Source organism: Muscardinus avellanarius (assembly GCF_963383645.1).
Source record: "Muscardinus avellanarius genome assembly, chromosome: X".
Classification (NCBI taxonomy): domain Eukaryota; kingdom Metazoa; phylum Chordata; class Mammalia; order Rodentia; family Gliridae; genus Muscardinus; species Muscardinus avellanarius.
Genome location: NC_137792.1, coordinates 40,818,601 through 40,890,492, shown reverse-complemented (window position 1 = coordinate 40,890,492; position 71,892 = coordinate 40,818,601). Strand labels below are relative to the sequence as shown.

Below are 71,892 nucleotides of genomic sequence, written 5' to 3'. Positions count from 1 at the left end.
TCACCAAGTTGCAAAGGGCCTCACTAAGTAGTAGCTGAGGCTGTCTGCAAACTGCAATCCTCCTGTCTCAGCCTCCGAAATGCTGAGATTACAAGCGTGTGCCACCACGCCCAGCTTCACTGTCTAGGTTTTGTTTGTTTGTTTGTTTGTTTGGTTTTTTTTGCGGGTCTGGGGATGGAACCCAGGGGCATTATATTTCCGAGCTACACCCCCAGCCCTATTTTTTTATTCTTTTTTTTTTAAACCAGGTCTCACTGAGTTGCAGAGGGCCTCACTAAGTAGCTGAGGCTGTCTGCGAACCACAATCCTCCAGGTCTCAGCCTCCCGAATGCTGGGATTACAAGCGACTGTCTAGGTTTTGAAAGCACCTTTCCTTCTTCATCCTTCAGTGCCACTGATTGCACGATGACACGTGATAGCTCCATCTGAAGCAACAGAAGTACTTCCCTCAATAAGAAAAAATAATAATCTGTTGAGGTTGCTAAGATCTATAGAAAGAATAAATCTTGTCTCCACAAAGCTGTGAGGAAGGGAAAAGAAATGTGTGCTAATTTTGCTGTCACACTTCAAACTGCAAAGGTTATGGCCATAGCACGTATAGTTCCGGTGGCAAGGGCATGAAATCATCAGGTTAGTACTTTCTGTGGTTTCAGGCATCCCACTGGAGATCCTGGACCTTATTCCTGCAGATAAGGGGGTACAATTGTATCACTGCATGGTGTAAACAAACCTTTTTGCTCAGAGTTCTGAAGCCTGGGAAGTCCAAGATGAAGACAGCGTGGGGGGGCATCTTCTTGTGTCTTCACATGGCTGAGAGGACCAGCTCTAGTATCTCGTCCTATAAAGGACACCTTGGGGGCCCCACCAGCATGACCTCAACCTATGGTGGGGGGGTGGGGGTGGGGAGAGAGGCTTCCACATATGAAATTGGTAGAGGACGCAAACATGCAGTCCATAATTATTTTTCTCTGTACTTTTTAGTTCAAAATATTTCAAAGCACAAAACAAAAACAAAACAAAACTGGCCAGGCGTGGTGGCGCACGCTTGTAATCCCCGCGCTTGGGAGGTGGAGACAGGAGGATCGCGCAGGTTCAAAGCCAGCCGCGCTGGCGTAAGAGACCCTGTTTCAAAAATATAAAATAGGTCTGGGAGTGTAGCCCGGAGGTAGAAGGGCTTCCAGGAACCTCAGTACCACCAAAAAAAAAAAAAAAAAGAAAGAAAGAAAGAAAAAAAAAGCCAGGTGTGGTGGCACACGCTTGTAATCCCCGCGCTTGGGAGGCTGAGACAGGAGGATTGCACAGGTTCAAAGCCAGCCTCGGCTACTGAGTGAGGCTCTCAGCAACTTAGTGAGACCCTGTTTCCAAATAAAGTATAAAATAGGTCTGGGAGCATAGCCCGGAGGTAGACAAGCCCCTGGGTTCCACCCCCAGTACCACCAAAAAAAAAAAAAAAAAAAAAACTGGCATGGTGGCGCACACCTGTGATTCCAGTACTTGGGAGACTGAGACAGGAGGATCGCAGGTTCAAGGATAGTCTCAGTAACTTAGCAAGACCCTGTTTCCAAATAAAAACTAAAAAAAATAAAACAGGCCTGGGAGTGTAGCCCGGAAGTAGAATGTCCCTGGGTTCCATCCCTGGTACCACAAAAAATTTTTTCAAATTTTTGAAAAATAAAAAATCAACTAAAAAAAGCAGGCAAATTCTAACAAAAGAATGAGAAATGGATGTAAAATGTGGAAGCAAAAACATCAAGCAAGACCTAGAAGGACCTTTTTATATTAATAAAAGCTAACACCTGCCAGGCATGCTGGCACACGCTTGTAATCCCCGCGCTTGGGAGGCGGAGACAGGAGGATCGGGCAAGTTCAAAGCCAGCCGCGCTGGCTTAAGAGACCTTGTTTCCAAATAAAAAAATATAAAATAGGTCAGGAAGTATAGCCCAGAGGTAGGAGGGTTTCCAGGAACCCCAGTAGCATTAAAAAAAAAAGGTAACACCTTTCAAAGGACATGGTGGTAATACATGTTTTTGTACCTAACAACAAAGATTTAAAGATTGAAAGGTGTTAAAGAGGAAAGCGTTGCATGGTGGTGCGTGCCTGTAACCGTGGGACGTAGGAAGCTGACACAAAAAGTGAAACCCTGTTCCCAAATGGAAAAGGGCTGGGGGTAGAGCTTGGAGGTAGAATGACCCTGGGCTCAACACCCAATACCAAAAAACAAGTTTAAACAATTAACTGCTCTGGTCTGTTTTCTCAAGACATGGAATCATTAGCAATTACAGCAGTAGTTTGTTTGTTTGTTTATTTATTTTTGCAGTACTGGGGATGGAATCCAGGGGCATTCTACCTCCAAGCTATATCTCCAGCCCTGTTTTTTTTTTTTTTTTTTTTTGGTGGTACTGGGGTTCCTGGAGCCCTTCTACCTCCGGGCTACACTCCCAGACCTATTTTTACAATTTTATTTGGAAACAGGGTCTCCTAAGCCAGCGCGCGCGGCTGGCTTCGAACCTGCGCGATCCTCCTGTCTCTGCCTCCCAAGCGCGGGGATTACAAGCGTGCGCCACCACGCCCGGCCTAGCCAAAGCCCTTTTTAATTTTAGTTTAAAACAGGGTCTTGCTCAGTTGCTGAGGCTGGCCTCGAACCTGTAATCCTCCTGCCTCAGCCTCCCAAGTACTACATGATAGGCATGCACCACTTTGCCTAACAGGATCACTTTCACCAGCTCTTCGTTCCAGCCCACCCAAACCCAAATCCCAAAGCTCTGCCCCAGTCCCCTCCCGTTCCTTTCCATGGAGGGTGGAGCTGAAAGTATCCATCACACTGGGAACCTGGCAGAGCTGGCTGGGACACGGAGCACACTTGGGGCTCCTGGGTGAGCCTGGCGGGTCCCCACAACAGTAGGCTTGCTCTTGGCCTGTGTGTCACTGGGGGTGGGAGAGTGCGGCTCCAACTGACTCCTGGACCCCTGGGCACTGCATAACCTGAGGTCCTCCCCCAGGGCAGGCTCAGCTCCCTGGAGGCTGACACTGCCCCTAGTGCCCAGCCCAGGAGCCAGCACTTAGCTGTTGAAAGAATGACTCCAAGCCGGGCGTGGTGGCGCACGCTTGTAATCCCGGCATTCGGGAGGCTGAGACCGGAGGATCTTGGTTGGCGGACAGCCTCAGCTACTTAGTGAGGCCCTCTGCGACTCAGTGAGACTCGGTTTAAAAAAAAAAGAATAAAAAAAAAATAGGGCAGAGGGTGTAGCTCGGAGGTCGAATGCCCCTGGGTTCCATCCCCAGACCCGCAAAAAATAAATAAAATAAAATAAATGAAAAAGAACGAATGAACCACCATGGTGTCCCAAAAGAACCCTGTGCTGCCACCTGGCGCTGCTCAGGGGCTGCCACAGTGAGAAGGGGAGGGCCACTGGCCAGGTCGCTGGGTTCTCTCGCCAGGGCAAAAGCACATTATAATGGAATTTTTTTGTTACAGAAGCTCCTACTCCGCCCTGCATGTGCAAAGGGGCAAGGAGAAGCCATAATCACGCAGATTAAGAGTGCAAAAGATCTCAGGAAAACAACCCAAGGAATGGGCAGAGACCCAGCCAAGGAATTGAAAGTGCGGCCCCGGCCCAGGAAAAGCCCCGATGGCAGGGCACAAGGGGCTACGAGGTCCCCAGGAGGCCAGGGATGGGATGTGGGTTGGCAGTAACTGGACCCACGAACCCTCCTCAGCAGTGTCACAAGCCTCTAATCCCAGTACTTGGGAGACGGAGACAGGAGGATCACAGGTTCGAAACTAGGCTCAACGACTCAGTGAGACTCACGTCAACTTAGCAAAACTCTGTTTCCAAATACAATAAAATAAGGTGGAAGGTATAGCTCAGAGGTAGAATGCCCCTGGGTTCAGTCCCCAGCACCCCCCACACACACACACACACTCCCTTCTCAAGTATGTGACCATTAACAATGGAGGCAATCTCAAGCCAAGTGTGGTGGCACAGACTTGTGATCCCAGTACTAGGGAGACTGAGACAGGAGGATCACAAGTTCGAGGCCAGCCTCATCAACTTAATGAGACCCTGTTTCAAAATTTTAAAAAATTGAAAGGGCTGGAGTATAGCTCAGGGGTAAAATGCCCATGAGTTCAATCCTCAAAAGCAAGCAAAACTAAAGTTACAGTGACAGAGGACAGAAGAGTGGCTGCTGGGAAGGAGCTGGAAAGTTCTATATCCTGAAATGGTGGTGGTTACATGAGCTGTCCGATGAGATCGTGGGTTTCACTGCATTTAAGTTATACCTTTAAAAAAATGAAAAGCCGCCGGGCATGGTGACTTGTAATCCCAGCATTTGGGAGGCTGAGACCAGAGAATCGTGGTTCGCAGACAGGCTCAGCTACTTTCCGAGGCCCTTGGCAACTCAGTGAGACACTGTTTCAAAAATAAAAAGACTAGCCAGGCATGGTGGCGCACGCTTGTAATCCCCGCGCTTGGGAGGCTGAGACAGGAGGATCGCACAGGTTCAAAGTCAGCCTCAGCTACTTAGTGAGGCTCTCAGCCTGTTTCCAAATAAAATATAAAAAATAGGTCTGGGAGTATAGCCCGGGGGTAGAAAGCCCCTAGATTCCATCTCCAGTAACACACATACATACATACATACATACATACATACATAAATAGACTACAAAATAGGGCTGGGGTGTAGCTCAGAGGTACAATGCCTCTGGGTTCCATCCCCAGTACTGCAAAAGAAAAAGAAGGAAATCCATAATCCATGTGTTGAACATCTACTATGAGCTGGACACCTACTATGTGTTGCACACTTTATGCACCTAACTCAGTTTTTTTGTGGTACTGGGGATTGAACCAGGGACATTCTACCTCTGAGCCACGCCCCACCCCTATTTTATTTTCTATTTTGAAACAGAGTCTCACTAAGTTAGAAAGGCCTTGCTAAGTTACTGAGGCTGACCTTGAACCTGATGTTTTCCTGTCTCAGTCTTCCAAGTACTGGATTACAAGTGTGTGCCACCACACCTGGCTTATTTTTAGTCAAAAGAAATAAGCATGTGACATAACTGATTAAGATGCTGGTGGGTAGCTGGGCATGATGTCACATGCTTGTAATCCCAGTATTTAGGAGGCTGAGACAGGAGGATCATAGGTTTAAGGCCAGCCTCCATAATTTAGTGAGGCTCACAGAAACCTAGTAAGATTCTGTTTCCAAATAAGAAATGAAATCAGGCTGGGGGAGTATCTTGGAGGTAGAATGCCTCCACATTCAATTTCCAGTACAATAAATTAAACAAATAAACAAATAAATAAATGCTGGTGGTTTCTGGGCACAGTGGCCCACGCCTGTAATCCCAGTACTTGAAAGGCTGGAAAGAGAGGATTTCAGGTTTGAGGCCAGCCTCAGCAATTTAGCCAGGTCACTCAGCAACTTAGTGAGACTGTTTTGAAATTTAAAAAATGAGCTATAGGCATGGTGGCGTATGCCTGTAATTCCAAGACTTGGGAGGTTGAGTGGAGGATCACAGGTTTGAGGATGGCCTCAGCAAGTGGTGAGACTGTCATAAACCTGGGGTGACCCTGTTTCAAAAAATACAAATAAAATAGGCTGGGGGTGTAGCTCCAAGGTAGAATGCCCCTGGTACCTCAAAATAAATAAATCAAAAATAAGATCTGGGCATGGTGTGGCATGCCTGTAATCCCAGTACTTAGGAGGCTGAGACAAGATTACAGGTTCAAGGCCATTTTTAGCAATTTAGTGAGGTCCTCAGCAATTCAGCGAGTCTGTTTCAAAATAAAAAATAAAAAGTGCTGGAAGTATAGCTCAGAGGTAAAATGACCCTATGTTCAACCCCTAATATCAACAATATAAAATAAAACCTATTTGCTCTAGGAAATAATAAGGCCAATCTGGGGGTCGTAGGATAGGCCTGGGCCCTGGGAATGGGGTAGGGTTATCTTATTAACATAGTTTGGGTTGTTTTAGCTAAGCTCTTGAGGCAAGAAAGGTAACAACTGGCATAAATATGCGGAAAGGATTTCCCGGCTGGTTAAAGGTCATCGAGGTGATTTGATGGTCCTCAGGGAAACATTAGAATGTTCCCAGAGCTGCTCAGGCAGTCCCGGAGGATGGGTGAGGCAGTTTCGATTATAAAATTGCTTTGGGTGTTAGGTACAGTGGCCCCTGCCTGTAATCTCAATACTTGGGAGGCTGAGACAGGAGGATTTCAAGTTTAAGGCCAGACTCAGGAACAAAGCATGACCCTCAGCAACTTAGTGACACCTTGTTTAAAAAAATAGGGCTGGTGTGTAACTCAGAAGTAAAATGTCAGACGGGCGTGGTGGCGCACGCTCGTAATCCCAGCATTCGGGACCCTGAGACCGGAGGATCGCGGTTCGCGGACAGCCTCAGCTACTTGGTGAGGCCCTCTGCGACTCAGTGAGACCCGGTTTCAAAATAAAGAATATAAAATAGAGCAGGGGGTGTAGCTCGGAGGTCAAATGCCTCTGGGTTTCATCCCCAGACTCGCAAAAAAACAAAACAAAAAAAAAAGAAGTAGAATGTCCCTGAATTCAAACTCAGTACCACTAAATAAATAAATAAATAAATAAATAAATAAATATGGCTGGGGGTATAGCTCAGCAATAGAATGCCCTTGGTTTCATCTCCAGGACCACATACACATACACACAAAAATTATATTGTCATAGTGGGCTCATAAGAAAGGAGAAAATAGAATAACTGATAGATTGTTGTTTAGATGAATGCCTGGTGCTCCCATTTCGGGATTGAAGGTCAGAAAATGAAATAATGTATATAATCAAATGTTGGGGGCACAGGCAATGCTCAGAGGTACGTGTGAGTCGAGCCTGGGCCTTAACGTAGCGTGTTCGAACCGCCAGATCTGGCTGGCCTCGTCACTGGTCGTTTTGGTGCAGGCCGGCCCTTGCAAAACTGCCGCAGAAACTGCCAGAGCACCCGATGCGTCCCTGTTGTGGGAGCCCACTCGCCTTTCAATTATAGCTGCAGGGCACACGACTCACAGGCTTGAGGCTGTGTGCACAGGAGGGAGCGGAGAAGCCCAACACCTGAACCGGTTCGCGCACCATCCTCCCGGGATCTGTTACTGTGTTAGGGCAAGAAATGAGCTCAAGAAACAGAGCAAGCCGGGCGTGGTGGCGCACGCTCGTCATCCCAGCATTCGGGAGGCTGAGACAGGAGGATCGCGGTTCGCAGACAGCCTCGGCTACTTAGTGAGGCCCTCTGCAACTCAGTGAGACCCGGTTTCAAATTAAAGAATAAAAAATAGGGCTGGGAGGTGTAGCTCGGAGGTCGAATGCCTCTGGGTTCCATCCCGAGTACCGCAAAAATAAAATTAAATTAAAATAGAGCTGGGGATGGAGCTCAGAGGTAGAATGTCCTTGGGTTCAATCCCCAGCACCAAACCAAAAGGAAAAAGAGAGAGGGAGGGAGGGAGAGAAGGAGGGAAGGGAAAGAAGAAGGGAGGGAGGGGAGCAATGTTAACTGGTATTTCAGTCACCACAAGCGTATCTTCCCCCAATCAATATGCCCGTTTCTCACTCTAGAAACCCCATGCCTCCCGTCCGCGGGCTCGCACCCCAGCTCCGAGTGCTCTTCACCTGTGATCAGGCAGCCATCATCTTCACCGCCAACCAAGGCACCGAGAGGTGAAGGACAAGGCGACCACAAAGCACGTACACCCGAGGGCCGGGTCTATGGCACAGCCTGCGCTCGTCAAGGCTGGCAGCTGGGCACTGCTGGCGCCAGGCCTCTAGTGCGCCCAGACACGACCAGGAGAGACGCTCCAACGAGGAAGTGCGTGTTTTAACTGCTTTCCAAAGCTGTTTAAACACAGGGCTTCTGGGTTGCTGAGAGGCTCACTAAATGGCTGAGGCTGACCTTGAATCTGCGGTCCTCCTGTCTCAGCCTCCCAAGTACTTACTTATAAGCCTGGGCCACCACACCCAGCTAAGGATGGGTCTTTTTCTTTTTTGCAGGTCTGGGTATGGAACCAAGGGCACTCGACCTCCGAGCTACATCCCCAGCCCTATTTTTTTTTTATTATTTTTAAGGGGGGTGAAAGGTTTATTGGAAGCAGCAGGGAATGGGGGTGAGGGTGGCTGAACACCCCAAAGAGGCTGGAATTCTGGGTCCAGCAGCTGCCTTCAGGACAATACTTGAGAGTAGCCCAAGCCAAATTGCCTTCAGGTGCAGGCTGCTTTCTTCCAGAGTCCGCGCGATCTGCCAGAAGGAAATAGAGAAAAGTGGCCAAAGGGGCTGTCGGGTCTCTGTTGTCCAGTAGCTGCCTTCAGGTCACTACCCGAGTGTTGCCCGTGCCAAGTGCCGTCAATTACAAACTACTTTCTCCCAGAGTCCATGCGATCTGCCAGAAAGGAGGTGCAGGTCACCCCTAGGGGCCTGGTCAGCCATGATGTCCAGCAGAGCCCTTCAGGTCACTACCCGAGAGTAGCCTGAGCCACGTGCCCTCAGATGCACTCTGCCTTCTCTCAGGACCGTGACCTGCGAGAGAGAGAACAGCTCCCCAAAAGGGGAGGGGGCCCCGAGAGGGGAAAGCCCCTTGATTCTTTATTTTGAAACAGGGTCTCACCCAGTTTTGGAGGGCCTCACTATGTAGCTGAGGCTGTCCTTGAACTGCGATCCTCTGTTTTAGCCTTCCAGAAATGCTGGTATTACAAGCGTGCGCTACTGTGTCCCGCTCAAGGGACGGGTCTTTATGGCATTGTACAATTACTGCATGGCTTTGGGAAAACAGTGTTTCCTGTAAACTTTCTGTCTTATATGGACTTGTTGTCAACTCTATTAACAAGAATGCTAATTTTATTCTCTCTCACTCAGCTGATTATCACTCCACCACAGAAATGGGTCCTGTGTGTGGAGGGGGGTACTGGGGATTGAACCCAAGGGCATTCTACCTCCAAGCTACACCCCCAGCCCTATTTTTTATTCTTTATTTTGAAAGAGTGTCTCATTAAGTTGCAGAGGGCCTAAGTAGCTGAGGCTGGTCATGCTCCTGAGATTCTCCTGTCTCGGCCACCCAAGTATTGGTATTACAAGCGTGTGCCACCATGCCCAGCCCCCAGCCCTATTTTTAATCTTTATTTTGAGACAGGGTCTAAGTTGCAAAGGGCCTCCCAAGTACTGAGATTACAAGTGTGCGCCAGCACACAGAGCCCAGAAAGTTTTGCTCTTTCACTCCTCTTGGCCAAGGGCAGCCAAGGTCAACTATGAGAAATTCAGTTCTTCACCATCGGTTGGGTTCCACTCAACGAAGGAGCATTTGTTTGTAAAACATAATCTGTGGTTGGGCAAATGTCTGTTCTTTCTATCCTTTCAATCAGTACTGCTGGACAATCTGATAGAACAGTTGCCAGGCAATAGCATTCATAAATCCGGGTCCCACTTTGGACACAGAAAAACAGTAGAACAATTATGATCAGAATGTGTATTCTGGCCAGGTGTGGTAGCACACACTTGTAAGCCCACTACTTGGGAGGTTAAGACGGGATCGCAGGTTCCAGGCCAGTCTCAGCAACTTAGTGTGACTCTCAGCAACCCAGTGAGACCTTGTTTCAAATTTTTAAAAAAAAATTAAAAGGGCTGAGAGTGAGTCGGGCGTGGTGGCGCACGCTTGTAATCCCCGCGCTTGGGAGGCTGAGACAGGAGGATCGAGCAGGTTCAAAGAGAGCTTCAGCTACTTAGTGAGGCTTTCAGGAACTTAGCGAGACCCTGTTTCCAAATAAAATATAAAAAAGGTCTGGGAGTATAACTTGGAGGTGGAAAGCCTCTGAGTTCCACCGCCAGTACCACCAAAAAAAAAAAAAAAAGGGCTGAGAGTGTAGCTCAGAAGTAGAAAATTCCCCTGGGTTCAATCTCCAGTACACACACACACACACTCACTCTCTCTCTCTCTCTCTCTCTCTCTCTCTCTCTCTCTATATATATATATATATATATATATATATATATGTGTGTGTGTGTGTGTGTACAAGTTTTCAAGGAGACTTGTATATACAAGTGCATACACACACACAACTGCTTTAGAAGAGGAAGGAAGTTATCACAGCCACCTGTGGTAGAGCAGGAAGGAAGATGCCACCATACGAGCAATAACTCAGCAAGCCAGGTGTGGAGGTATATACCTATAATCCCGGTACTTGGGAGGCTGAGACAGGAGGTTCAGATTCACAGCCAGCCTCAGCTACTTGTAAACCCTCTGCAACTTAGTGAGACCCTGTTTCCAAATAAAGAATAAAAAACTGGGCTGGGCTTGGAGATAGAATGCCCCTGGGTTCAATCCCCAGTACGAAAGAAAGAAACAAAAGAAAAAAATGAAAGAAAGGTGGGAAGGAGGAGGGAAGGAAAGAAGGAAAGAAACAAGGGAGGGAAGAAGGAAGAAAAGAAAGAAGGAAAAAAGGAAGGAAGAGAAAGATAGTTAAGCAAGAATTTTCAATGATTGCTGAAGGCTGGGTGTGGGATAGTGTGAGAATGTAGAACCCCTGAGAACTGCAGACCTAAGTGTTGCTGGCTTGAACTCGCAGGTTCTTCTCTTCAGATCCCCATTAGGTGCTCACAAGAAATGCTAGGTGTCGGGTTGGGAAGCTGGAGACAGCCTCCTTCCCTGGTGCAGGCCTGCAAGGGCACAGTCACTATTACATTGACACAAACCCCCAGGGTCCTGACCCGACAAGTGCCTTAAGCCGCTGGGGCAGTGCAGCAAATCCTCTTGCTTCTAGGACACAGGTGAAGATAGTGTGATTAAAAAAAATCTACTCATGATGGAAGGATGGGAAATCATCAACTCAAGACTATAAAACACCTTCTATCAGTGGAAGAGATGCCAGGACCACTGGGGGGAAAAACTCTCTTGACCTATAAACACAGGACAACTCCTGTCTCCCATACCATATTGGTCAGCAATAATAGCTAGGCACACTGATGCACACCTGGAATCCCAGTACTTGGGATGCTGAGGCAGGAGGATGGCAGGTTCAAGTCCAGCCTCAGCAATTTAACAAGATCCTCCTTTTGTGTGTGTGTGTGGGTGGGTCTGGAGATGGAACCCAGGGGCATTCAACCTCCGAGCTATACCCCTGCCCTATTTTTTATTCTTTATTTTGAAACCGGATCTCACTGAGTTGCAGAGGGCCTCACTAAGTAGCCGAAGCTGTCCGCGAACCGCGATCCTCCAGGTCTCAGCTTCCTGAATGCTGGGATTACAAGCGTGGGCCACCACGCCCGGCTAACAAGATCCTGTTTCAAAATAAAAATAAAAAGGGCTGGGGGTAGCCAGGTATGGTAGCGCATGCTTGTAATCCCAGTACTTGGGAAGCTGAGACAGGATAGCAAATTTATAGCCAGCCTCAGCAACTTAATGAGGCCCTCTACAACTTAGTGAAACCCTGTTTCAAAATAAAGAATAAAAAAATAGGGCTGGAGTTATAGCTCAGAGGTAGAATGCCCCTGGGTTCTATCCCCAGTACCACAATTAATTAAATAGGGCTGGAGGTGTAGCTTAGAGGTAGAATGACCCTGGGTTCAGACCTCAGTCTCTCTCTCACACACATACACACACACACACACACACACACACACACACACACACACATACACACAATAGATCAGTTGGTCCAGTTACTGAAACTACCAGACAGGAAATTTAAATTAACTACAATTAATATGTTAAAGGGTTTTGTATAGAGTACATGCACGTGTCCCCTAAAAATTAGCACACCATCGTCCTAATCCCCAGTGTCATGCTTTTAGGAGATGGGACCTTTGAGAGGTGGTCATGGGGTACATGAAGCCCATGCAAGAGCTTCACCTTTTAAAAAGGACCCTAGAGAGCTCTCAAGGTTTCTTTCTGCAACCCAGAATAGGGCCCTCACTGAAACCTAATCACGTGGGTCCCCTGGTTTCCAGTTTCTGGGACTGTGAGAAATAAATTTCTGACATTTATAATACATCCAGTCTATGGCACTTTTAGTGGGAAATGAGAACAAGATGTATGAGCAGAGAATTTTAGAAAAAAATATGAACACTGTAATAATCAAATGAAAATAATTTTAAAAAACATAACTGAGATGAAAAATGCCTTCAATGGGTTCATCAGTAGATGTGCTAGAGTCAGGGTGGGTGGTGGAAAATCTACGGAAATGATCCCAGCGGAAACACAAAGAGAAATAAAGGCTGAAAAGGGACAGAGATGAGAGAGATCGCTAGCAGTTTTCTAACAGTGTATCTTGTGGTCATGAATCACCACTTCATGCAGAACATGACCACTCCCATTCCCGGACCTCCAAACAGCTCATCTAAAATCATGGCACCAGGCTCACATCCAGGATTTTAAGTCTTCTGTACCAACTTCAGATATGGCTGCGGTTCCTTGAGTACAGTTTTTCAGTTTCTTGATCCAGACACCTGTGAGCTAAGTGACGAGTTATATGACCCCATCCCAAACATACACATACACATAAGATATATAGAAAGGGTGATACAGGGATGGATAACTGCAATAAATACTCCCATTCAAAAAGAAGAGGAAGAAGAGGCACATCTCACTGTTCTGTAACAATTCTGGTGTCAAATGTTTTTGCTCCGGGGGCATATAAGTTCCCTTCATTAGGGTACAGTTCTTCCTGGTAATGGCTCCCCAGTCCACTTGAGTATACTATTGAGACTTTAAGAGGTCCTTTATTTCATGTAAGAAATGGTCCATACTTGCAGCTCAGTGACATTCTTGGCTTGCATCCTGTTCACAGAAGTTAGGGAAGAAATTCCAGAGGCCATTTTCCATTTTGAGTTGTTTCGCTCCCCTTAAGGCCAATCTGAAGGTAGTTTCGCAGGCAAAAACTCTATTAAATCTTTGAGTTTCCTATGAATCTGATCGAATCTACTCCATGCCTCAAATGGCACATCAACAATCCTTTTTAAGCCGGTCTCTATTTAACAGTATATTAGGCTACTGTGAAAATATGTCACAAAGAGTTTTAGACATCCACTAGTTTAACTGAGGTCTCGAGCACCAATACAAAACAATACAATATTTCAGACATTGAAACAAAGCATCTTACAGACACACCCATGATTGGATCTTTATCCTAAGGCCATTTCTTAGCTTGAGAATATATATATATATTTGTGATACTGGGTGGAACCCAGGGGCTTTCTACCTCCAGGCTATACTCCCAGACCTATTTTATTTTATTCATTTATTTTTTTTTTTGGTGGTAGTGGGGATGGAACTCAGGGGCCTTTTACCTCCAGGCTACACTCCCAGACCTATTTTATATTTTATTTGGAAACAGGGTCTCTTAAGCAAGCTGAGGCTGGCTTCAAACCTGCGTGATCCTGTTTCAGCCTCCCAAGTACTGGGATTACAAGCATGTGCCACCACGCCCGGCCCAGACCTATTTTATATATATATATTTTGGAAACAGCGTCTCACTGTTACTGAGAGCCTCACTAAGTGGCTGAGGCTGGCTTTGAACCTGTGCAATCATCTTGTCTCAGCTTCCCAAGCGCAGGGATTACAAGCGTGCGCTACCACGCCCAGCAAGAATATTTAAAAAAATTTTTTTTATGGTACTGGGGGTGGAACCCAGGGGCTTCTCTACCTCTATGCTATACTCCCAGACCATTTTTATACTTTATTTGGAAACAGGATCTCACTAACTTGCTGAGAGCCTCACTAAGTAGCTGAGGCTGGCTTCAAACCTATGTGATTCTCCTGTCTCAGCCTCCCAAGCGCAGGGATTACAAGTGTGCGCCATCACACTCGGCTTTAATCATAAAACAGGGTCTTGCTAAGTTGCTGAGAGCCTTGCTAAATTGCTGAGATTGACTTTGAACCTGTGATCCTCCCGTCTTGGCCTCCCAAGCACTGGGATTACAAGCATGTGCCACCACGCCCAGCTGCTTGAGACTATTTTGATGACTGGAGAAGCTAGCTTTGTGAATGTGTAACTCAGAAATCCCTGGATTTTCTGTATTTCTTCTGATTCTACCTGCCAGTGGTATAGGTATTTCTTTTCTTTTGTTTGTGGCACTGGGATGGAACCCAGGGGCATTCTACCTCCCAGCTACACTCCCCAGTCCTACATTTTATTCTTGATTTTGAAACAGGGTCTCACTGAGTTGCACAGGGCCTCACTAAGTAGCTGAGGCTGGCCACAAGCCTGCCATCCTCCTGCCTCAGTTTCCCGATGCTGGGCATGGCCACGCCCAGCTCTTTGTTGGGAGCATTGTCCCGTGCTTTGAGGCCATCTCAGTGGGAACTGTTTGCACAGGACGCGTTTCCAAGGACCAAATGGGACCAACAACCAGTGACCCTGGCCAGTAAGCCAAGACCCCGACAGTTTCCTTGCTTACCGTTTCCTGGCCTGCTTCATCTGTGACTACCTTGGTGTTGTTCCCTGACTCACCCCATGATTGCTTTGCTATTTCCTGTGATTAATGATTTCTTATAATAATTTGGTTAAGCCGGGCGTGGTGGCGCACGCTTGTAATCCCAGCATTCGGGAGGCTGAGACCTGGAGGATCACGGTTCGCGGACAGCCTCAGCTACTTAGTGAGGCCCTCTGCAACTCAGTGAGACCCGGTTTCAAAATAAAGAATAAAAAATAGGGCAGGGGGTGTAGCTCGGAGGTCGAATGCCCCTGGGTTACATCCCCAGACCCGCAAAAAAAAAAAAAAATAATAATAATAATTTGGTTAAAACCCTCAATAAAAGTAAGATGCTAGGCCGACAGTAGAGACATCTCTCTCCTCCCCAGCTGTCGTATTGACTCCATTGTCATTCATGTGAGATTTCATCGATCAGCAACATCAATGCCGACTGCTACAAATGGAGTCCAGCGCGGGGCAGGAAATCGGAGTTTCTGCGCGTCTCTTGCATTCCTTTGGCTGCCAAGGTCGCGACCAGTCCGAAAGGGGATTTCTCAGGTCTGGGTGACATTTAAGGAATAATTTCTTTCATATTTACTGTTTGTTTAGATAGGAAATGAAGGTGGTTGTTTTCTGTGCTTGGGCTCTCTCTTAAGAATGCCCCTTCCTCCATAAAAGGTAAATCCTTATCTGACTATATACAGGTGGCTCAAGCTATGGAAAGAGAGCAGCATAAACGATCCGCAGCCCTAGGGAAGGTATGAAAACGACATACAGGGTCTAAAGTCCAATGCCCTAAGTGCAAAAATATACGGACGTAACTCCAAAACAATGTCCTTCTGTTAGCTATTGATCTGAGCCCCCTGGAACGTGCCCTTGGTGTAAAAAGAGAAAACATTGGGCAAATCAATGCCACTCTAAATCTGATAATCAGAGGAATCTTCTTTCCAAAAATAGGAAGATAAGCCACTCCCACTCCCGGGCCACAGTCAAACAGCAAAGTATTTCCAAGCAGTGCCAATCACACTCGGTCTAACAACTGTTGGGAACGCAGACCTTTCTTGTGGTTTCTGGGGGGGTCTCAGCCTGGGATGCCCTGTGCTGCTGCGCAGCCTGACTCCCACTCAATCAGCTTCAGGGAAAACCATCTAAACTGTCTCCTACAATCCTTTTACAAATGATTTATACTCCATTATATATTGTACTCCGTTATATGTGGCTATTAAGACGGTCTGGATAAGGGTTAAAATGAAGGAGATCCTTCCTCTCTTTCAAGAGATGTCTGTCTGTAGCCGGGCGTGGTGGCGCACGCTTGTAATCCCCACGCTTGGGAGGCGGAGACAGGAGGATCGCGCAGGTTCGAAGCCAGCCGCGCTGGTCTAAGAGACCCTGTTTCAAAAATATAAAATAGGTCTGGGAGTGTAGCCCGGAGGTAGAAGGGCTTCCAGGAACCCCAGTATCACCCCAAAAAATTATTAGCTGGGCATGGTGGCACACGCTTGTAATCCCAGCATTCGGGAGGCTGAGACCGGAGGATCGCGATTCATGGACAGCCTCAGCTACATAGCGAGGCCCTTCGCAACTCAGTGAGACCCTGTTTCAAAATAAAGAATAAAAAATTGAGCAGGGGGTGTAGCTCGGAGGTCAAATGCCTCTGGGTTCCATCCCCAGACCCGCAAAAAAAAAAAAAAAAAAAAAAAAAAAAAAAAAAAAAACTATTAGCACAATTCTTTCCCTTGATGCTTGTCAATCAAGACTGTCTACTAAAATTTGTTACATGTTTAAAGTACAGCTATTTTATGTTTAAGTTTTTTCCTTTATAGGAAAATAGGTTTAAAATGCTAAATATGGTTATTTGATATCTTGATCTTTGTGGATAATCTAAACAACTATTTAAGATGTGTAAATTAAGTAAGTATAAATGGTATAAGTTTTATAAATATATTTCTAAGTTTTAAAAATTGTGTATAAGTAAGCTAAGATACTAGGCATCAATTGATAAGTATAAAATATTTTTGGCCTTTTTTTTGCGGGTCTGGGGATGGAACCTAGGGGCATTCAACCTCCGAGCTACACCCCCAGCCCTATTTTTTTATTCTTTATTTTGAAACCGGGTCTCACTGAGTTGCAGAGGGCCTCAGTAAGTAGCTGAGGCTGTCTGTGAACCGCAATCCTCCAGTTTCAGCCTCTCAAATTATTTTGGCCAGCTTCTCCTGACTCTTCTGAGCGCCAAAGAAAGATGCTACGTTTTGCAGGCTTTTCTGGGCTAAGAAAAATGCCCCAGAAAAAGTCCCAATACCCTGGCTGGCCCTGGAAGAAATCCAACTCCATTTAAAGAGATTTCAATAACATGGTATTATCATCGTGCTCGTCCCAGTAACACACTCTTTTGCCAGTCAGAGCCGTAAAACCAGGACTTTGTGTCGCCCATCGGGCAAGTCACTGTGCCTCACCTGCACATCTTTTAAGATTGTTCCCAGCCACTGCAGCCTAATTCACACATTAAACTTAAAGGATGCTTTCTTCAGTACCTATCTGACTTCTATGAGCCAAGAAATGGTTTGCCTTTAAATAAGAAGACCCAAAAGCTAAAACCAAAAATGGGTATACATTTGGACTCGATGGTCTTTAAGGGTTTAAAAACTCCCCCACTATTTTCGAGAGGCTCTGGCTTGGAACCGCAAATCTTTTCCTTCCTGAACCTTGAGCTACACCCTCTTTCAGTATGTTGATGACCTTCTCCTGGACATGAGACTCTTGAAGGCAATGTCATAAAAGCAGGCCAGCTGCCACTGTGGTTACAAGGTCTCTAAAAAGGGAGCAAGGGACAGGATCGACCGACAAAAAGTGGAATGTCTGAGATTCAACATCCAAAAGGAGAATAAGACTGTTGCAGGTAGGAAAAAAAGGGAGAGAATCCAAGCTATTCCAGCGAATTGGAAAGCCCCCCAAAATATTTCTGAGCATGTTAAGATTCTGTCACATTTGGATTTCAAACTTTGCTGTCACAGTAAAACTCCTTTGTATTGAAACAACAACAACAACAACAACAACCACCCTTTCAACTGAAAATACAACTGCTAAAAAACTTTCATCTTGATTATTTCATAAAGGACTAAGACAATGGTCCAGGTTCTGGTTCAACACCAGTCTTTCTATATGAACACTCTTGTGTACAGCTAAAGGCGGTACATACCTTGAATCCAGTCACCCTGCTGCCAAAAAGCAAAGAATCACTGACCCATGACTATATAAAAAAAAGTGCTGATGTAAATCCACTCAGGGAGGCCAGACTCAAAAACAAGCCATGGACTGACCTTTGCCATAAAAGTCACCTAGGACATGACAGTCCACCCTGAGTATCACCTGAGCTGCACGCCACATGATAGGCCGCAAAGTTCAGACAAAATAAAAGGGCTAACAAAAAAGTAAATATAATTTTAAAGGGGGGAAAAAAACCTAACACTGCTACATTCCAGTTACTAAGCTGGCTTTCTCTTTTCCCTTCTCCTGTTTACTAAAAAAACTTTGCTGTTCAAGGTTGCCTAAAATGTAAATATCTGAAAAGAAAAACTCTTTAAAGTCCATTCCACTGCAAAACTTAAATATATTATTTTGTTTCATATTTTGTTAAAAATGTACAAAATTAAGCTGGGTGTGATGGCGCACGCTTGTAATCCCAGTACTTGGGAGGCTGACACAAGAGGATCACACAGGTTCGAAGCCAGCCTCAGCTACTTAGTGAGGCTCTCAGCAACTTAGTGAGACCCTGTTTCCAAATAAAGTATAAAATAGGTCTGGGAGTATAGCCCGGAGGTAGAAAAGCCCCTGGGTTCCACCCCCAGTACCACACAAAAATGTACAAAATTATTTCAAAATTATTTCAAAAATTAATTCAAGAAGGAAATTATGCCAAAAAGGAACTAGCATGTAGGGAAGAGCGAGATGTGAAGAAGGTATACGAGTATGAGAATGTGCGTGTGGAAGGTTTATGAAAGGAATACTGCATGTGTGATAAAGACGGTTATATTTAAAAATTATTCAAAAGGTTTAAAATGAGGTTATATTAAGATACTTTCCTCTATTTTCTACTATTGCTGTCTTCTATGGTTATCTAAATTTCACCTGTAAAATGAAAGTTAACTCCTGTGTAACTGCAATGCGATACCTGTGCTTCCCGAATGTCAGAAACGTATAGCTGGGTATTAGATAGAATACCAGTTTAGTGCTGGTAGTCCATCACAGCTGCCTGAAGCCCGCAGCCCCAGAGCCAACACTATGCCGCTCACAAAAAAATCTAAACACGAGCAAGCTGGTCCCGAGGAGGACAACTCGCCCTGCTCCAGTCGCACTCCCAAGATGACAAGATGGAGCACACCAGTAGACTGAAGGGTGCCACATCTCAGCTACAACTTGGGCTCTAAGTTTTATGTCATAGGTGTTTTAAGGCTGACTTATTAGTAATATTTACAGTGATCTCGATTTCAACACCTAAGTGTCTACTGACTTTGACTCTGCAATGTTAATATGACAAAACTGGCAATCATGATTAATGTAGCCAACTGTCAAGCCTATTATCAGATTTGAGGCATGTCAGATTCTATCTTGCTGGAAAACCAGCAACAGTACTTCCAAGCCAAAAAATACTACTGGCCTTGTCTCAAAGACAGAAAAGGGGAAAATAGTGAGAGCATCGTTTGTCATCTGCTTTGAGGTCACCTCGGTCCCGCTTGGGAGGGGCGCAAAGTGCCTGCCCAAGTGGGAACTGGTTGCACAGGACGCGTTTCCAAGGACCAAATGGGACCAATAACCAGGGACCCTGACCAATAAGCCAAGACCCCGACAGTTTCCTTGCTTACCGTTTCCTGGCCTGCTTCATCTGTGACTACCTTGGTGTTATTCCCTGACTTACCCCATGATTGCTTTGCTATTTCCTGTGATTCTTTTTTGTTTGTTTGGGGTACTGGCGATGGAACCCAGGGGCAATGTACCTCCGAGCTATACACCCAGCCCTATTTTTTATTCTTTTAAAATTTTTTTTTGTGGTACTGGGGGTGGAATCCAGGGGCTTGCTTCCTCCGGGCTATACTCCCAGACCTATTGTTTTATATTTTATTTAGAAACAGGGTCTCACTAAGTTGCTGAGAGCCTCACTCAGTAGCTGAGGCTGGCTTCGAACCTGCGATATTCTCCTGTCTCAGCCTCCCAAGCGCGGGGATTACAAGCGTGCGCCACCACACCTGGCTCTTTTTTATTTTTGAAACAGGGTCTCACTGAGTTGCGAGGGACTTTGCTAAGTAGCCGAGGCTGTCCACGAACCGCGATCCTCCAGTCTCAGCCTCCTCAATGCTGGGATTACAAGTGTGCGCCACTGCGCCCGGCTATAATTTCTTATACTGTTTTGGCTATAACCTTCAATAAAAGCAAGATGCTGGTGGAAGGACGGCAGAAATAGAGACATCTCTCTCCTTCCCGGCCTCCCCAGCTGCCATGTTGACTTGGTTGTCATTCATGTGAGAGACTTCTTTTCATTAGTCAACATCAATGCCAACCACTAGAGCTCTTTCTTTCTTTCTTTCTTTTTTTTTTTTTTTGAGGGCTGTGTGTATGTGTGTATGGTACTGGAGATTGAACTCAGGGGTGCTCTACCTAAGAGCTACAGTCCCAGCTCTCTTAATTTTTTATTTGAAAACATGTCTCACTAAATTGCTGAGACTGGCCTCAAGTGTGCAATCCTCCTGCCTAAGTCTCCCGGGTATCGGGATTACAGGTGTACACCACCACACCTGGCTAGAACAGGTATTTCTTGAATTCATGTCTCTCTGTACCTTCTCAAGTGCAGCTAAGAGAAGCGAACTGACACTTCCCATACTTCACTGCGGATGTCTAGTCAGAGCCACAAGTTCATTTGGCCCACTGTCCATCTCCCCACAGAGTCTAGTGTCCGCTGTGCTATTCTTTCTCTTTACTAAATAATGTGGATGTCATCTTTTTCAGCCTTTGCGAACAGTTTTCCTCACTGTTTTTCCAGTCTCCAACTGCTGCCCAGGCTCCAAGCCAATGCCACCTTCTGTTTGGGTAAACTACTACCCAAACGCATGTATCTGAAGTATTATCTACAATTTGCTATGCCATCAACTACCCCAAAATGTAGTTGCTTAAAACAACGACCATTTTAGCTAGATGTGGTGGCACACACCTGTCATTTCAGTGCTTGGGAGGCTGAAAAAATAGCAAGACTCTCGGCAACCTAGTGAGACCCTGTTTCCAAATAAAAAATGGAAAGGGCTGGGGATATAGCCTAGAGGTAGAATGCCATTGGGCTCGATCCTCAGTACAAAACAAATGATTGTCTGATTGATTTCACAATTCCGCAGGTTGGCTGGTAAGGCCATTCCGGGCTGGGCTGGTCTGGCTGTGACCACAGCCCTATGAAGGCCTCACTCCCACGTCTGCCACTTGGTGTGGGGCGTCCGCAGGGCCGGCTCACCTCTGCTCTGTGTGGTTCTCATCTCGAGGCAGAGCAATCTGAGCTTTCCAAATTGCAGCAAGAACGGGCCAGCCTCGAGGCAGGCTTTTACACTTCCCAAGCCTCTTCCGAAACTCTTTGCAAATGTCCACTGGCCGAAGCAAGTCACAAGGCCAAGTTCAGATTCAAGAAGAAAAGCCACTTCTCTTTGGGGGGAGGTACTGAGGGTTGGACCTAGAGGCATTCTGTCTCCAAGGTACACACCTAGCCCTTTTATTTTTATTCTGAGACAGGTCTCACTGAGTTGCTGAGGGTTTTGCTAAGTTGCCAAGGCTAGCCTCAAACTTGTCATCCTCCTGTCGCCGCCTTCTAAGTCCTGGGATTCCAGGCATGCACCACCTGCCAGGTGTTCTTCAATGCATTCTTCGAGGGTCTTTTCTGAATATTGTTTTCATCTCAGGTGAGAGAGCCTGATGAAGGCGTTTTCTTATACAAAGTCTTCATGCAAGGTTTGTCTCGGATGAATCTTATAATACGCACTTAGATCTATGATAAGGCTCTATGATAAGGCGCTCTCATTTTCAAGAAACGGGGTTACTTCAGGTATGAATATTGCGGTGCATACTGAGAACTGATTTCTGGGTGAAACCCTTTCCACAGTCACTGCATTTGTAGGGCTTATCTCCAGTATGAATTGTCTGGTGTTTATTGAAATTGGAGCGGTCGGTGAAGGCCTTGCCACACTCTGCGCATATATACGGTTTCTCTCCCGTGTGGATGCGCTGGTGTACTTTGAGATGCGGTTTCTTAGAGAAGGATTTCTCACAGTCGGGACATTTATAAGGCTTCTCTGTGGTATGAATTCTCTGATGGGTCATTAACTCGGACTTCTGGATAAAGGCCCGCCCACAATCGGCACACACGTAAGGTTTCTCTCCGGTATGAATAGTCTGGTGTTTATTGAAATTGGACCTGTCGGTGAAGGCCTTCCCGCACTCAGCACATATGTAAGACTTCTCTCCAGTATGAGACTTCTGGTGAGTGTTGAGGTTTGACCTGTTGGTGAAGGCCTTCCCGCAGTCGGTGCAGATGTAGGGCTTTTCCCCGGTGTGGATTCGCTTATGCATCTGGAGTTGGGACTTGGAAGGGAAAGATTTCCCGCAGTCGCTGCATTCGTAAGGTTTCTCTCCAGTGTGGATTCTCTGGTGTGCGATCAAGTGGGCCTTCTGGATGAAGGCCTGCCCGCACTCGGTGCAGACGTAGGACCGCTCCCCTGTGTGGATGCGCTGGTGCATCCTGAGCGTTGACTTCTGTGTGAAGGCTTTCCCACACTCGCTGCACTTGTGATGTCGCTCCCCAGTGTGGATCTTCTGGTGGATATTAAGGGCCGAGTTCAGGGAGAAGCCTTTCCCACATTCGCTGCACTCGTACAGTTTTTCTCCGGTATGAGCCGTCTGATGCCTGAGCAGAGAGGACAGCTGGAAAAAACACTTTCCACATTCCCCACACTTATAGGGCTTCTCTCTCGTGTGAGTTTTCTCGTGCACCTGTAGTTCTGAGTTCTCGAGGAAGGCCTTCCCACACTGAGCACATATGTAGAGTTTTTCATCTCGATGAACTCTCACGTAGATACTCAGTACCGGCTTCTGCGTCAACACGTTTACACACTTGCTAAGTTCGTGAGCTTTCTCGTTGGTGTGGATTCTCCGAGATGCAAAGAGGCGTGACTTTGCGGGGAAGATCTTCCCGAATTCAGCGCGTGGGTTGGATTTCTCCCCGGCAGGAAATTTCAGATTTTGAGGGAGTGTGTGTTTGAGGTTGAGGACTTTCCCACGTTCATCACTCTCACAGAACTCCGCTCCCATACACGCATTTTCGTGTTTGGTGTGAGAAGTGCTCTGCAGGAAGTCTGGACCGTGGCTGACAATTTTATCGAAGTTCTTCGCTGCGGTGTGTTTATTATGAGCAGGTGAGTCTAAATTATGCTTTACGCGTTTCCCAAACGAGTCGGGCTTACGGGGTCTTTTCTGTGAAGGGCTAAGATTTGGGCTTGGATGCACAGATTTTCCGCTGTCTGTGTATTGATAATCCCACTCTGTAGTCAACACTTTCTTGTTGAGGAGATCAGCATGGCCGAGGGGGCTGTCGCATTTTTCCTGACTTCTCTTCATCTCTTCGGCATCTTGCCACAGTTCTTCTAAGATGGAATACAAGGAAGCATCTCTTGAATCTTCATCCTCTGCTTCACTAGAAAATGTCAGTTTTCCAGAAAGTCTTTCTTCTGAGTTCTTATTCCCAAATTTCCTATCTAAAGAGAAAGAAAAAGTAAAATTGGCATAAAGAACAGGTAGCGAGGTGTGCTGGTACATTCCTGCAATCCCAATACTTGGAAGGCTGCCAGAGTAGGATCACGGGTTCAAGGCCTGACATAGCAAGACTCTCAAAAACTTAGCAAGGCGCTGTTTTAAAACCAAAACTGAGCCGGGCGTGGTGGCGCACACTTGTCATCCCCGTGCATGGGAGGCTGAGACAGGAGGATCGCACGGGTTCGAAGCCAGCCTCAGCTGGCTTAAGAGACCCTGTTTCCAAATAAAATACAAAAATATAAAATAGGTCTGGGGTTTCAATTATTGTAGCTTTATATGGTTTGAAATCAGAAAATAGTATCTTCTAGCTTTGTTCTTTTTCAAGATCATTTTGGGTATCTAGAGTCCATATTCCATATTAGGATAGATTTTTTTTTCTGAAAAATAAATATATAAATATATGATAGTTTCACCTAAAAAAAAAAATAGAAAAAAAATATTCTCTGGTAAGAAAGAAAGTAAAAAGAAATATTGAAATGTTATCTTTAAGGCATCAAAAGCTTGGTATTAGACAAATGAAACTGTTATGTGAGATTATCATTTTTAATTTTGGATAAATTGCTATAATACTAGATGTCAACCACTAAGCCAAGCATGGGAGGGAGGGATGGGGAGGGAATGGGGTGGGGATCGGGTGGGGGCTGACTGGGCGATGTGTGCATGTATGTCTACAAAAGTTTGTATCCCACTATGATGTATGAATACAGTGCACCAATAAAAAATAAAATTAAAAAAAAATAGGTCTGGGAGTACAGCCCGGAGGTAGAAAGCCTCTGGGTTCCATCCCCAGTACCACAAAAATGAATAAATAAATAGATAATAAATGAGGCCAGTCGTGGTGCTGCACACTTGTAATCCCAGTACTTGAGAGACTGAGACAGGAGAATCACAGGTTCACAATCAGCCTCAGCTACTTAGTGAGGCCCTCTGCAACTTAGTGAGACCCTATTTCAAAATAAAGAATAAAAAAGAAAATAGGGCTGGAGGTATAGCTCAGAGGTGGAATGCCCCTAGGTTCAATCTCTAGTACCACGAATGAATGAATGAATGAATGAATGAATGAATAAGTAAGTAGGTAAGTATGTAAATAAACAAATAATAAGTCGGGCATGGTGTGGAATATCTAAAATCCCAGTACTTGGGAGGCTGAGACAGGAGGGTCACAAGCTCACAGTCAACCTCAGCAACTTAGTGAAGCCCGCCAAAACTTAGCAAGACCCTGTTTCAAAATAAGTAAATAAGAGCCGGGCGTGGTGGTGCAAGCTTGTAATCCCTGCGCTTGGGAGGCTGAGACAGGAGGATCACGCAGGTTCAAAGCCAGCCTCAGCTACTTAGTAAGGCTCTCAGCAACTTAGTGAGACCCTGTTTCCAAATAAAGTATAAAACAGGTCTGGGAGTATAGCCTGGAGGTAAAAAGCCTCTGGGTTCCACCCCCAGTACCACAACCAAAAATAAAACAAAAATAAAAAAATAAGCCGGGTGTGATGACACCCTTGTAATCCCAGCATTCGGGAGGCTGAGACCTGGAGGATCGCGGTTCGCTGACAGCCTCAGCTACATAGTGAGGCCCTCTGCAACTCAGTGAGACCCAGTTTCAAAATAAAGAATAAAAAATAGGTCAGGAGGTGTAGCTCAGAGGTTAAATGCCCCTGGGTTCCATCCCCAGACCCGCAAAAATAAATAAATTAATTAATTAAATTTAAAAAATAGGACTGGGAATGTAGCTCAAAGGTAGAATGTTCCTGAGTTCAACTCCCAGTGTCAAAAAAAGACAAAATAAATATACAGAAAGAATTCACGAATACAATGCACCAATAAAAAATTAAAAAAAGCAAAACAAACAACCAAAAATAATAATAATAATAAAGGAAGTCTAAAGTCAGACTAATTTTTGTTATTAAAAAAAAGAATTCACCATACTAACTGAACAAAAGAAAAAAAATAAATCGGTATAATGAATTCAGAATACACTTCACAAAATTCAACATTCAACCATGTTAAAATAAAAAAGCGGAACTAAGCTGGGCATGGCAGTGCATGCTTGTAATCCCAGTGTTTGGGAGGCTGAGACAGGAGAATTGCACAAGTTCGATGCCAGTCTCAGCTACTGAGTTGCACAGGTTCGAAGCCAGTCTCAGCTACTGAATGAGGGTCTCAGCAACTGAGACCCTGTTTCCAAATAAAGTATAAAATAGGAGGACTTCCGGGAAGATGGCGACCGAGAAAAGCGGGGCTTAAGAGCCCCGCTAACAACCAGTCTCCATTACCACAAAACCAGCGCCTTTCATAGCCAGAAAACACCATCACCAGAAAAACAGAAAAACCACCAGGCTCCAGAGAGAAAGCGGACTGAGAACAGAGCTCAGGGCCACAGAGGAGACACACGCGCCCGAGGACGCGGCAGCAGCGCCATACTGCCGGCGGCAGTGGCGAACTCAACGGAAGGCTACAGCAAGCCGAGGTGAGCCGCTGCGGAACAGCCAGGCGGGATCTTTCGGCGCAGAGAGCATTTAAAGCTCCCAGTGACCGAGCTCAGCACACGCTGCAGGGATTCAGAGTGGAAATCAAAACCAGAGAAAAAAAAATACGCCAGCCTCACGGCCGAGGGCATGGCAGCAGTGCCATATTGTTACCGGCGGCGGCAGCAGCAGTGAATTCAACGAGTCCAGTACAGCTACATCTGCGTACTCAAGAACAGTGAGTCAAATTGCGGGCCACAGAGGAGAAATCCCAGTACTGTACCTCCTGGGACTTGACCCAGTGAGGGAGTGGTGGTGGCAGAGATATCACACCATAGGAGAACGTGCAACCTGGCACCCCCCATAGTTTAAAGCAGCCTCTATCGACTCCCTGGGTCGGAGACTCTGTGATACAACCCAGTAAAGGAGTAGTGGGGTTAGAGATACTACAGACTCGAGATCCAGAGCACCTTAAGTGAAGTCATAGTGACCCAAGGGAAGAACCCAGAGAAGGTACAAACTTCCAAAAGCATGGGAAAGAGGAATAATACTGGAGCAATGAATGCCCACAACCCCACAACATCAGAACCCAATAAAACTGAAAATCAGAGATTTCTAGAAGATCAAATCAGGAAAATAACTGTAGAAATAATAGAGGTGCTTCGAAAAGAACTCAGAGAGAGCCAAAAAGAGATAAAGGATGCAATTAATGAAGTAAAGGCCTCAATTCAAAGCACAAACAACCGATTAGACCACATGGAGAACAGAATCTCGCTCTTAGAAGATGAGCAATCCAAAAATGAACGCATAGTTTCTAATCTAGAAAAAAATATCCGACAGCAGGAATCTGACATTGAAGAAATATGGGCCCTTCTTAAGAGAGCTAACCTAAGAATAATTGGAATAGAGGAGGGAAAAGAAAGTGAAACCAAAGAGATCAACAATCTCTTCAAGGAAATAATAGCAGAAAATTTTCCAAATATAGAGCAAGAGGTTGATACACAGATCCAGGAAACTTATAGAACTCCCTTTAGACAGGATCAGAGAAGAGGATTCCCACGCCACATAATTGTCAAAATGACCAATGTGGAAACCAAGCAGAGAATCTTAAAGGCAACAAAAACAAAGGGCCAAGTGACATTCAGAGGCAAACCAATTAGAATCACTCCAGACTTCCCAAACCAAGTCATGAGAGCCAGAAGGGCTTGGAGTAACATATTCCAAACTCTGAAAGAAAACAACTTCCAGCCAAAAATTTCCTATCCAGCAAAACTTTCTATCAAATTAGATGGAGAAATAAGAAGCTTCCATGACAAACAGAAACTGAAGGAATTTATGTCTTCAAAACCAGCGCTAGAGAAAATACTCAAAGAGATTAACTACAAAGAAGAAATAGGTAACACTCACCAGAACCAGAGAAACAAGATTTTCCATCCAACAGACAACTAAGATTGGTTATCTGTGGAGATTCATTATTTATGTTAGTCTTTTACCTATCTCTAAATTGTATTGTTTGCCTTTATTGTTGTTAATCTTTAGGATTTCTAGTTGGAATATTAATATACCTTCAGATATAGCATTTGGAAATATTTTATCCAATTCTGTTAGTAACTTTTAACTCTGTTTACATTGTCTTTGGATATACAATATTTTTTTTATTTTTTAGGGAGTTTGTATATTCTTCTGTTGCCTGTGCCATTGAAATCATAACCAAGAAATCACTGCCAATTTCAATGTTGTGAGGTTTTATGACCCAGATTTTCTTCTAAAAGTTTATAGTCTTAAGATTTATATTTAGGTCTTTTATCTATTTTGAGTTAATACTTGTATGTGGGATTAGGTAAGGGTCCAATTTTATTCTTTTCCATGTAATTATTATTTTTCAACAATATTTAGTTAAAAGATTATTATTTCCACCACCAAATGTTCGTGGAAACCTTGTCAAAAATAACTTGACAATATAGGGAAGAATTTAGCTCTAGGCTTGTATTTAACTCCAATGGTTTATATATCTGCCTTTAGAACAGTACTACACTGTTTCAATTATTGTAGCTTTATATGGTTTGAAATCAGAAAATATATATCTTCAAGCTTTGTTCTTTTTCAAGATCGTTTTGGGTATCTAGAATTCATATTCCATATTAGGATAGATTTTTTCTGAAAAATAAATATATAAATATATGATAGTTTCACCTAAAAAAACAGAAAAAAAATATTCTCTGGTAAGAAAGAAAGCAAAAAGAAATATTGAAATGTTATCTTTAAATCATCAAAAGCTTGGTATCAGACAAATGAAACTGTTATGTGAGATTATCATTTTTAATTTTGGATAAATTGCTATAATACTAGATGTCAACCACTAAGCCAAGCATGGGAAGGAGGGATGGGGCGAGAATGGGGTGGGGATCGGGTGGGGGCTGACTGGGCGATGTGTGCATGTATGTCTACAAAAGTTTGTATCCCACTATGATGTATGAATACAGTGCACCAATAAAATAAAATTAAAAAAAAATAAAATAAAATAGGGCTGGGAGTACAGGTCAGAGGTAGAAAAGCCCCTGGGTTCCACCCCCAGTACCACAAAAAAAGCACAAAACAAAAACAACACTTCATGCCAGGCATGATGACACCCACCTATAACCCAAGTATTTTGGAGGCTGAGACAGGAGGATCGCAGATGTGAAGCTATCATGCAGTAAATCAAGACCTTAGCAATTTAGCAAGACCGTTTCAAAAATTAAATTTAAAAAGGGCTGGCAAGCCGGGCGTGGTGGTGCACGCTTGTCATCCCAGCATTCGGGAGGCTGAGACAGAAGGATCGCGGTTCGCAGACAGCTTCAGCTACTTAGTGAGGCCCTCTGCAACTCAGTGAGGCCCGGCTTCAAAATAAAGACAGGGCAGGGGGTGTAGCTCGGAGGTCGAATGCCCCTGGGTTCCATCCCCAGACCCACAAAAAAATAAAATAAAATAAAATAAAAAATAAAAAGGGCTGGCAATGTAGTTCAGAGGTAGAACACTCCTTGGTTCCATCTCCAGTACCAGAAAAAAAATCATAGAAAGAGAGAATAACCAGGAAATCAAGATCCATGATAAGGAAGCCCAGCATATGATTCAGAGTATAGGGATCGGGACAATTCTTCGGAGGAAATCCAAGCAAAGAAGATTATTATTATTATTTTTTTGGTGGTACTGGGGGTGGAACCTAGAGGCTTCCTACCTCCGGGCTATCCTCCCAGACCATTTTTAATATTTTATTTGGAAAGAGGGTCTCACTAAGTTGCTGAGAGCCTCACTAAGTAGCTGAAGCTGGCTTCGAACCTGTGCGATCCTCCTGTCTCAGCCTCCCAAGCGCGGGGATTATAAGCATGCGCCACCATGCCTGACAAGAAGACAGTATTATAAGAGTAAAGGAAATAAAGGGAGAGACAGTGCTGGTACCTGAGAGTAAAAGCTGTCCTGGAGCAATTTCTCGAGTTTAGAACCTTGAAGAAGGGTAGCAATGATAGCATTTTAAAAAGATAGAGCCAGGTGTGGTGGTGCACACTTGTAATCCCAATACCTGGGAGGCTGAGACGGGAGGATTGTGAGTTTGCACCAGTCTCAGTTACTTAGTGAGGTCCTCTGCAACTTAGTGAGACCTTGTTTCAAAATGAAAAATAAAAATAGGGTTGGAAAGGTAGAATGCCCCCGCGTTCAATCCCATACCACAAAAAGACACAAATAAAAACCCCACACAGTAACCCAGATAGACTTCTCTTAGGAAATCAAATGACCTCCACATCTCTCTTCTGTCGGGTTCACACTCACTCACCTGAATAAGCCTTACGTGGGGCTTCCCTCTCCAGCATCCATGGTTCCTCTCCTTGCTCCAACTTGAAGATGACCTCTGGTTTGGGAACTTCAAACCCTGTTAAGACAACATGATAGAGAATTGGCTCTAGATAATTGCTTATCATTGGTTCTTTGGGAATAAAAGCACATTTCATTGGGAACAAAGTAATAATCACAGAGGTGAAAAGGACTGAAGAATCTCAAACAAACCAAAGATGACACCATCACATGCCTCAGATGTCCGAGAAGACTCAGCACCTGAGAATGACGGGTGCTTAACAGAAATGTATGGTCTTGAATTCCTAGAGGCTCAAAGTCTGAAGTCACAGTGTTAGTTTGGGTCATGCCTACTCCAATGGACCTAGGAGAGTCTTCCCGTGCACTGTCTGGCCTCCAGTGTTTGCTGGAAATCCTGGGTGTTCCATGGATTATAAATGGCTGTCCTTAGCCAGGCGTGGTGGTGCACACTTATAATCCCCGCGCTTGAGAGGCTGAGACAGGAGGATTGCGCAGGTTCGAAGCCAGCCTCAGCTACTTAGTAAGGCTCTCAGCAACCTAGTGAGACCCTGTTTCCAAATAAAATATAAAATGGGTCTGGGAGTATAGCCTGGAGGTAGAAAGCCTCTGGGTTCCATCCCTAGTACCATCAATCAATCAATCAATCAATGGCTGTCCTCTCCTCGTGTATCTTCTCACTGTCTTAACCTCTATGCATGCTTTGAGAAGTATCACCTTGGGGTGTGTGTGTGTGTGTGTGTGTGTGTGTGTGTGTGTGTGTGTACGCGCCCACTGAACCCAGGGCCTTCTTCCTCTGAGCTACAACTTCAGCCCTGTTTTATGTTTTTTTTTTTTTTTTTTTTTGAAACAGTCTCACAAAGTTGCACAGGGCCTAAGATGCTGAGGCTAATCTGGAACCTGTGATCCTCCTGGCTCATTCTCCCAAGTCTATCACCTGATCTTTACCTCCATCTTCATCTGGCTTTCTCCTTGTGTGCATGTCTCTGTGTCCAAATTTACACTTCTTATAAAGACTCCAGTCAGATTAGATTAGGACTCATATTTATTTATTTATTTATTTATTTATTTTGGTGGTACTGGGATTCTTGGAAGCCCTTCTACCTCCGGGCTACAACCCCAGACCTATTTTTATACTTTTTTTAAATGTGGAAACAGGGTCTCTTAAGCCTGCACTGCTGGCTTCCAACCTGTGTGATCCCAAGCGCGGAGATTATAAGCGTGCGCCACCACGCCTGGGTAGGGCTCATTTTAATGACCTCATTTTAACTTGATTCCTGCGTGCGTGCGTGCGTGCGTGCGTGCGTGTGTGTGACTAAGAATTGAACCCAGGGGCATTCTACCTCCAAGCAACACCTCCAGCCCATTTTATTTTTTATTTTTTTGTGGTACTAGGGATGGAACCCAAGGGCATTCTACCCCCAAGCTAAACCCCCAGCCCTATTTTTTATTTTGAAACAGGGTCTCACTCAGTTGCAGAGGTCCTCACTAAGTTGTGAGACTGGCCGTGAGCCTGCGATACTCCTGTCTCAGCCAGCCTCCCAAGTACTGGGATTACAAGTGCTTGTTCCCACAACTTGCTTCCATTCTAGTTTTTCAAATAAGGTCTCGCTAGGCTGCAGACTCCCTAAGTTGCTGAGTCTGGTCTTGAACCTGTGATCCTCCTGTCTCAGCCTCCCAAGTACTAGAATTACAGGCATGTGCCATCACACTCAGCTTAGTTTTATAGCTATCACTACTCTCCAGTGCCATGCTTTGATTTTTCTTTGACACAGAAAGGTTTGGAGCCGAGTGTGGTGGCACACACTTGTAATCCCAGCATTCAGGAGGCTGAGACCAGAGGATCGTGGTTCGGGGACAGCCTCAGCTACTTAGCAAGGTCCTTCGCAACTCAGTAAGACCCTGTTTCAAAAAATAAAAAAGACTAAAAATTAGGGCCGGGGGTATAGCTCAGAGGCAGAATGTCCCTGGGTTCCACCCCTAGTACCACAAAAAAAAAAAGAAAAAAGAAAAAAGAAAAAAAGAAAAACGGTTTGGGTCACCCCATGTGACCCACAGAGACGCTGAGAGTAAAAGGAATATATAATGAGAGGTAAAAGAAAAAAATGATGCTTCAAGACAGCAGCATAGAAAGCCTGCTCAGCGCTCAGTCTGCCAGCTTTCCTGTGGATTCTGGACTTAAAACTTCAATATCAACTCTTAATGGAATTTCCAGCCCACGGCCTGCCCTATGGAGATTAGACTTGCCAGCCACCACACCTGGGTGAACCAATGCTGTGTGTGTGTGTGTGTGTGTGTGTGTGTGTGTGTGTGTGTGTTACTGAAAATTGAACCTGGGGCATTCTACCTCCAAGGTACACCCCCAGGCCTTTTTCATTTTGAAATAGGGTCTCACTAAATTGCTGACAGTCTCACTATGTTGCTGAGGTTGGCCTTGAATATGCGATCCTCCTCTCCTGGCCTCCCAAGTACTAGGATTACAGGTGTGCACAACCATGGCCAGCTATCATTCTACTTTAGAGAAACTCTCTTTATTGTGGTATTAGAGATGGAACCCAGAGTCATTCCACACTCCAATCTACACTTCTAGCCCTTTTTATTTTTTTGTGATCCTGGGATTGAACCCAGGAGCATAATACCTTTGACATATGTCCCCAGCCCGATTTTATTTTTTATTTGGAAACAGGATCTCTTTAAGTTGCTGGTAGTCTTGCTAAGTTGCTGAGGCTAGCCTTGAACCTGTGATCGTCCTGTCTCAGCCTCTCAAGCACTGGGATTACAAACATGCATCCCCACACCCAGCTTCTCTGCTACTTATTGTTTATTTATTTTGTGGTACTGAGATTGAACTCAGTGGCATTCTAACTCTCAACTATACTCCCAGCCCTATTTTTATTTTTATTTTTAAAAAGGGGTCTCACTAGGTTGCTGAGAGTCTTACTGAGTTGCTGAGTCTGTCCTCAAACCTGCAATCCTCCTGTCTCAGCCTCTCAAGTACTAGGACTACAGGTATGTGCTGCCTCAGTAACTCAGAATCTCAGCAACCTAGTGAGACCATTTCAAAACAAAAAATAAAAAGGGATAGGGATGTAGCTCAGAGGTAGAATGACTCCGAGTTTAATCCCCAATACCACAAAAAAGGAGGGCTGGAGTTGTAGCTCAGAGGTATAATGCCTCCAGGTTCAATCCCCAGTACCACAAAAAAAAAAAAAAGACTACTTCCAAATAAGATCACGTTCTGAGTTAGTGAATGTTAAGACTTCAACATACGCTATTCGGGGGACACAACTGAAGCCCTAACAGGCTCCCCCTGGGTGCACAGGAGTGGTACTTACCCACGGAGAGCAGGTGGCTGTAGTTCTCCAGCATCACATCCTGGTACAGGCATCTTTGGGTGGAGTCCAGTTGCTGCCACTCCTCCCTGCTGAAGTCCACGGTCACATCCTCAAATGACACTGGCACCTGCAACAACAAGATCTTGCTCAGCACTAGGGAGAATATGGATAGGAGATTGTTTCCAATGGTTTTTCACCATGATATACCATACATACATCTACAATAGTGTATAGAACACAAATATCTAATCATTAATTTCTGTTGTTCATTGTTTTTTTTTTTTTTTTTTTTTTGCAGAACTGGAGATGGAACCCAGGGGCATTCTACCTCTGAGTTACACCCCCTGCCCGAATTTTTATTCTTTCTTTCTTTCTTTCTTTCTTTCTCTTTCTTTTTTTGTGGTAATGGGGTTCCTGGAAGCCCTTCTACCTCCGGGCTACACTCCCAGACCTACTTTTTATACTTTTTTTATTTGGAAACAGGGTCTCTTTAAGCCAGCACAGCTGGCTTCGAACCTGCGCGATCCTCCCGCCACCGCTTCCCAGGCGCGGAGATTACAAGCGTGCGCCACCACGCCCGGCTTATTCTTTATTTTGAAACAGGGTCTCACTGAGTTGCCGAGGCCCACACTAAGTAGCTGAGCCTGGCCACAAACCACGATCTTCCAGTCTCAGCCTCCCCAAAGCTGGGATTACAAGTGTGCGCCACCACTCCCGGCTGTTGTTCATTGTATTTTTAAAATTGGGCTGAGGTTCATTCATGGAAAAGCTGCATGCGACTATGTGTATACGTGTGAATAGAACATTGTTAACCTGGACGCTCAGTATTGGGAGAGAGGGAAACGGAGAAGTGGGGGGCGGGCACCAAGTACCGTGTGAATATCTGCCAGTGTCAACACGATCCATATTATGATGTGAGAATATAGGCACCAATAAAAAGAGTTTCATAACTTTGATTCTATTGCATTATTCATGTTCATAGAAAAACTGTGTACTGTAACTTTTAGAAGGAGGCAAGTATTATCTCCCCATCTCCTCACCGGTATTTTGGCACCGGAGATTGAACCCAGGGAGTTCTACCTATGATCTACACCCCAGCCCTTTTTTTTTAATTTAAAACAGAGTCTTGCTAGGTCGCCGAGTCTTGCTATGCTGGTGAGGCTGTCCTTGAACCAGAGATTCTCCTGTCTCAGCCTCCCACATACTAGGATTATAGGTGTGCAACCACCGTGCCCAGCTTCTCCCACTTTTAAACGTCACAGAAGTCTTTCTACTGTTAAGTGTTGCTTTCATTTATTCTTCAAAAATAAGACCATTTGCTCTTGGTTTTGTTTTTTGGTTTTTTTTTTTTTTTGCTTTTTTGCTCTTTTGGTTTTGGTGCTGGGCCATTCTACCTTCAAGTTACATCATCCAGCCCTATTTCATTTATTTTTACTTGGAAGTGGAGTCTCGCTGAGTTACTGAGAGCCTCGCTAATTTGTTCAGGATAGCCTCGCACCTGTGACCTCCTGTCTTCATGCCAGGCGTGCACCATCGCGTCCAGCTTTTTTTTTTTTTTGGTTCCTTTCCTATACCATGGCAGTTAGAAAATATACGATGTCTGATTTCTACATAATCTATCTTGGGGAATGTTCCATATTCTATTTTCCTGGAAATAATGTATATTTAGCTGTTGCTGGGTATAGGTTTAGGGAGTAGGATTTTATAATATATCAATCGAATTGGTTGGGTGTTGTTGAAACTCCCTTTCATCTTACTCATCTGTCTTCTACTTGTTCGGTCAATTGTTTTTTTTATTTTGGTAGAAACTGACAAGGCGTTGTTAAAGTTCAAACACGTAGAACAGCCACAGCAAGGACAAGTATACAGGCTTTCTACTACCTAATGTTAAGACTTACTAGAAAGTTAGAGTAATTCAGACCCTATGCTACTAATATAAGGATAGACAGATATCTACTCAAATTAGAAAAGAAACAAACCAACATCTATGCAGATAACTGTTTTTTCCCAGTACTGAGGATGGAGTACTGGGGATGGAACTCAGAGGCATTCTACATCCGAGCTACACCCCGAGCCCTAGAAACCCAGGGGCAAGCTATCTCTCAGCTACACCCCAGCCCTACTTTTTATTCTTTTTTTTTTTTGCATGGTACTGGGGTTCCTGGAAGTCCTTCTAGCTCCGGGCTACACTCCCAGACCTATTTTTACATTTTTTTATTTGGAAACAGGGTCTCCTAAGCCAGCGCGCGTGGCTGGCTTTGAACCTGCGCGATCCTCCTGTCTCTGCCTCCTGATCCTCCTGTCTCTGCCTCCCAAGCGAGGGGATTACAAGCGTGCGCCACCACGCCTGGCTATTCTTTTGTTTTAAAACAAGGTCTCCCTTGGCCGGGCGTGGTGGCGCACGCTTGTAATCCCCGCGCTTGGGAGGCAGAGACAGGAGGATCGCACAGGTTCGAAGCCAGCCGCGCGCGCTGGCTTATGAGATCCTGTTTCCAAATAAAAAAGTATAAAAAATAGGTCTGGGAGTGTAGCCCGGAGGTAGAAGGGCTTCCAGGAACCCCAGTACCACCAAAAAAATAAATAAATAAATAAATAAAATAAAACAAGGTCTCCCTACTGCAGAGGGCCTTACTAAATAGCTGAAGGTGGCTGCAAACCCACTACCCTCCTGTCTCAGCCTTTCAAGTACAGGGATTACAAGTATGTGCCACCACACCAGGCTATTCTTTTTGTTGTTTTTTTTTACTTTTTTGTGGTACTAGAGATGGAACCCAGGGGCTTTCTACCTCCAGGCTACACTCCCAGACCAATTTTATATTTTATTTGGAAACAGGGTCTCACCAAGTTGCTGAGAGCCTAAGTAGCTGAGGCTGGCTTCAAACCTGTGTGATCCTCCTGTCTCAGCCTCCCAAGTGCTGGAATTATAAGGGTGTGTCACCACGCCTGGCCTAATTTTTATTTTAAAACAGGGTCTGATTTAGGTTGTGGAGGGCCTCACAAAGTAGCTGTGGCTGGCCGTGAACCTGTAATACTCCTGTCTCAGCCTCCCAAGTATTGGGATTACAAGCGTGTACCAACTGGTGTCAATGTGATTCCGTGGGGGAAAAGACAATCTTTTCAACAAATTCTGCAAAAAGTATTAAAGGGAAAAACAAATATTGATCCAAACCTCAAGATATAGGTAGAAATTAGCAAAAATAAGTTTCAGTATGGCTTCATTGCTTTTATCAGACCAACTCTCATATAGATAATTATAAACTGTGAACAAAATATATAAAACAACTAACTGAAGATACTGAAGAAGAACAAAATCAGGCATTTTTCTGTGGTATTGGAGACTGAACCCAATTGAATCTCTATTTTAGTTTTGTTTTGAAACAGGGTCTCACTAGGTTAATTAGTCTCAGCTACTTGTTGAGGCTGTCCTTGAACCTGTGATTCTCCTGTCTCAACCTCCCAAGTACTGGGGTTATAAGCGTGTGCCACCACGTCTAGCAATAGGCATTCATTGAAGGAGAACTGAGACTTGAAAGAAGGAATGGAAGCTAAGCATGGTGGTGAATACCCATAATCCTGAGAGGCTAAGACAGGAGGATCACAGGTTCGCAGTCAGTCACAGGTACTTCGTGAGATCCTCTGCAATTTAGTGAGACCCTATTTCAAAATAAAAAAGAAAATAGTCCTGGAGATGCAGCTCAGAGGTAAAATGGGTTCGATCCCCAGAAACACACACACACACACACACACACACACACACACACGCACACACTCTGAAAATAAAACAGAATGATGACACTTTAGCTTTGCAAATAGGCTTCATCTATGCAGAGGAACTAAAATTCCAATAAAAATCATCAGTCTTAATGATCTGAAAAATCAAAGGGGTGTTTCATAGTCATCACAACCACTGAAAATTAGGAGAGAATCCGGAAAGGTATCCAGAGGCAGAAGGGGTCTAAATTCTGTAAGTATGAACTCTATCCAAATCCCTGCTCAGGCATGTAAATGAACTGAAATCTGACAAACCATAGACACAGCTTTTAGTTGGAATCCAGCCAAAGTAAGTGCTCACTACAGAACGCAAACAAGTCAGCAATATCCAAAGGATATTGAATCAGAATCCAACATCTCTACTATATGTTTCACAAAAGTTATAATATTATCTAAAATAATGCAGAAAAAGAAAAGTGTGGAGGGAGGGAGGGAGGGAGGGAGGGAGAGAGAGAGAGAGAGAGATAGAGAGAGAGAGAGAGAGAGAGAGAGAAAAGAAGAAGGAGGAGGAGGGGGGAGGGGAGGGGAGGGGAGGGGAGAGTGCCATGGAAAAGGCAGAGACTGAGCTGAGTTCAGCCAGATGCCAGAACTAGGAGAGAAAAATTTTAAACCAGTGCTCAAGAACATATAAAAATATTTTTTATAATGAGTGAGTAAATAGGTTAGACTGAGAAACGAAGTATAAAATAACACCTGAGCTAGGGGTGATGGTGCACGCTTATAATCCCTGTACTTGGGAGGCTGAGACAGGAGGATCACAGGTTCATGGCCAGCCTCAGCTACTTAGTGAGGTCCTCTGCAAATTAGTGAGACTGGTTCAAAATAAAGAATAAAAAAATAAGGCTGAGGGTGTAGCTCTGAGGTAGAATACCCCTGGGTCTTTCTATTCCCAGCACCCCCCCACACACTAAATAAATAAATAAGCAAGCAAAAAGCGCCTGAAAAGTCTAGAGCTGAAAGATAAAAAAATCAGAAACAAAAATTCACTGCACACAATACCTGACTTTAAACTATACTACAAAGCCATTGTAATAAAAACAGCACGGTACCAGCACAAAAACAGATACATAGGCCAATGGAGCAGAATAGAAAACTCAAAACAAATCCACACACTTTCAGCCAATTGATTTTTGACAAAGGGGCCAAAAACATACACTGGAAAAAAGCCTGTTCAACAAATGGTTTTGGCAAAACTGGTTAACCATATGCAGAAAATTGGAAATTAATCCCACTTTCTCACCCTGTACAAAAGTCAACTCAAGATGGATCAAAGACTTGGAAATTAAACCAGAGACCTTGAAGCTCCTTGAAGAGGGCATAGGTCCACACTACAACACATAGGCACAGATAAACACTTTCTCAACAAGACCCCAAAGGCACAACAAACTAAAAGGCGAATCAATACATGGGATTGCATGAAACTGAAGAGCTTCTGTTCAGCAAAGGAAACTGTCAAGCACCTCAATCAAGAGCCAATAGAATGGGAGAAGATTTTTGCCACCTACACCTCCGATAGAGGACTAATATCTAGAATATACAGAAAACTCAAGAAACTCAACACTAAAAAAACAAAGCATCCAATAACAAAATGGGCAAAGGAACTAAATAGACACTTCACAAAAGAAGATATTCAAATGGCCAATAAATGCATGAAAAAATGCTCAACATCACTGGCAATCAGAGAGATGCAATACAAACTATGCTGAGATTTCACCTAACTCCAACTAGAATGGCAATCATTCAAAACACAAACAACAACAGATGCTGGCGAGGATGTGGAGAACTGGGAACTCTAAGACATTGTTGGTGGGATTGAAAATTAGTGCAACCACTTTGGAAAACAGTATAGAGAATCCTCAGAAGAATGGGAACAAATCTACCATTTGATCCAGCAATACCACTTCTGGGTATCTACCCAAAAGATAGGAAACCAAACTACCAAACTAATGCATGTGTATCTATGTTCATAGCTGCACAATTCACCATAGCCAAACTATGGAACCAGCCAAGACGTTCATAAACAGATGAATGGATTATAAAACTGTGGGATATGTACACAATGGAATTTTACTCAGCCATTAAAAAGAACTCAATTACATGATTTTCAGGAAAATGGATGGAACTGGAGGACATTATGCTAAGTGAGATTAGTCAATCACAAAAAATAAGAAATCATATGCTCTCCCTAATATGTGAGAGCTAGGGAGAAATGGGTTATAGGAGGAACTCTAGATGAAAAAAAAGTAAATCCTATAGAGGAGCAAACAAAACAGACAACCTGGGATGAAGGAAAATCTCTAAAGCAAACAATGTACTTAAACATATCGAAGTCATCCACTAAGCCAAGCAAGGGAGGGAGGGACGGGGAGGGAATGGGGTGAGAATTGGTTAGGGGTTAAATCAGTGATGTGCACATGTATGTACACACAAGTTTTTTACCCCAATATGATGTATGAATATAATGCACCAATAAAATTTTTTTTAATTCACTCTATAGATGTAGGCATGCAATCCCCATGATTGGGAAGCTGAGACACAAGGATCACAGGTTCAAAGCTCATCTCAGCTACTTAGCAAGGCCCTCAGCAACTTAATGAGACCCTGTTTCAAAATTTAAAAAATTAGGCCGGATGTGGTGGCACATGCTTGTAATCCCAGCATCCGGGAGACAGAGACGGGAGGATCAGGAGGATCGTGGTCCCCAAACGGCCTCGGCTACTTAGCGAGGCCCTTTGCAACACAGTGAGACCCTGTTTCAAAAAATAAAAAGACTAAAAAATAGAACTGGGGTGTAGCTTGGAGGTATAATGGCCCTGGGTTTCATCTCCAGTACCGCAAAAAAAAAAACTTTGAAAAATAGTATGTAAGATTCTCAGAAGAATGTGAATGCACTTACCATATGATCCAGCAATACCGTATCTGCCCCAAAGAATTGAACCCGAACTACCACTAATTAATGTATATCTATGTTCATAAACACACAATTCACCATTGCCAAACTACAGAACTAGCCCAGCTGTCCATCAACAGATGAATGGATTACAAAGCTGTGGGATATGTACACAATGGAATTTTACTCAGTCATAAAGAAAAACACAATTACATCATTTACAGGGAAATGGATGGAACCGGAGAACATTATGCTGAGTGAGATTAGTCAGTCACAAAAAATAAGAAATCAGATGCTCTCCCTAATATGTAGAAGCTAGGGAGAAAATGGGTCATAGGAGGGACTCTAGACAAAGAAGGAGATACTACAGATAAGCAAATAAGATGACCTAACTGAGGGGATGGGAGGGGGAAGAGGGAAACTCTAATGCACATGATGTACTTTAACAAACATATCAAAGTCAATCGCTAAGCCAAACATGAGAAGGAGGGAGGGGAGGGAATGGGGTGGGAATTGGGGAAGGGCTAATTGGGTGATGTATGCTTATATGCCTCCACCATCTTATACTCCATTTAGATGTATGACTACAATGCACCAATAAAATTTTTTAAAAAAGAAAATAAAAAATAAAAAATAAGTAATCCCAGCATTCGGGAAGCTGAGACCAGAGTATCACAGTTTGCTGGACAGCCTCAGCTACTTAGCGAGGACCCATTATGCAACTCAGTGAGACCCTGTTTCAAAATAAAAAGACTAAAATATAGGCCTGGTGTATACCTCGGAGGCACAATGCCCCTAAGTTCCATTCCCAGTACCAAAAAATAAATAAATAAATAAAATAGGTTACAGGTGGGGCTCAAAGGTAGAATGCTCCTGGGTTCAATCCCCAATACAAAACCAAAATCTCAGCCGGGCGTGGTGGCACATGCTTGTAATCCCAGCATTAGGGAGGCTGACACCTGGAGGATCACGGTTCGAGGACAACCTCAGCTACTTAGTCAGGCCCTCTGCAACTCAGTGAGACCCGATTTCATAATAAAGAATAAAAAATAGGGCAGGGGGTGTAGCTCGGAGGTCAAATGCCCCTGGGTTCCATCCCCAGACCCGCAAAAAAAAAAAAAAAATCTCACTGGATGTTATTGTGGTGCATGCCTACAATCTATGATCCCAGTGGCTCAGGAGGCTGAGACAGGAGGATTGCAAGTTCAAGGCCAGTGTCAGCAAATTTGTGAGACCCTGTTTCAAAATAAAATAATAAGAAGGGCTGGGCATAGCTCAGTAATAGAAGGAAACACATACACACAAAAGAAGAGGAGAGAAGAGGAGAGAAATATCTAAGGAAAATGTTAAAGGAGCTGCTGGAAGACGTCTGACATCTCATTCACGGAGACTGTCTATACTGTGTACTGAATGAAAGATGGGCCGCTACCCAGCTGAGGGGGATCTGTTTAAGTGCTGCTGATCCATTCTGCTATCAAGGAAGAGAATGCAGCTTGGATCATAATTCCTTGTGAAGCCCTTGTGATTCCCTCAGAAGAACTAGACAATTATTCCCACCAGACTTGGGCCTCACGCTTTGTAAAGTAACTGATACTGTTATGGGACATGACGGAAACTTATGCCTATCCTCACACACGGTCTTCCTGTCCTGTTCACAGTAGGGCTGTTTCAATTTCTTTATGAATTACATTTAACCCAGGTGCAGTGGAGCAGGCCTGTAATCCCAACTACTCAGGAGGCTGAGGTGGGAGGAATTTAAGTTTGAGGTCAGCCTGGGCAACATAGTGAGAACGTGTCTCAAAATATATAGAAAAAGAAAAGAAACAAAAATATCAGTTTACTATAAAACAAACCCATTCCTTGTTCTGTGTATGAGCGTGTGCATGTGTTCGTGTGTGTTATTGGGGATCGAACTCAGGAGCATTCTACCTCTGAGCTATAGCCCCAGACTTATTTTTACGGGTCTGGGGATGGAACTCAGGGGCACTCTACCTCTGAGCTACACCCCCTGCCCTATTTTTTACTCTTTACTTTCAAACAGGGTCTCACTAAGTTGCGGAGAGCCTCACTAAGTAGCTGAGGCTGTCTGCGAACCACAATCCTCCAGTCTCAGCCTCTCGAACGCTGGGATTACAAGCTTGTGCCACCATGTCCGACTTTTATTGTTTTATTTGTGGTATTGGCAATTGAACCTGGGGGCATTCTACCTCCTAGAAACATCCCCAGCCCTATTTGATTTGTGTGTGTGTGTGTGTGTGTGTGTGTGTGTGTGTGTGTGTGTGGTACTGGGGATGGAACCCAGGGGCATTCTACCTCCGAGCTACATCCCCAGCCCTATTATTCTTTATTTTGAAACAGGCCCTCATAAGTCCTGCTTTTTTTTCTTGGTGGTACTGGGGTTCCTGGAAGCCCTTCTACTTCCGGGCTACACTCCCAGACCTATTTTATATTTTTATTTGGAAACAGGGTCTCTTAAGCCAGCAAGGCTGGCTTCGAACCTGCCCGATCCTCCTGTCTCTGCCTCCCAAGCGCAGGGATTATAAGCGTGTGCCACCACGCCCAGCGATTTTTTGAAACAGGATCTAACTAGGTTGATGAGAGTCTCATTAGTTGCTGAGGCCGTCCTCAAACATGAGACCCTACTGTCTCAGGCTCCCAAGTACTGGGATTAATAAGCATGTGCCACTAGGCCCAGCTTTATTTTTTATTTGTAAACAGGATCTCACTGAGAGCCTTACTAATTTGCTGAGGTTAGTTTCAAACCTGCAATCCTCCTCTCAGTCTCCCAAGTACTGGGATTCTAAGTGTGTGTCATCCCACTTGGCTTTTCTACTGCTTTTGTGTGCGTGTGTGGTAGTAGGGGTGGGACCCAGGGACATTCTACCTCCGAGCTACACCCCAGCCCTATTTTTATTCTTTATTTTGGAATAGGGTCTCACTGAGTTGCAGAGGGCCTCACTAAGTAGCTGAGGCTGTCCGCAAACCGCGATCCTCCAGTCTCAGCCTCCCGAATGCTGGGATGACAAGCGTGCGCCACCACGCCCGGCTACTTTTCTATTGTTTTTATTCTGTACTCCCAGTAATGGTCACTATAATTATATATTCCCAATGAACAACATACTCCCAGAATAGGCTTTCAAGAACAACAATCCAATTATTGGCTCAAAATGATAACTCTGTCTTCATTACTAATTTTTTGAGGTACTAGGGATTGAACCCAGGGGCATTTTACTACTAAGCTTACACCCCGGACCTACTTTATTTTTTATTTGGAAACAGGGTCTCATTAAGTTGCTGAGGGTGTCTCTAAGTTACTGAGGCTGGCCTCGAACCTCTCTCAGTCTCTCAAGTACCAAGATTACAGGTGTGCATTACTAATTTCATTACATTTCAGCTTTCATTACTAATTATTGATAGTACGAATGTAAATTAACTAATATGCATGCAGATACTCAACACTTGAATTTCATTCAAAAATGCTGTGAACTAGTTTGGTTAGAAGGATCCTTACAGAAGAAGGGATTCTATCAACTATACTACCATCAAAATAACCAGGAGGAAGCTACTAATAATTTGTTCTTTTACCTTTATACTATGGTAGACGTTTCCTTTATGAAACTACTGACAGTTGTAAAGATGATAGTGGCAGGCGGAGGCAGGAGGATCACAGGTTTGCAACAAGCCTCAGAACCTTACAAGGCCCTCAGCAACTTAGTGAGATCCTGTTTCCAATAAAAAATAAAATAGGGCTGGGGGTATAGCTCAGAGGTAAAATTCTCCTGGAAGGAAGGCGCTGGGATTAAAAGTGTGCACCACCATGCCCAGCTTCCCGCCCCCCCCCTTTTTTAAAAATAAATGGAGAGTTTATTTCTGCTTTGGATTGATCTGGTTAACTCCCTCAGGCTCCTGTAAACATTCATTTATTGCACTGTTATTAAGAATATTTGGTAAAATATTTTTTAATTTTTAAAAAATTTGATTGGTTCATTGTAGTCATACATCTTAATGAGATAAAAGATGGTGGAGACACACATGCACACACCACCCAATTAGCCCTTACCCAATTCCCACCCCACTCCCTCCCCCTCCCTCCTTCCCAGGCTTGGCTTATAATTGACTTTGATATGTTTAAGTACATCATGTGCTTTAGAAAGTTTCCGTCTCCCCCCTCCCATCCCCTCAGTTAGGTCGCCTTATTTGCTCATCTATAGGATCTCCTTCTTCATCTAGAGTTCCTCCCTTTGGACAACAGTATGGAGGATCCTCAGAAGAATGGGAACCAACTTACCATTTGATCCAGCAATTCCACTTCTGGGTATCTACCCAAAAGAAAGCAAACCAAACTACCAAACTAATGCATGTTCATAGCTGCACAATTCACCATTGCCAAACTGTGGAACCAGCCAAGATGTCCATCAACAGATGAATGGATTACATAACTGAGATATGTACACAATGGAATTTTACTCAGCCATAAAGAAAAACACAATTACATCATTTACAGGAAAATGGGTGGAACTGGAGGACGTTATGCTAAGTGAGAGTAGTCAGTCACAAAAAATAAGAAATTGGATGCTTTCCCTAATATGCAAAACCCAGGCCTTTTTGTTTTGTTTTGAAACAGGGTCTTGCTAGGTTACCGAGAGTCTCAGTACTCACTAAGGCTGTCTTTGAACCTGAGATCCTCTTGTCTCAGCCTCCTAAGTACTGGGATTTCAAGCATTCGCCATCATGCCTGGCGTTCCTGAATATTATCTTTCCCTAACAGAAATTTCAGACTAGAGTGGGTGGCAGCGCAGCCAGAAAGGAGCCTAAGGAACTTAAACTTTCCAAGGATATCTTCCTAGCTCATGCAGATAACTGGCCACTTGGTTCAGTACACAGCTTGCTGTGTTCCCCCTACAGTGACCCACATGGGCCAAAGTATAGAATGTAACAGAACACTGTTTTTTTTGTGTGTGTGTGGTACTAGGGATGGAACCCAGGGATATTTTGCCTCTGAGTTACACCCCCAGCCCTATTGTTTATTCTTTATTTGGACACAGGATCTCACTGAGTTGCAAAGGCCTCACTAAGTAGTTGAGGCTGGTCACAAACCTGCGATCCTCCTGTCTCAGTCTCCCAAATGCTGGGATTACAAGCATGTGCCATCACGCCTGGCTAACACAACACTCTTAAGTGTATAAAGATGTCCTATTCCTTTTATACCACACTCCGATGAAAGGTCTGGAAACCAGCAGAGGATGACTGCGGGGACATGAACTTACAGCTACTGGAGTGGACCACAGTGCTTCTGCATTAGAAAGAGGGCCTGAAGAGAAAATCCCAAGCCGAACAAAGAGAGAATGTGTGTTTCAGAACCATCCCGGGTGCCTTCCTCGCAAAGGAAAATCTCGTCCAAAGCTGCAAGGGACATCAATTTAACTGAATTTTGGACCTGCCAAAACTCTCTCCCGCAGGAAGGGCCCCAGCTACTGCATCTTACATGCAAAACATTTGGAAACACCCCCCAAATGGCTCCCCTAGCCCCTCCCCCCCCAGAGATCACTGGATCATTCTGTGGGGAAGAAGAATACCACGTGGCTGGTGGCACTGACATGTGAATGACACAACAGCCGAATTATGGAACCAACACAGGCATCCATGGACAGATAACTGGATAAAGAAAATGTGGTAATATACACACAATCATAAAGAACAAAATTATGTCTTTTGCAAGAAAATGGAAATAACTAGATACTATTATGCTAAGTGAGATCAACCAGTGGCAGAAAGTCCTTAGGTCAGCCGGGCGTGGTGGCACCCACTTGTAATCCCTACACTTGGGAGGCTGAGACAGGAGGATCACACAGATTCCAAGCCAGCCTCAGCTACTTAGTGAGGCTCTCAGCAACTTAGTGAGGCCCTGTTTCCAAATAAAGTATAAAATAGGCCTGGGAGTGTAGCCCAGAGGTAGAAAGCCCCTGGGTTCCATCCTCAGCACCACAAAATAAAAAAAGAAAGTCCTTAAGTCATCTCTTCAATAACAGGAAATAGTGTGATGGTACACACCTGTAATCCCAGTACTGGGGAGGATCGCAGGTTTGAAGCCAGCTTCAGCAACTTAGCAAAGCTCTTAGCAACTTAGTAAGACCCTATTTCCAAATAAAAAATAAAATAAGCTAGGCATGGTAGTGTACACTTGTAATTCCAGTAATTGGGAGACTGAAATAGGAACATCACAGGTTCAAGACCAGCCTCAAAAACCTAGCAAGACCCTGTTTCAAAAAAACAAAATCTAAAAAGGGTCAAGGGTATAGCTTGGAGATAGAATGCATCTGGGTTCAATCCCCAGGACAGATGATAGATAGAAAAAATAAAAATAAAAATAGGGCTAGGGGTGTAGCTTGAAGTAGAATGCTCCCAACTTTAACATCTAGCACCAAAAAATAAAATAAAATAAGAATTAGACTCGAGTTTTCAAACTAAAACTGAGATGCCTTGAAATCACTGACCTTCACCTGAGTCCTGAAAACAGTAACAGAGAGAAAAATCCTCTCACAATCATTCTTCCCTGCCGGGTGTGGTAGCACATGCTTGTAATCCCTGCGCTTGGGAGGCTGAGACAGGAGGATCACACAGGTTCGAAGCCAGCCTTAGCTATTTAGTGAAGCTCTCAGCAACTTAGTGAGACCCTGTTTCCAAATAAAGTATAAAAAAAGTCTGGCAGTAGAGCCCGGAGGTAGAAAAGGCCCTGGGTTCCACCCCCAGTACCACCAAAAAATAAAAAAATATTTTAAAAATGCTTCCCCATGTGACTTAGCTAAGACTTGCTGTATATGATAGGTCGGGTCCCTCCCTTCCCCCACTGGATACCGCAGCGGGGACGGGAGGCTGAACCCCAGAAGCCAGAAGCAGAGATGTCGTGAGACTCCGGATGTTGCGAGACTCCAGACATCACGAGACAGACTCCGGGTACCTCGAGACTCCGGGATGTCCGCAAAAGAATCAGCATTCCCACACTGCTAACTCCACCCCAAGACCCCCTCCATGCTCTAAATATTCGTACTTCCTCTCTAAGCGTGTGACTCTGCTGACCGTGTGGCTCTGCTGCTTGGTCATCAGTCCCTTCTCCCACGGTTGGCATATCTCACCCAAAGGTGCCAGTTAATTAAAGAGGCCTTTAATAACTTGGCTGGTGTTTACCTCCTTTGCGACCCCCCCCCCCCCGCTCTGACTCAATTTCAACATTATAGTATTTTGTAAGATAGACTTTTGGACAACTCTGCTTGCTGTCTACCTGTGACATGGCCAGATAGAGACCTTTCCCCTTCTGCCTGAACCTGTGGCTGAGGCCTGACACAGAGTCTCCAACTCCCCGGGTTGGGCCCGATGAATGATTAACGGAACCATCCAGAGGTAAGCATTTCTTGGTCAGCCAACTGCCTAAAACTGGCCCTGACTGCAAAAAACAGTCTCTTCTGCAAATCTCTCCCTTATAACTTGTCTACTCCCTCTAAGTGTAAGGGCCGTATCACCCTGTTGAGACTCCTCTACGTTTGAAGCTGAAGTCCTCTTCCTATTTTAATAGCCTGAATAAACTGGACATGGTGGCAAATGCCTATAATCCCAGTACTTGGGAGGCTGAGACAAGAGGATTGCAGGTTTGAGGCCAGCCCTCAGCAACTTAGTGAGGCCCTCTGTAAACTAGACACACTCTGTTTCAAAATAAAAATAAAGTAGGGCTGGTGGTATAGCTCAGAAGTGTCCATGAGTTCAATACCACACACACACACACACACACACACACACACACACACACACACAAATCACATTTAGGGAGCCGGGTGCAGTAACACACACCTGTAATTCCAGTAATTTAGGAGACTAAGATAGGAGGATCACAGGTTCCAGACTATTGGATCACAGGTTCCAGACTATCCTTAGCAACTTATCGAGACCCTCAGCAACCTAGAGAGACCCTGTTTCAGAATTTTTTTAAAAATTAAAAGAGCTAGCCGGGCGTGGTGGCGCACGCTTGTAATTCCCGCTCTTGGGAGGCGGAGACAGGAGGATCACGCTGGTTCGGAGCCAGCCTGCGCTGGCTTAAGAGACCCTGTTTCCAAATAAAAAAGTTAAAAAATAGGTCTGGGAGTGTAGCCCGGAGGTAGAAGGGCTTCCAGGAACCCCAGTACCACCAAAAAAACAAAAATTAAAAGAGCTAGCGGTGTAGACAGGAGGTTGAATGCTCCTGGGTTCAATTCCCAGTACCAGAAAAAGTAGTCTGATAAAGTTGATTTTCTTCCTTGTTTATTATTTAGTCTTGGGCAGTCTGACACATGAATTGGATAGGACTGAAAAACCCTTCCAGAATCCTTTTCCACCCAGGCGTAAGTCTTCTGCCCATCGGGCTCCTCCCCTGACTGGCAACCTAGCGGTCCACAGTGAGCCCGGCCTCGGGTCCGTCTTTGAGTGTGCTTTTTGCTTTTTTTGTTGGTGACTTTTGTTTAATCTTGGTACTCACTGGAAACTCTGAATCCAATTCTCAACCCCTTCAAAAGACTCTTGTTACGCTGGGTGTAGTGGTGCAAGCCTGTAATCCCACTACGTGGGAGACTGAGACAGGAGGATTGCAGTGCGAGGACAGACTCGGAAACTTAGCAAGACCCTCAGCAACTTAGTATGACCCTATTTCAGAATAACAAATAAAATGGCCGGGCGTGGTGGCGCACGCTTGTAATCCCCGCGCTTGGGAGGCTGAGCCAGGAGGATCGCGCAGGTTCGAAGCCAGCCTCAGCTACTTAGTGAGGCTCTCAGCAACTCAGTGAGACCCTGTTTCCAAATAAAGTATAAAACAGGTCTGGGAGTATAACTCAGAGGTAGAAAAGCCCCTGGGTTCCACCCCTAGTACCACCAAAGAAAAAACAAAAACAAAAACAAAACAACAACAAAAAAACAAATAAAATAGGGCTGGGGGTGTAGATCAGAGGTAGAAGGCCCATGGGTTCATGGGTTCAATCTCTAGTATAATTAAAAAAAAAAACCTCTTGTTAGCCAAGCATGGTAGCACATACCTGTAATCCCAGTACTTGAGAGGCTGAGACAGAAAGATCGAAGGTTTGAGGCCAGCCTCGGCAATTTAGCAAGATCCTCGGCAAACTAGCAAGACTCTTTCAAAATAAAAAGGGCTGGTGGTGTAGCTTGGAGGTAAAATGCCCAGGATTCAATCCCCAGTAACAATATTAGAAATAAATAAATACATGAATGAATAAAATTTAAAAAGGGCTGGGAGCGGGGCGTGGTGGCCCACGCTTGTAATCCCCGCGCTTGGGAGGTGGAGACAGGAGGATCGCGCAGGTTCGAAGCCAGCCGCGCTGGCTTAAGAGACCCTGTTTCCAAATAAAAAAGTATAAAATAGGTCTGGGAGTGTAGCCTAGAGGTAGAAGGGCTTCCAGGAACCCCAGTACCACCAAAAAAAAAAGGGGGCTGGGAAAAAAGCCCCTGGTTTCAATTTTCCAGTACCACCAAAAAGCATTTTTAAAAACTCTCTCTGAGCTGGGTGTGATGGCACAAACCTTTAATCTCAGTGCTTAGGAGGCTGACACAGAAGAATTGTAGGTTTGAGGAGAGTCTCAATAACTCAGCAAGACCCTATGCAACTTAGTGAGGCCCTCGTTTCAAAATAAAAAATAAAATAGGGCTGGGGATGTAGCTCAGAGATAGAAGGTCCTTGGGTTCAATCCCTAGTACTAAAAACAAAACAAACAAAAAGAACTGTCTATTCACAAGCAGTTCACTCCTCCTGTTCCTATTTCACCCCCAAATAAACCTCACAATGTTTTTCTCACCTGGAACCTTCTTTGTGTGTCACCCCAACACTACCACTGCTCACTATCACTCTACAATCCATGAATGCCCTGCACTCCTTCAGCCCCTAGTCCTCCTTTATTATGGAAGAGGGAACCCAGGGGCATTCTACCTCTGAGCTACACCCCCAGCCCAATTATTTCTTTATTCTTTTATTTTGAAACAGGGTCTCACTAAGTTGCGAGGGGCCTCGCTAAGTTGCTGAGGCTGGCCGCAAACCTTCGATCCTCCTGTCTCAGCCTCCCAAGTACTAGGATTACAGGTGTGCGCCAGCATGCCTGTCTTGAAAAAGTATTCTCTAGGTCTTTGTTTTGCTCAGAATTACATGCTATTGTGAAAGACTTTCCAGAACCCTTTAATTATGGAAAGAAAGTTGGTAATTGATTCAGAATAATCCTCAAGGCATATTCTCCTGAGGTTCCTGGTTTATTTTTTTGTGGTGCTGGGGATTGAAGTCAGGCTCTGTACATGCTAGATATGGTTTAGACATCATATAGCTACCTTTTGGAAAGGGTATACGACATACTGGAATTGAAATTGAAGAATTCATCTTCCTGTTCAAAAGACTTTTCTTGAAAGCTGGGGGTGGTGGTACACGCTTGTAATCCCAGCATTTGGGAGGCTGAGATAGGATTGCAGTTTGTGGACAGTCTCAGCTACTTATAGCCCTTGCAACTCAGTGAGACCCTGTTTCAAAATAAAAAATAGGGGTGGGGGTATAGCTCAGAGGTAGAATGCCCCTGGGTTCCATCCCCAGTACTGCAAAAAAAAATATTTTTATTAAGCTGAGACAGGAGGATCACAGGTTTGAGGCCAGCCTCAGCAACTTAGCGAGACTCTATTTCAAGACAAAAAATAAAAAGGACTAGGTGCAGAGCTCAGAGGCAGAATGCCCCTGGGTTTAATCCACAACACTATAAAAAAATAGTAAGTTGAGCATGGTGGCTCAGACCTGTAAGTTCAGTACACTAGATGGTAAGACAGGAGAATCACAGGTTCAAGACCAGTGTCAGCAGCTTAGCAAGACCCTATCACATGATTATTGCCTAATATGTTTGAGTATATGCAGAGGTTTTCTTTTTTTGGTTCTGGGGGTTGAACCCAAGGGCATTCTATCTCTGAGTTACATCCCCCAGTCTTACATTTATTTATGTATTTATGTATTTATTTATTTTTTATTTTTTGGTGGTACTAGGGGTGGAACCCAGAGGCTTTCTACCTCTGGGCTATATTCCCAGACCTATTTTGTATTTTATTTGGAAACAGGCTCTCACTAAGTTGCTGAGAGCCTCACTAAGTAGCTGAGGCTGGCTTCAAACCCGTGCGATCCTCCTGTCTCAGCCTCCCAAGCGCGGGGATTACAAGCGTGTGCCACCACGCCCGGCACTTACTCTTTCTTTCTTTCTTTCTTTCTTTCTTTCTTTCTTTCTTTCTTTCCTTCTCTCTCTCTCTCTCTCTCTCTCTCTCTCTCTCTCTCTCTCTCTCTCTCTCTATCTTTGTGGTGCTAGGGATTGAACCCAGGGGCACTCTACCTCCAAACTATACCCTCAGCCCTATTCTTTTATGGCACTGGGGATGGAATCCAGGGGCACTCTACCTTTGAGCTACACCCCCAGCCCTATATTGTTATTCTTTATTTTGAAACAGGTCCTCACTGAGTTGCAAAGGGCCTCACTAAGTAGCTGAGGCTACTTTTTTTTTTTTTTTGGTGGTACTGGGGATGGAACCCAGAGGCTTTCTACTTCCCAGCTACACTCCCAGACCTATTTTATACTTTATTTGGAAACAGGGTCTCACTATGTTGCTGAGAGCCTCACTAAGTGGCTGAGGCTGGCTTTAAACCTGTGCGATCCTCCTGTCTCAGCCTCCCAAGCGCGGGGATTAAAAGTGTGCGCCACCATTACCGGCTTATTCTTTACTTTTGAAACAAGTTCTCAATAAATTGCAGAGGCCCTCACTGAGTAGCTGAGGCTGGTCTTGAACCTTTGATCCTCCTATCTCAGCCTCCCAAGTACCGGGATTACAAGTGTGTACCACCACACCTGGCTTTTTTATTTTTGTTTTAAAAGAAGGTCTCGCCGGGCGTGGTGGTGCACGCTTGTAATCCCCGCGCTTGGGAGGCAGAGACAGGAGGATCGCGCAGGTTTGAAGCCAGCCACGCTGGCTTAAGAGACCCTGTTTCCAAATAAAAATGTAAAAATAGGTCTGGGAGTGTAGCCTGGAAGTAAAAGGGCTTCCAGGAACCCCAGTACCACCAAAAAATAAAATAAAATAAAAGAAGGTCTCACTAGGTTGCTGAGAGCCTGGCTAAGTTGCTGAGGCTGTCCTTGAACCTGTGATCCTCCTGTCTCACCTTCCCAAGTACTGGGATTATAAGCATGTAACATCACACTCAGCTATTTTATTTTTTAGTTCGAAACAGGGTCTCGCTAAGTAGCTGGGGCTGGTTGTGAACCTGTGATCCTCCTGTCTCAGCCTCCCAAGTACTAGGAATACAACTGCGTGCCACCACGCCCAGATATGCACAGGAGAATTAAAAATCTAGAGAGGTCTTTGTGCTGGTGTTTTCCCACATGCGCTGCAAAGCAGAGGGCAACATGCTATGGACAGATGGGGGCTTGGGTGATTTGCACATTCAGAAACTTCAACCTGTAGAACCGCACAGAATGGGAAATTAGCAAGATGAAGCCATCTATGGCTCCCAAGCACCCTTCCACCAGCAGCCTATTGCGGGAGCAGATGAGCTACCATCCAGAAAATAAGGGAGAAATTGCTAGAAAAGATAACAAGCTGCTGTCACTGTAAAAAGATGTGTATGTCGCCGGGCGTGGTGGTGCATGCTTGTAATCCCCGCGCTTGGGAGGCAGAGACAGGAGGATCGCGCAGGTTTGAAGCCAGCCGCGTGCGCTGGCTTAGAAGACCCTGTTTCCAAATAAAAATGTAAAAATAGGTCTGGGAGTGTAGCCCGGAGATAGAAGGGCTTCCAGGAACCCCAGTACCACCACCAAAAAAAAAAAAGATGTGTATGTGGATTCCAAAGATCCTTTATCTTCCCTGCAAGTAAAAGATGCTGAAACATAGCCAGAGATAAAGGAAATCAGATTGCCAAAAGACCACTTTGATATGATGAACATCAACAGCATTCCCAAAGGCACACTTTCCATTGTAGAAGCACTGACACTTCTTAATAATCATGGACTTCATCCAGAAACATGGACTGCTGAGAAAATAGCACAAGAGTACCATTTAGGCCGGGCGTGGTGGCGCACGCTTGTAATCCCCGCGCTTGGGAGGCTGAGACGGGAGGATCGCGCAGGTTCGAAGCCAGCCTCAGCTACTTAGTGAGGCTCTCAGCAACTTAGTGAGACCCTGTTTCCAAATAAAATATAAAATGGGTCTGGGAGTATAGCCCAGAGGTAGAAAGCCTCTGGGTTCCACCCCCAGTACCACCAAAAAAATGAAATAAAAAAAGAGTACCATTTAGAACTGAAAGATGTAAATTCTCTTCTCAAGGATTGTTACTTTTGAAATCAAAGTCTTTCCTTCTGAAAATAAGGCAATACTATCAAAATGAAGAAAATTATGAAATGACTAGTCCTATGTGAGCTTCCCAATCCCGTGTCCTGTTTATGTACTCATCCTGAGCATATTATAGAAATTACTAAGCCAGGCGTGGTGGCGCACGCTTGTAATCTCAGCGCTTGGGAGGCTGAGACAGGAGGAATGCACAAGCTCGAAGGCCAGCCTCAGCTACTTAGTGAGGCTCTCAGCAACTTAGTGAGACCCTGTTTCCAAATAAAATAGAAAATAGGTCTGGGAGTGTAGTCCGGAGGTAGACCAGCCCCTGGGTTCCAACCCCAGTACCACACACAAAAAAAATAGGGCTGGGGGTGAAGCTCGAAAGTAGAATGCCCCTGGGTTCCATCCTCGGTACCTATAAGTTATAGAAATTTCTACCTCATTAATAAACTTAGGAGAACCACTTATATCTCTTCTGAGATCTTGAATGGGATCATGTGAGTAACTCAGTCTAATAGACTGTGGAATCTTAGGCAGATTGTGTAACCTTGAGACTAAATGTCTACTATGAGTATATGCCTTAGTTTGGGGTTACTGTGAAGATGAATTATATCCTAAAAGACTAAAATGAATTACATACTAAAAGACAAAGGACCAAGCAAGTATAAATTTTTTTATAATTGAGAACAGATGCCTAAGTTGGACATGTGAACTAAATTTCTGGCTTAAGAGACCCTGTTTCGCCGGGCGTGGTGGCACACGCTTGTAATCCCCGCACTTGGGAGGCGGAAACTGGAGTATCACATAGGTTCGAAGCCAGCCTTGCTGGCTTAAGAGACCTTGTTTCCAAATTTTAAAATATTAAAAAATAGGTCTGGGAGTGTAGCCTGGAGTGTAGAAGGGTTTCAGGAATCCTAGTACCACAAAAACAAAATATCTATAAACTAGCCAGGCGTGATGACACATGCTTGCAATTCTAGTACTTGGGAGGCAAAAACAGGAGGATTGCAGATTTGAGAAGAGCTCCAGTAACATAGTGAGACTCTCAGCAACCTAGTGAGACCCTGTTTCAAAACAAAAGATTGAAAAAAAAGGGTTGGGGGTGTAGCCTGGAGGTACAATACCCCTGAGTACAATCCCCAGCGCCACGAGCACGGGAAAAGGGTTGGGAGTATATCTTAGAAGTAGAACGCCTTTGGATTTAATCCCTAGTAACCCCCTCCCACCTTAAAATCACAAGCCAAGATAAATAAATTGGCAATGGAAAAGAAAAGAAAATTCGCAATAGGGAAATAAATGACCAGTGACAATATGGAGGAACCAGGGGTGTCGTTCTGTGGCAGAGTGTTTGTGGATCATGCAGGAGGTCCTGGGTTCAATCCCCAGTGCTGCAAAAAAAAATGTGGATGTGCTGCCTTGTGATCATAGAATACAACTGAAAATGATGAGGTCACATCATTCCTTCAGGCTATGGAGTTCTGGATTGATTCCTGCCCTGGATGCCTCTTCCTCCTCCTCACCTCACAGATGCCGCCAGCTCCCCTGGGCTGGGGACCGTCCTGGTTGGCTGCCATGTTCACACTGGACCTCAAACCTGGGCTTTCTTGCTGACAGCTCCTTTCTCCCCAGGTTCTCCAAGTTGGCAGGGTTCGTGGACTCAACTGAAGCTACCGGAGTCCGAATGAAGATCCCACGGCCTTCGCTAAAGAGTCTGGACCAGGGACCAGGCAGAGACTCCAGGAAACCTGCAAAGACAGTGTCCACAAGGTCAGAATAATACAGTACTCGCCACACAAACATTTTCTTTACTTTTTTTTGGTACTGAGGATTGAACCTAGAGTCATTCTACCTCTGAGCATTACCCCACGACCCATTATGTTTTCTTAATTTGAAACAGTGTCTGGGTAAGTTGCTGAAGTTGGTTTTGAACCTGCAATCCTCCTGTCTCAGCCTCCCAGGTACTGGAATTACAGGTGTGCGCCACCACGCCCAGGTTCATACCAACATTTTCTAATTTCACCAAAGTACAATTCACTGCACTGTATATTATGTGGTAGTCAGAGTCCTGGAAACACCTATTACACGATAAGCATAGAACAAAGAAATCGAGACCGTCACTCAGTAAAGGCCAGAAGGTTATTTTAATTCCACGTGAAGCTGCCATGATTCCACGTGGGGCTGCCATCCTCCCAGCTAGGCAAAATGCAACAGCCGCCCCTATTAGCTCACAGACCCCCTATATATTGTGACCCCAGGTATAGGCACAAGAATTTGTGGAGTCATCTTAAACTTGGCCAATTACAGGGAATGCTTCCTTTTTTGGAAGCAGGGGAAAGGGTGGATGGCCCTTTCAATTTTGCGGGCTCTCTAAACAAAGGAAAGACTCAGAGGTTGCACAGATTTAACACGGAGTATTACACACCTACTTGCTAACCAAAATGGAATGCAAGCGAGACTATGAGGTTTGGACTAAAATTAATAAAGGTTTAAAGTCTAGCTCCACTAACTTTTAGCTGTGACACTCTTTTTAAAAACTTCTTGCCGGGCGTGGTGGCGCATACTTGTAATCCCCGCACTTGGGAGGCAGAGACAGGAGGGTCGCGCAGGTTCGAAGCCACCTACGCTGGCTTAAGGGACCTTGTTTCCAAATAAATATATTAAAAAAATAGGTCTGGGAGTGTAGCCTGGAGGTAGAAGGGCTTCCATGAACCCCAGTACCACCAAAATAATAATAATAATAAATAAAACCTTCTTTAGCCGGGCGTGGTGGCGCACGCTTATAATCCCTGCGCTTGGGAGGCGGACACAGGAGGATCGCGCAGGTTCGAAGCCAGCCGCGCTGGCGTAAGAGACCCTGTTTCAAAAATATAAAATAGGTCTGGGAGTGTAGCCCGGAGGAAGAAGGGCTTCCAGGAACCCCGGTACCACCAAAAAAAAAAAAAAAAACCTTCTTTAGTTCTATTTTTCAAAATGAATTCAAAATGTCACAAGTGGTTCTGAAAATTAAAAGAGATGTCGTTTGTCAGGCACATAGCATGGAACTGGCACAACATAAACATTTAAGATATATTAGCAGGCTGGACGTGGTGGCGCACGCCTGTAATCCCAGTACTTGGGAGGCTGAGACAGGATCACAAGTTTGAGGTCAGTCTCAGCAATGTCAAGAGACTCATCAACCTAGTAAGATCTTGTTTCAAAATAAAAATAAAATAGGGCTGGGGGGTGTAGCTCAGAGGTAGAATGCTCCTGAATTCGTACCCCAGTACAAAAGAAATGTTAATAAGTATTGTTATATAGGTTGATCATCCCCAATCCAAAAACCCACAACAAAAAAATAAAAAAAGACTAAAAATTAGTGCTGGGGGTGTAGCTCGGAGGTACAATGCCCCTGGGTTCCATCCTGGTACTGCAAAAAAAAAAAATCTGAAAGTTTTAGCTGGGTGTTATGGTGCACACTTATAATCCCATTACCTGGGAGGCTGAGACAAGGATCTAAGGTCCAAGGACAGCCTCAGCAAGTAGTGAGATTCATCAACCTAATGAGACCCTGTTTCAAAATAAAAATAGAATCGGGCTGGGCATGTAGCTCAGAGGTAGAAAATCCCTGGGTTCAATCCCCAGAACCAAAAATAAATAATAAATAAATAAGTATATGAAAATGTTCGGCATCATTAGCAATCAGAGAGATGCAAATCAAAACTATCCTGAGATTTCACATAACTCCAACTAGAATGGCAATATTCAAAACACAACAGCAAACGCTGGCGAGGCTGTGGAGAAGTAGAAACTAATACGCTGTTTGTGGGATTGCAAATTACTGCAACCACTTTGCAAAACAGTATGGAGGATCCTCAAAGAAAGGAAACGAACCTACCATATGATCCAGCAATACCGTATCTGCCCCAAAGAATTGAACCCGAACTACCAACTAATTAATGTATATCTATGTTCATAAACACACAATTCACCATTGCCAAACTACGGAACTAGCCAAGCTGTCCATCAACAGATGAATGGATTACAAAACTATGGGATATGTACACAATGGAATTTTACTCAGCCATAAAGAAAAACACAATTACGTCATTTACAGGGAAATGGATGGAACCGGAGAACATTACGCTGAGTGAGATTAGTCAGTCACAAAAAATAAGAAATCCGATGCTCTCTTGAATATGTGAAAGCTAGGGAGAAAATGGGTCATAGGAGAAACTCTAGACAAGGAAGGAGAAACCATAGCTGAATAAATAAGGCGACCTAACTGAGAGGGATAAGAGGAGGCAAGAGGGAAATTCCCTAATGTACATGATGTCCATTCACAAACATATCAAAGTCAGTCAGTAAGACAAACATGAGAAGGAGGGAGGGAGAGGGAATGGGGTGGGAATTGGGGAAGGCCTAAATAAGTGCTGTGTGCATGTGTGCCTCTACCATCTTGTACCCCATTAAGATGTATGACAGCCCAGCATGGTCGCGCACGCTTGTAATCCCAGCATTTGGGAGTCTGAAACAAGAGGACTGCAGTTCAAGGCCAGCCTCAGCCACTTAGTGAGGTACTTTGTAACTCAGTGAGACCCTTTTTCAAAATAAAAAATGAAAAATAGGGCTGACGGTGTAGCTCGGAGGTAGAACACCCCTGGGTTCTATCCCCAGTACCTCAAAAAAAAATTGACTAAAGTGCACCAATAAGTAAATAAATACGTAAATAAATAGCTCAGTGGTAATAATGGCTCTGGGTTCAATCCCCAGTAGTACAAAAAAAGATATTGAAAAGAAAATTGCAAAATTGGAATTAAAAAGTTAAGTTTCTGAAACAAAAGAGGCATGCCATAAGGAAAATATTAACATCCTGGGAATAAATTTTTTAATTATTTCAAAAAATATCCAGAGGTAGTCAGGAATAGTGGCGCATGCCTGTAATCCTAGTACATGGGAGGCTGAGACAGGAGGATCACAAGTTTAAGGACAGCCTCAGAAACTTAGCAAGACCCACAGCAACTTAGCAAGGCCCTCCTGCTTCAAAATAAGAAGAAAAAAAAAATAGGGCTGAGGGTTTAGCTCAGAGGTAGAATGCCCCTGGTTCCATCCTCAGTGCCACCACAAAAAGGAAAAAATAAATATCAAGAGGTAAAACTATTTTTTCTGGGGCCGGATGTAGCTCAGTGGCAAAGTACCTGCTTTGCAAGTAAGATGCTCTGGGTTCAATACCTGCTTCCAAAAAGACAAAAAAGACATCTTTTTTTTTCCTGCAGGTCTGGGGATGGAACCCAGAGGCATTCGACCTCCAAGCTACAGCCCCTGCCCTATTTTTTATTCTTTATTTTGAAACTGGGTCTCACTGAGTTGCAGAGGGCCTCATTAAGTAGCTAAAGCTGTCCGCGAACCTGTGCTATCCTCCTGTCTCAGCCTCCAGAATGCTGGGATTACAAGCGTGCGCCACCACGCCCGGCAAAAAAAAAAAGACATCTTTAAAGTAGAAAAAAAAATTTTTCCTATTAAGCGAACCAGAGAGGAAAGAGTATCTCTATGGCCAAGAAGAAGTACAATTTTATTGTGATCAACTAATAGAGGCACTATACTTAGACATTCTTGTTAGGAAAGGGAAGATATCGAATTAAAAGAAAAAAAAAAAGCCTGGCATGGTGCCGTACGCTTGTAATCCCCGCGCTTGGGAGGCTGAGACAGGAAGATCGCCCAGATTCAAAGCCAGTCTCAGCTACTTAGGCTCTCAGCAACTTAATGAGACCCTGTTTCTAAATAAAATATAAAACAGGTCTGGGAGTATAAGACGGAGGTAGAAAGCCCCTGGGTACCACCCCCAGTACACACACACACACACACACACACACACACACACAAAGCCAGGCAGAGTGGCACACACCTGTAATCCCCAGGGACTCTGAGGAGGGGGAATCACAAGTTCAAGGCCAGCCTCAGTAACCCGGCAAGACCCCCGTGGAGAATTTAAAAAATTAAAAAGGTTGGGATAAAGCTCAGTGGTAGTGTGATTGCCTAGTGTTCATGAGCCTCTGCGGTCCCAGGTTTCTTCCCCAGTACACAAAAGAAAGGAAGAAAAAAAGAAAAAAGGCTGGGGGTGGCGCACAGCTTGTAATTCCCGCGGGAGGCGGAGACAGGAGGATCTCAGTGGTTCGAAGTCAGCCTCCCTGGCTTAAGAGACCCTGTTTCCAAATAAAATATAAAATAGGTCTGGGAGTTTAGCCCGGAGGTAGAAGGGCTTTTTTTTTTCATTACAGAAAGAAAGAAAGAAAATGAAATTTCTCCCTAAATAACCTAGTATCAAACTAGTAAATTGATAGAGAAGCTATGCAATTTTAAAAATTCCTATTGGTGCATTGTAGTCATACGTATTAGTGGAGTACAAGATGGTAGAGGCATACTTGCACACAGCCCCCATTTAGCCCCTCCCCAACCCCTCCCCCTCCCTCCTTCCCACGTTTGGCTTAGTGATTGACTTCCATGTGCTTGCTAGTGTACATTAGGGGATTTTCCTCCCCCCTTAGCTCGCCTTATTTGCTCCTTTATAGCTTTATAGTTTTCTCCTTCTTCTAGAGTCCCTCCTATGACCCATTTTCTCCCTTATTTTCTTCCTTGCTTCCACACAATAGGAAGAGCGCCCGAATTCTTTCTTTTTGTGACTAACTAATCTCACTTAGCATACTGTTTTCCAGTGATGGGATTCAAGGTTGTATTTAGACTGAAATTTATGGCTTTATGTGGCTAGGCCTGGTGACACACGCTTGTAATCCCAGTACTTGGGAGGCTGAGACAGGAGGATCACAGGTTAGTGGCCAGCCTCAGCTACTAAGTGAGGCCCTGTTTCAAAGTAAAAAATAAAATAGGGCTGGGGGTGCAGCTTGAAGGTAGAATACCCCTGGGTTCATTCCCCAAAACACAGAAAAAAAAAGAGAAAAATCCTTTCCAACTAAGGAAGAATTAAAGCAGTTACTATGGAATATTATGAACAATTTTATAGCATCATATTTTAACACATATCAGTGTTAAACAAGTGACTCTCTAGAAAAATGTAAATTAACAAAATTAATACAAGGGGGAAAAAAGAAGACAGAAGAAACCAGCCTGCTGGATGTAGAAGAGACCAAGAAAAAAAAAAAAAAACAAAACTACAAACACCCAGAGAAAGGTTACTCTTAACTGAACGAAAAGCTTTAGTTATTTATTTACTTATTTATTTTATTTTATTTTTTTGCTGGTACCAGGGGTGGAACCTAGGGGCTTTCTACGTCTAGGCTATAATCCCAGACCAATTTTATATTTTATTTGGAAACAGGGTCTCACTAAGTTGCTGAGAGCCTCACTCAGTAGCTGAGGCTGGCTTCGAACCTGTGAGATCCCCCTGTCTCAGCCTCCCAAGCGTGGGGATTACAAGCGTGCGCCACCACGCCCGGCTTTTATTTACTTATTTTTGTACTGGGGATTGAATTCAGGGGCATTCTAGCTCTAAGTTATACCCCTATCCCCTTTTATTTTTTTATTTATGGAACAGGGTCTCACTGGGTTGCTGAGGATGGTCTCAAACCTGTGATCAGCCTCCTAGGTACTGGGATTATAAGCATGCACGACCACAGGTTAACAGGTCTTAAATCTAGGGAATCACTTGTTTTACCTCAATGTTAAAATATGTTGCTACACAGGTCTTAAATCTTAAATTCTAGGGCCTGCCTAAAGAAACTAGGAAAATAAAAGGTCAAAATAAACATGAAGCCGGGCGTGGTGGCACACACTTGAAATCCCCACACTTGGGAGGCTGAGACAGGAGGATGGCACAGGTTCAAAGCCAGCCTCAGCTACATAGTGATGCTCTCAGCAAATTAGTGAGACCCTGTTTCCAAATGAAGTATAAAATATGTCTGGGAGTATAGCCCTGCGGTAGGTAGGAAAGCCTCTGGGTTCCACCCTCAGTACCACCAAAAAATAAATAAAAGATAAACACGAAGCAAGCAGGAGGGAATAATAAATATAAGTCACTGAAAACCGAAAATAGAAAAACAATAAAGAAAAACAAGTGAATCCAAAAGCTGGACCTTTGGAAAAGAACAATAAAGTAGGTAATCTTCTAGTAACACTGACAAAGACAAAAAGAGAAGACAAGCCCTGCATTCTGGCACATGCTTGTCCTAGTACTTGAGAGGCTGAGACATGAGGATCAGGTGTTCACAGCCAGCCTCAGCAACTTGTGAGGCCCTTTGCAACTTAGTGAGACTCTGTTTCAAAATGATGAATAAAATTGAGAGGGGGAGGAGGAAGGAAGGAAGGAAGGGAGGGAGGGAGGGAGAGAGAGAGAGACAGAGAGAGAGTGAGAGAGAATGGGAAGAAACCTACCCTATGATCCAGCAATAGCACTTCTGGGTATCTACCCAAAAGAATGGAAACTAAACTACAAACTAATGCATGCGTATCTATGTTCATAGCTGCACACTTCACCATTGCCAAACAATGGAACCAGCCAAGACGTCCATCAGCAGATGAATGGATTCCAAAACTGTGGGATATGTACACAATGGAATTTTACTCAGCCATAAAGAACAAAATTACGTCATTTACAGGAAAATGGATGGAATTGGAGAACATTATGCTAAGTGAGATTAGTCAGCTACAAAAAAATAAGAAATTGGATGCTCTCCCTAATATGCGGACACTAGGGAGAAAAAGGGTCAAAAAAGGAACTCTAGAATAGGAAGGAGAAAACACAGATGAGCAAATGAAGCAACCTAACTGAGGGGATAGGAGGGGGCAGGAGGGAAATTCCTTAATGGATCTGCTGTACATTCATAAACATATCACAGCTGACCAGCAAGACAAACATGAGGAGGGAGGGGAGGGAATGGGGTGGGACATGGGGAAGGGCTAATGAGTGATGTGTGCATGTAAGCCTCTACAGTCCTATACCCCATTAAGATGTCTGACTACAGTGCACCAATAAAATAGTAAAAACAGTGACTGGGCATGGTGGTGCACACTTATAATCCCAGCATTTGGGAGGCTGAGACCAGAGGATCAGAGTCCTCAGCCAGCCTCAGCTACTTAGTGTGTCCCTTTGCAACTCAGTGAGACCCTGTTTCAAAGTAAGAAATAAAAACTAGGGCTGGGGGTGTAGCTCGGAGGTAGAATGCCCTTGGGTTCCATATCTAGTACTGAAAAGAAATAAAGTGGGGTGTGTTGGCACACACTTGTAATCTCAGTACTGGGGAAGCTGAGACAGGAGGATCACAGGTTCACAGACTCAGCTACTTAGTGAGGCCCTTCACAGCTTAGTGAGATCCCGTTTGAAGATATCCCAGCTTTTGGGAGGCAGAGACAGCCTCAGCTACTTAGGGAGGCCCTTCACAATTCAGTGAGACCCTGTTTCAAAAAGCAAAGACTAAAAATAGGACTGGGATGTAGCTCAGAGGTATAATGCCCCTGGATTCCATCCCCAGTAACCCCCAAAAGAAGAAGAAGAAGAAGAAGAAGAAGAAGAAGAAGAAGAAGAAGAAGAAGAGGAGGAGGAGGAGGAGGAGGAGGAGGAGGAGGAGGAGGAGGAGGAGGAGGAGGAGGAGATGATTATGGAGCTGGGGTGTAGTTTGGAGGCAGAATGCCCTAGGTTCGATCCCCAGTACCACAAAAAAAATAATAGTAAAAAAAAATAAAAACACTAAAAACTAGGGCTGGAGGTATAGCTCAGAGATACAATGCCCCTGGGTTCCATCCCGAGTACTGCAAAAAAAAAAAAAAAAGTAGAGCTGGAGCCTGGCATATGCACTCTTGTAATCCCTGTACTTGGGAGGTTGAGGCAGGAGGATCCCATTTTCGCAGTGACCCTCAGCTACTTTGTGAGGCCCTCTGCAACTCAGTGAGACCATGTTTCAAAATAAAGAATAAAAGAGCAGGACTGGTTACACAATCCTGTAACCCCTGTACTTGGGAGGCTGAGACAGGGGAATCACAGGTTTGTGGCCAGCCTCAGCTACTTAGTGAGGCCCTCTGCAATTTAGTGAATAAAAAACAGGGCTGGGAGGTGTAGTTCAGAGGTAGAATGCCCCTGGTTCTGCAAAAAAAAAAATAAAAAATAAAAATAAATAAAAAATAGAGCTGGAGGTTTAGCTCAAAAAAAAAAAATAGGGCTGGGGCGTAGCTCAGAGGTAGAGTGTCCCTGGGTTGAATCTCCAGTACTGCAAAACAAGTAAAATAAATAAATAAATAAATAAATAAATAAATAAATAAATAGGATTGAAAGTGTAGCTCAGAGGTAGAATGTTCTTGAATTCAATCTCTTGTACAAAAAAAAAAGAGAGTAAGGGAATACTATAAATAAGAATGCACATGAATTTAAAAACTTGGATGAAACAGTTTCTTATAAAACAAACCTTGTTTCTTATAAAACAAACTACCACAACTCACCCACTGTTGGATAATATGAAACTATATTAAATAGATAATCTGAATGATTATAAAACTACTACAGAACTTGAAACCATAATGTAAAAGCTTCCAAATAGAAATTTCTGGGCCCAGATGGTTTCACTGGAGAAATGTACTAAACATCTAAAGAAAAATGAGCACTGATTCTACACAATCTCTTCTAGAAAATAGAAAAAGAGAAAATAGTCTCCAATTTATACTGTAAGAACAGTATTACCCTAATACAAAATCCAAACAAAGACAGCACAAAAGAAAAAAAGAAAACTGATTTGGGTGTGGTAGTGCACTCCTATAATCCCAGTACTTTTGAGGTTGAGATAGGAGTATGGCAGGTTCAAGGCCAGCCTCAGCAACTTGGTGAGTCTGTCAGCAACCTAGTGTGACTGACTGACTTCCTTCCTTCCTCCCTCCCTTCTTTCTTCCCTCCCTCTTTTCCTTCCTTTCTTCCTTTTTGTGGTACTGAGGATTCAGCCAGGGACATTCTACCTCCGAGCTACACCCCCAGCCCTATGCTTATTTTTTAAAATAAGGGTCTCACTAATTTGTTGAGGGTCTCCCTACTTGCTGAGACTGTTCATGAACCTGCAATACTCCTGCCTCAGCCACCCAAATATTGGGATTACAGGTATGCTCTACCACCACACCCGGCTGACCTTGTTTCAGAAAAAGAAAACTGTAGGTCAATATTGCTCACGAATTTAGATTTTAATACCATTCTTTTTGGTGGTACTGGGGTTCCTGGAAACCCTTAACTGGTTGTCTACCTCCGAGCTGCACTCCCAGACCTATTTTATATTTTTATTTGGAAACAGGGTCTCTTAAACCAGACTTCGACTTGCCTGATCCTCCAGTCTCCGCCCTGCAAGCGCAGGAATTACAAGCATGCGCCACCATGCCCGGCCTTTTAATACCATTTTTAAAGTATTTGCTAACTGGGCGTGGTGGCACAAACTTGTAATCTCAGCATTTGGGAGGTTGAGACTGGAGGACCCCGGTTTGAGTACAGCCTCAGCTACTACTTAGTGAGACCTTCTGCAACTCAATGAGACCCTATTTCAAAATAAAGAATAAAAAATAAAGCTGGGAGTGTAGCTCGGAGGTAGAATGTCCCTGGGTTCCAATCCCAGTACCACAAAAATAAAATAAAAAATAGGGCTGGGGGTATAGCTCAGAGGTAGAATGTCCATGGGTTCCAACTCCAGTACTGCAAAAATTAATAATAATAATAATAATAATAATAATACATCTATTGGCAAATAGATGACCTAAGTGTCATACCACTATTTTTTTCTTTCTTTCTTTTTTTTTTTTTTTTTTGCACACTGGGAATCGATCCTGGGGCAAGTTCTCTAGCACTGGGATACACTCCCAGATACATTTTATTTACTTATTTTGGCACTGTGGGTTGAACCCAGGGGCATTCTACCTCCAAGGTAATATTCCCAGCCCTTTTAATTTTTTGTTCTGAAACAGGGTCTCCCTAGGTTGCTGAAAGTCTCACTACGTTGCTGAGGCTGTCCCGGAACCTGCAATCCTCCTATCTCAGCCTCCCAAGTACTGGGATTACAGGTGTGGCCCACCACGCCCGCCCAGTCTCATACTTTAAACACAAGTTAACCCCACAATGGATCACCGTCAGCTGCAAAGGGACATGAACAAATCAGATTGCCGTCAAAGTGGAGAATTTCTCTCTCCACTCTCAATAATGGAGGAAGCAAAGCAAACAAACAAACAAAAAAAAAGATACATTTTGTATGACACAACTGAAAACTAAATAATTGCACATTACTCTCGAGTTAAAGCCAGAACGTTGCTAAAAAAAAAATGCACCGCAGACTAGGCCGTAAGTCTCACCTTTCAAGGAGCTTCACGTAGACATTTTTCTGACACAGAAAACAAAGGTTAGAAATTCACTTTAAAAAGGCTAAAGTTTGGAGGGGAATCGGAAACGCGCTTCTAAATAACTCCCGAGTAACAGACAAATGATTAACTCTTAAAAACACACATAAAACATAATGCACCAAAACAGCTGGTCTTAAAGTTCACTTGATAATAGAAAAGAGAAAAGCCTGTAAAATAATGGGCGAACCATCCGACTCAAGTTAGCGAAGCAGTTCCTTCACTCTATCACTGAGCACGCAGGATCCCCAGCACTCACCCTCCCCGGCCGCCGTCACCTCAGCATCCCTCTGGCACTGAGTAGGATCGGCTAGACAACTCTCAGCCCGGGGCTGGGAACTGCAGCCGCTTCCGGTCACCTCCCTTAGCTCCTCCCCTGCTGGGGATTTGGGGCTGCACACCGGAGGTGCGGCTGCGCGCATGCGCAAAACCATCCCCGCCGCCTCTTTCAGCCCAGACTCCACAGGGGGTTACGGAGTCGGTGCTCTAGGGACTTGGGTGCAGCTTTGTCGGGAATATGGCCGCGCCCGAGTGCGCTCCCTTATGGGGTACGCCATGTTGGAGGAGTGTCCATTCCGTAGGCAGGACGAGGATGCCCCTGAACTCACAGGTGTGAAGCGGGTCCACTGGCGGCGGGAAGCAGCCCTCGAGAAGTTTCTAGATCCGCTTACTGCAGAGGCATCTTTAAATCTGTATTCTACGGATCTGTGTAATACGGTTCGGAGACGCTGAGGGTCTATCAGAAAGGCGCAAAGGCGCCTGTAGCTGGCTCCTGGCAGATACCAAAGGACGAGAAAGGAGAGGAATCTGTAGATAGAGTGGGAGATAAAGTAGATTATGGGGCCGTTCAAACCCCAAGGCCAAGTCCCGTAAGCAGAGAAAATCTAGAGAAACTAGCATTATCGTCACCCCTTTTCCCACTCTGGTATATCGCACGAGTGTTGCAAAACCCCGATGTCTCCCTCTTTTTCCTTCATGGTATATTCCAACCTGATTCCCAGCTAAAATGAATGCACCAATAATCATTTTTATGTGTCCTTAGTCTAGTGCAATAGAAAACTTAATTTTATTACTGTATAAAGTAAAATCCATTTAGTGATGCTGCCCTTATTTTGTAAATGTGCCTTTAGTACAAGACCCTGATTCTGCCCGTCAACCGGTTTGCTGCCCCTTATCCCCTCCTAAGTAGAATCAGAAGATGTCGCTGCCCTTCTGGGAGATGTCATTGGAGCAAAAGGGGAAAAAGTCACGCTGCCCTTGAGCTGAGAATTTCTATTCATCCTGTAAAACCAGGTTCGAATATCTCCTCCTCCAAAGAATCTTCCTATTGGAAGTAGACAGTTCTGTACCCTAGTGGGTCACAGCGGCATACGCCTGTAATCCCAGTGCCTGGGGGAACTGAGACTGGAGGACCTCAGATTTAAGGCCAGCCTCAACAACTTAACAAGATCCTGTTTCATATAAGTAAAATAAAATAGGAGCCAAGCGTGGTAACCCATGCTTGTAATCCCAGTACTTGGGAGACTGAGACGGGAGGATCACAGGTTTGCAGCCAGTCTCAGCTACTTAGTGAGGCCCTCCACAACTTAGTGAGACCCTGTTTCAAAATAAAAGAATAAAGTAGGGCTGGGGGTATAGCTCGGAGGTAGAATGCCCCTGGGTTCCACCGCTAGTACCACCAAAAAAAAAATAAAAAAATCTCCAGTACCACAAAACAATAAAATAAAATAGGGCTAAGGTGTAGCACAGTGGTAGTACCCCTATGCTCAATCCCCCGACACACACACACACACACACACACACACACACACACACACACACACAACTTCTGTGTCCTACTGAAAACCTTTCTGAGTTCTCAAGAGTATTTTGAGGACATCTGGTCTAAGTTGGCATATGGACTTGCTGGGAGCTCTCAGGCTAGCCATTCCTTTTGTGCCTCAGTTTAACAATCTGGAATGTAAGAGTTGTTCTAATCCAGTCAGCCTAAAACCATCAGGAATTAATTTGTCATCTGACAGATCCATTCATCTGTTGGACCACACACCAGAGGAACCATGAAGCAGCTCACTAAACAAAGACAAGAGAATTCTTACAGCATTCTCAATGATGGAGTTTAGAAGAAATTTAAATAAACAGCATATGGGGGAACTCAAAGCAGAGCAGGGCTGTTTGACAAGGGGTAAAGTAAACGTCAAGTCTGGACTGCAAAGTGAACCCAGAGTGCTGTTGTTACCTTGGAAACGATTAAGATAGATGTCGGATGTTGTGTATAGGTACCCTATATTTGGAGCAACTGGGTTGGAAATTGAGGCTTGCTTTTCTGTTTGGAAGTGATTTAGACTCTCCAGTAAGAGTCAGGGATTTTATTCTTTTTTTTTTTTTTTTTTTTTTTTGGTGTACTAGGGGTGGAACCCAGAGGCTTTCTAACCCCGGGTTAAACTCCCAGACCTATTTTTTATTTTATTTGGAAACAGGGTCTCACTAAGTTGCTGAGAGCCTCACTAAGTAGCTGAGGCTGGCTTCGAACCTGTGCGATCCTCCTTTCTCAGCCTCCCAAGCATGGGGATTACAAGCGTGTGCCACCATGCCCAGCTAGGCATTTTATTCTTAGTGATATTACTTCAAGCAGCAAAGTGTCTGGGTGGTCTATGATTGTAGAGAACAAACTCAGTGATCCTTAGCTGAGGGGAGGCAAGGTAATAAATAGCATAGATAGAGGTCATTGTCAAGGCCATACCTTTGTGTGTGTGTGTGTGTGTGTGTGTGTGTGTGTGTGTGTGTTGCTAGAGATTGAACGCAGGGGCATTCTAACTCTGAGCTACACCTTCATTCTTTTCTATTTTTTATTTGGAAACAGGGTCTCACTAAGTTGCTGAGAGCTTCACTAAGTAGCTGAGGTTGGCTTCAAACCTGTGCAATCCTGTCTCAACCTCCCAAGTACTGGAATTACTGGATTACAGGTGTGCACTAGGACCATACCTTTTCTTTTGGTGGTAGAAGCATAAGTGATAAGTATATATATTTTTAACTTTATTTTTTATTTTTATTTTTGGTGATACTGTGGTTCCTGGAAGCCCTTCTACCTCCGGGCTACACTCCCAGACCTATTTTATTTTTGGAAACAGGGTCTCTTTTTTTTTGGTGGTACTGGGGTTCCTAAAAGCCCTTCTACTTCTGGACTACACTCCCAGACTTATTTTCTTATATTTTTACTTGGAAACAGGGTCTCTTAAGCCAGCCCGGCTGGCTTCGAACCTGTGTGATCCTCCTGCCTCCGCCTCTCAAGCGCGGGTATTACAAGCGTGCGCCACCATGCCGGGCAGTGATAAGTATATTAGTAAAGCTAACTAGATATCTAAATTTGTTAGGGAAATTAAAATGTTAAACAAATATCTAAATAAAAAAATAATGTGCCAGGGAGCCAGGCGTGGTGGCGCAGGCTTGTAATCCCAGCATTGGAGAGGCTGGGACAGGAGGATCAAAGTCCAAGGACAGCCTCAGCTACCTAGTGAGATCCTTCACAACTCAAAGAGACCCTGTTTCAAAATAAAGAATAAAGCCGTGCGTGGTGGCGCATGCTTGTAATCCCCACGCTTGGAAAGCAGAGACAGATGGATTGTGCAGGTTCGAAGTCAGCCTATCTGGCTTAAGAGACCTTGTTTCCAAATTAAAAAAAAAAAAATATATATATATATATTGGTGGTGGTACTGGGGGTGGAACCCAGAGGCTTTCTACCTCCAGGCTATACTCCCAGACCTTTTTTTTTTTTTTTTGCGGGTCTGGGGATGGAACTCGGGGGCATTCTACCTCCGAGCTACACCCCCTGCCCTATTTTTTATTCTTTATTTTGAAACCGGGTCTCACTGAGTTGCAGAGGGCCTCACTACGTAGCTGAGGCCGTCTGCGAACCGCGATCCTCTGGTCTCAGCCTCCCGAATGCTGGGATTACAAGCGTGCGCCACCACGCCCAGCTCCCAGACCTTTTTTTTTTACATTTTTTTTTATTTGGAAACAGGGTCTCACTACGTTGCTGAAAGCCTCACTAAGTAGCTGAGGCTGGCTTTGAACCCATGCAATCCTCCTGTCTCAGCCTCCCAAGCGCAGGGATTACAAGTGTGCGCCACCACACCCGGCTCATAAAAATATATTTAAAAAATAGATGTCTGGGAGTGTAACCCGGAGGTAGAAGGGTTTCCAGGAACCCCAGTACCACCAAAAATAAATAAATAATAGGCAGATAGGGAAAAGGCCTTGGTAGAAAAAAGCTAATTTCCTGAGTTCCCTGAGGGGCAACAAATGCCTGAAATTCCAAAGGCTCAGGAGATAAGAAGGTAAAAGCTTCACAAGGCCATCCGGAGTTTCCTAATCAACAAACCCACCCAGCAAGTCTGGCATTCCTGAAAGGAGACCCTTCAAAGAACTTGCAAATGTCCTATGCAAATTCTCCTTGGAATCTCAAAGTCACCCTAACCACAAACGGACTTGCAAGCGGTCAGGCATTGGCCAGTCAGATGGCAAAAGGGGTCACTTTCCCGCTCGGGAACCCCTCCCCTTTTGGGGAGCTTCTCTCTCTCGCAGGTCGTGTTGGCCCTGAGAGAAGGCAGAGCGCATCTGAGGGCACGTGGCTCGGGCGACTCTCGAGTAGTGACCTGAAGGCCTCTGCTGGACATCAAGGCTGGCCAGGCCCCTAGGGGTGACCTGTACCTCTTTTCTGGCAGATCGCGTGGACTCTGGGAGAAGGTAGTTTGTAATTGACGGCACTTGGCTCGGGCGACACTCGAGTAGTGACCTGAAGGCAGCTACTGGACAACAGAGACCCGACAGCCCTTAGGGGTGTTCGACCACTTTTCTCTATTCCCTTCACGGCAGACCACGCAGACTCTGGAAGAAAGCAGGCTGCACCTGAAGGCAATTCGGCTTGGGCTACTCTCAAGTATTGCCCTGAAGGCAGCTGCTGGACCCAAAGTTCCAGACCCTTTGGGGATGTTCAGCCACCCTTGCCCCATTCCCTGCTGCTTCCAATAAACCTTTTACTCCCCTTCCTGAGGTCTGCGGGTGTCATTCTTCGCTCTCCGTAGACAAGAACTCGCCAGGGTTTTCTCGCAAGAAAACCCCCATTTCAGTAGTGTGGAAATAGAGGAGACTCCATTTTGCCTCCCCTGACTCAAGCGCCTCCTGTTTCCAGTGGCTAATCTAAAATTTAATCTTGCACCTCTGGAACTAATTAGAGCTGGAGGACCACTCCCCTGCTCTAGGCTAATGGCTTGTCTCCTACTTACCTGAAATTCCCGTGTCCCTCTCCTCCACTCTCTGACTTTGGGTGGAGCCTAACCCAGCACCTGACCCCCCAGACTCACTAACTTGCAAGTTTCCGCTTCTGTAAACCTGCTTGCTTATTCCTTATAAGCCCCCAACCCCGGCCAGTCATCGCGCCCCTCTGGTCTGATTTTAGACTGAGGGCTCCGCCTCTGGCCAACTAATAAAGGCTTCAACTGGCACAATTCCCTTGGGCTCTCGAGTCTCTCATTTCTTGATAACTCTGCATAAAACAGTAGAACGCCCCTGAGTACCATCCCCAATACTGTAAAAAAAAAATGTGCTAGATATGGTGGTGCTTGCTTGCAATCCCATTACTTGGGAGGCTGAGACAGTAGGATCGCAGCCAGTTTGAGGCCAGCCTCAGCAATCTAGTGAGACTGTTTCAACAATATAGAATAAAAGAGGCTGGGCATGTAGCCCCTGAGTTTTTTTTTTTTTTTTTTGGTGGTGGTGGTACTGGGGGTGGAACCCAGAGGCTATGCTCCCAGACCTATTTTCTATTTTATTTGCAAACAGGGTCTCACTAAGTTGCTGAGAGCCTCACTCAGTAGCTGAGGCTGGCTTCGAACCTGCGCGATCCTCCTGTCTCAGCCTCCCAAGCGTGGGGATTTCAAGCGTGCGCCACCACGCCTGGCTTAGCCCCTGAGTTCTAAGGCAAGCAAGCGATCCTGGGGCAGTGGTGCATGCCTGTAGTCCCATCTACTCCAGAGGCTGAGACAAGACAAATGCAAATTGGTCAGCCTTGTTAACCTAGTGAAAGCCTGACTCAACAAAATAAAAGGAGCTGAGTGTGGTGGCACAAGCCAGTAATTCCAGCATTTGGGAGACTGACACAGGAGGGTCACAGGTTCAAAGCCAACTTCAGCAATTCAGTGAGGCCCTCAGCGGCTTAGCAAGATATTTTTTTCAAAAATAAAATAGGCAAGTATTTTTACCCCAATATTGTTAGAATGCAAGAGTCGCCCCCTCCCCAAATAACGGAGAACTCACCAAAGGATATAAATCACAGGTAGGGTTTATTGCAGTGCCGCAGAAACTGGCATGCCAGGGTCTAATCTCCTTAACCAGCACACACAGGCCAGTCCTCAGAGAAAAGACCCCGACCACATTTCAAGCTCTACATTTATAGTCACAGAAGAGGTATTCGCGTGGGGTTCATATCTATTCAAGAAAGCTTGGGAAAGCATGTTAAGAGAGCTCGGGACAGGATGTTAGGATGTTACCTCCCTTTGTACCGGGTGTGAGCCCAGATAAGGGAGCGACACAGGCAACATTTTCTAATGACAAAGCAGGTATGGGATAAGCAAACAG

At 44.6% G+C, this 71,892-nt stretch overlaps 1 pseudogene across 1 annotated transcript; it reads left to right on the top strand.

Moving 5' to 3' along the window:
- The first annotated feature begins 52,010 nt into the window (after positions 1-52,010).
- On the top strand, positions 52,011-52,974 carry LOC308279229 (NADH dehydrogenase [ubiquinone] 1 alpha subcomplex assembly factor 4-like; annotated as a pseudogene). Its single transcript has 3 exons — positions 52,011-52,201; positions 52,397-52,650; positions 52,885-52,974. The product of its transcript is annotated as an NADH dehydrogenase [ubiquinone] 1 alpha subcomplex assembly factor 4-like (transcript).
- Positions 52,975-71,892: the final 18,918 nt, after the last annotated feature.